Source organism: Aythya marila (assembly GCF_965140915.1).
Source record: "Aythya marila genome assembly, chromosome: 14".
In the NCBI taxonomy this organism is placed as follows: Eukaryota; Metazoa; Chordata; class Aves; order Anseriformes; family Anatidae; genus Aythya; species Aythya marila.
In genome coordinates, this window is record NC_139055.1 from 17294017 (window position 1) to 17364778 (window position 70762).

The window sequence follows — 70762 nt, forward strand, 5'->3', positions numbered from 1 at the left end:
GACTGCTTTTAGGCCAATTAAGCTAACTGTTTTTTTTTTTTTTTTTTTTTTTTTTAATTATTAATCCTGGCTGGAGCTTGGGGCTAATGAATCACGGTGAAATGGCAAGCAGATAGGAGCTGCTGGGTGTCTCAAGGAAGCTGTAATAATTCGATACAACTTGCTGAAAGAACTACGAGTTGTGGTCCAAATTTGAGTTAAGCTATGAGATCTCAGCTGAAATAAATTTTATGTTGTATCATATACAGCTTGCATGATAGGTACCTAGGGCAGGGAACTGAAACTTGACCATTAAAAAAAAAAAAGTTGATTATAGTAGCATATATATATTTATAGAAAGGAGCCATACATTTCTGGCTTTAGCTTATTTTTAGTGGGGAGATGAGGGGAAGGTGAAGAAGTTAATAAAATGGTTGCTGATGAAGGTAAATCATTCTGTAAAGATTTTTCATATGGGGAATTTTACTGATGTCTCTCTGGAGCCAGGATTTTTGCCTTAAGAATGGCCCCAATCACGAAATGGCAGTTCTTTTCCCCAGCAGAGGCATAGAGTTCCTTTCCAGCTGGAGTGGGATGAGTGAATATAAGGGGCAATTTTTGGCCTCAAGTAACTTCACATCGCATTGCCAAAAGGAATCCCAGTTCCATGTTCCTAGTGGTGAAGCTGTCAGCTCCACAGGGGTCACCTCCCTTGCCCCGAGGCCAGGCACCAGTGCTGGGATGCATGGGAGCAGGCAGGATGTGTCCAGCATCCCTGCTGACCTGGAAAACTGAGCGGTGTTTGCATTGCATTGCCATGGCACTGGGGACGAAGGTGCATCTTAGCATAGATAGCATGTTTGTGTCTATTTACCATCAAAGGAAGGATTCAGCTTTCATTTTTTGCATATTGATACTCTTCAAAAAAGGAAAGCAACCACATTCAGCAAATCCACTTTCAGAGCATTGCCAATTAAAAGACTTTAACAAGCTCATTCCTGATTAAGAGACAGAAACAGGAGGTCAGCTTATCTACAGGTGAGGCCCTAAGAGCCATCAGGGCCTGGAAGGAGAAATGATGCTCAGAAAGCAGTTGAGTACCTATTTGCTGTAGTAGCTCTGCTCCTGCAAGGTCCAGGTCTACCTATAGATTGCCTTAAATTAGGTACCAGCTCCTCACCAGCTAGATGCAGACACCTGCCCCTCGCCCACCAAGAGGCTGGCACCAACCACCTGGGAGGAAAAGTTCCCTTACTCTTAGCCAGCGGAGGACACTTGAAGCCAAAACGTAATTAACGTGTTGGTGTTTGACCAGGATGCTGTGGTCAACTCCTGTGAGAGGTCATGAGGTCTCCACCGACCACAGGAACTTGGTTTTGCATCTCATGGCACACAGCAAGCCTGCAGTTAATGCCTCTGCGTAACGCGTCAGGCTTTGATCTCGGTGTGGCAATCCTCTGCGCCCAGCATAATAAACCGTGTTTAGGGCATGGGGAAAAATCCACTTACCTTTTCTGCTGACCTTGTCCAAAAGATTAATTGGACACCTACTGTGATACTTCCAAGTTTCTGATCCTTCTCCCTGGCGTGGTTTGAGCTCATCAGCAGAGGATCAACATTTTTACTTGTCTCGTGGGGAGGGACGGTTGAAGCTAAGAGCAACGATGAAGTGGGTATAATATTTTACACAGGTGTTCTATAGAATCTGTTTTTACTTTCTTTGTGAAAGGAAGTTTGGGGCTTTGCCTCGGTTTCAGCTGACACATGATTACCGCAGCGCCGTGGTGCATCTCCCGGGAAGCTGGAGCTCAAAGTGTTCAGTTGGGACTTGCAGTAGGGGTAATGGACACAAACCCATTACCTGCAAGTTTGGACAGCACAGGTCAAACTCGTATTTGTCAGTTTTTGGGTTCCTCCTTTCTCATTCCCCTAATTGTGCTCATTTTCTGTTTAAAAATAATTGGCAGAACTTTTATGATGTGAAAACAAAAATAAGGCAACTACAGCTGAGGTCTGTGAAGACAAAATGTTTTAACGTGCTTTGGAGTTCAGGTGGCAAACCTTCCTGTGCTCAGGGACGTGTTGTGCTCTGACCTGCCTCCAGCTGCTGGTGGGGGCACGAGGTGCTGCTCTGCGACAGGCAGGAACCTGGCCCTTGGCTTTGGAGCAGGCCACACGAGTTTTCCCATGATAACAGTGACCAGATTTCTCCAAAATGGGTGTAGATTTGGGAACCACTGGCTCTGTAACCCTGTCCCTGTGACCTCCACGGAGCTGCCATGGGCTGTTTGTGGGACAAAATTCCAACTGAAGAGGTACTTTAGGAAGTTTTATTAAGTCAGAGTAGTGGACAGGATTTAATCAGACCTGAGTTGGTGACTTGTCACAGGTGGTTATGAGAAGTCTTTTTTGGGCCCTTCCCAGTGTGCCCACACTCATACCATGTGTTCAGCTGTGCCTTTGCTTTGGTGCATGCTGAGGACTGTGTAGTGCCATATGAAAGGGAAAAAAGTCTCCATCAACCTCTAACCCCACAAAATGTGGAGACAGGAGTCTTGAGCCAACCAAATCCCTGCTCTTTAACAAAGATGCAGACCAGGTTTTTTTGCCAAACGTTCCTTTCAAAATAAAGTGCATATATCTGGTCTCTTTTAAGGAAGGTCCTCTTGAAGAGTTGGCAGCAATTTACTGGCAAATAGAAAAAAGAGGACAGGGAGGAAAGAAAGTGGGCTGCTTGCAGCAATCCTGGATGGGATCGCCATGTGATCTGCTGCAAGACCAGGCATGGGTTGCTGGTGCTGGGGCATGTCTGTGCTGGACATCCTAAAGCCTGTCTGGAGCTGGACACCTGCCTCCTGCTGCACGTTCTTGCTGCAAGAAGCAGTGCCGTGGTCCTGCCTGCTCTGTGGTGTCACGGCCAGGCGATGCGTGGCACATTTCCTAATTCAAGTCCTAGCACTCTTATGCAAGGTATTCCTTATCCCATGCTGCTGGAAATCAGTTCTAAGGATGACTTATTTTTGTGCACTTCTGAGCAATTTATGTGTGCGTTTGGGCTGTAAACCCAGGTTGTGTCCCACTGGGTGCATGTGTTGGACCACTTCTGCTCCCCCGTTAGGAGGACGTGTTTCTAGATTTCAGTGTCTGGAAACGTTCAGAGTGATGAGCTGAAAACATGCATTTTGTTCCTATCCTGAGATATGGGATTACAATTTGCTATTCCTGGTAGTGGATTTGTATGCTTGGACTTGGCATTTCATGGGACCTAATGGAGTGAGCTCCCCATAATGGAAATGCTCCCCTTGTGCCTCCTTCCTATAAGGATCCCAACGGATAAGGCTGAGTAATTTCTTGAGGGTCCTCTAAAAATTTATTTGGATTAGGCCAGCACAAATAGCTGTGAAAATGTTGGAAAGAAAGAAGGTTAGAGATGGAAATAACAATTTAGGGGTGAGGGGAAATAGTCACCAGTTGATAGCCATGGGATGATCCAGGGGATGCATTGGACATGTTTCAGCAATTGGTGTTATTTTTGTCAGTGAAATTTGCTGCTTTGCCAAATTTGCTCTTAGCAATACCCTTTCCTTCTGACAGTTTAAGGGGGATTTAAGTGAAGCACAGCCCTTGCCCTGGCTCTATATGGCAGTGAATTTCACTCCAAGTGAGCAAAGAGAATTGGTAGAGAGCCCTAAGGCTAGAGATCTATATCACATGAAGAGAAGCATCCAAAGGCTTTGACCACTCCTAATGTACAGTTCAAGGCCCCAGAGAGTCCCTCTGAGATGCAAGTGTTAGAGGGAATTGTAGAATTTAATGACCAAAGTTTCTGCTGTTTTATAACCTGCATGTTTAAAAGGATTATTGGGTTCTAGTATAGAATTCTATAGGATGTGTTGGGGGAGAATATAAATAAGACTCCATGTTTTTGCAGCACTTTGTACAAAACCGTATAACATTTTTATAGCTCTGTTTCCATCCCTATTTCATGAGGATTTCTCATAAGCAGTGTTCTGGCAGTGAGGAGCTGAACGGCTGATGCCTGGGTTTAGGGAGTTATTGCTCTGCTGTCTGCACCCTGTTGGAGCTGCCTGTGAATTCGCTCTCTCCTCTCAGATCTCAAATGCTGGCAGCCCTGCAATGGCTGCTGCTGCATGGAGCAATGAGTTCTCACCCAAGAAGCTGGAGAAAAGCTCATAAAGTATTTTGTGAGGTCTTGATCCAGCTTCGGACTGCAGTAGCTTTGGCTATGGCTCGGCAATGCTCTTCTCTGCTCAGATATGTCAGCTGCCGGGTTTGATTTTATCATATGAGGAGACCAACTGTTTAGTGAATGAAACCAGATGTGCAAGCCTGTGCTGAGAGACCTAAAGCCCCTTTGCGAAGAAGTCAAGCCAGAAACCTTGGAAAAGACATATAAAAACATTCATGGAATGTATTCTTGGCAATTTAAGGTAAATATGCATTATGCAGATATTCTCTTTTAACTATGCTATCCCCTTTCCTTGCATTTCCTCAGAATCCATGTGCTGGAGGACTCCAGCGTGGTCTGTTCCTCATCTTCCTGCATAACCCAGTGTGGGATGCTGCTAGGAGTAGGGCTGGGGATGACTCCCTGGAGGTTTTATTGACAGAACAGAGAGAGCCGGGACCGCAGGGCGCTAGAGAAGTGCTTGTGAGAAGAGCAGACCTTCAGACACTTGCAGCGAAACAAATGAGGTAATTCTTGAGAAAACACAGGCTGATACAAAAGCTTGCACAAACAGCCAGTTTCAGCTTGGACAATCCCATTGACCCGAGTAGTTTCTCCAAGAGGACCCACATGGATTAGTCAGTGTAGACTAACTGTCATGCACCATGCACCCGACACGTGTTGCAACACGTTATTCCATGAAACGAGCTAGTTAAATCTTCCTGCGAGCTGCTAAAACACTTCTAAACTGAAAAAAATGCTCTGTTAAGAATTGGTTGAATCAGAAGGTACCTTGTAACTTTCACTGTATGGCCCAAACTTCTCTAAGCTGCTTTGATACTCATTTTAGTAACATCAACCAGACGAGAACACCACTGAAACCTGGGTGAAAGTGTTTTTTCTTTTTTAATACCCAAAGTTAACCATTAGCTCTTTCCTGAGAGCCTTATTTTGACCTCTGTGCACCCAGTATCTGCTCTCAGAAACGCAGTGTGATGATGGCAGGCAGGCAGCAGTGACATCTGGGGCAGAGGTGGGGTGGTGAGCACAGCTGATGCCATTCTCATGACACACAGGGACCAGTGCAATAAACGGGAGAGCCAGAACTTTCCAGGTGAATCTGAAATGAAATTAAATCATTTGTGTTTGCTTTAATATAGGGATGTATGATATTATCTGTCTACAGCATTAGTCTGTGCTGCTGCCTTTGAAGCTAATAATTGGTATTAGGGTGGTGTGTTGGAGTTTCCATGTTAGGCATGATTTTGGAATGAATCTCAGTTATTCAGACAAATGGGCATTTTCGGAGTATTACCCACCACCACATGATGTTACATATTCCTCATCAGCGGCTGTGTTCAGGTTTGGGCATCACCGGGGTTTGGGGTTTTTCTTTAGCTAATTAAGAATTGTGAGAAGGGCAAAAAGTATTTGGGGTGTTGGAGAAGAAAGGTTAAACCAGCAGAATATGGCAAGCTTAGCTGAGCCGTGCTTAAGGTGGTCGCAGGCTGTGATGCTGGAGGGGTTCAGCACCAGGGATGCGACCATTCATTAGTACAGCACGTGGTGTTGCAGGTAAGGGTGGGGAGAAGCAAATGCAGACGAAATATCCAGCTATGCCTCCGGAAATGAGATCCCAGAGGCACAGATTATTGTCTTGAAAACTACAGTGCTACAAATCTCAGGGAGGTTTGGTGTAGGGAGCAATCCCACAGCGGTAGCAAGGCAGGCTGGAGGAGTCCAGGTGCTCCTTACAGGCTTTGGTTCTTTGGTTTTGGGTGTAACTGTTGACTCCATTGCAATGGGCTCATATTAGGTATGACTTGGATCTGGTTTGTGCAATGGCTTGAGTTTTTTGGATTACGAGTTCTTAGATGATGGCCGCAAAGGAATTTTAATTAGGAAAGTAAGAAAGGTTCTGCTGGGAGACAGGCAAACCACGATAATTATTGGCAGTGAGAAAGCTAGCAAAGAGCAAGTATCAGGGAATTTATAGAGGTCTTATTAAGAATTACCTAAATGGGATTTTTAAGGATGCACATAAGAGAATCTCTTAGAAGGAAAAGACCTAGAATGTCAGTAACATCCACTCCTGTTTTATCCAGTGTTCAGCTGTACTTACAAGCTCTCATGAGCACACAGATGAGGATCAAAGTGTGTGGCCGTGGTAGATGCAATCTCGATCACCGTGAATGTCCAGATCTCTGGAAGAACCCACCAGAGGATGCTGATCCTGCACCAAGCTCTGTCAAGGTGACTGACACAGAGGAGCCAGTCTGTCTCACTGACCAGCAGTCCCCAGGTTCCTTCACAGGTGGGGCAAGCCACAGTGCGAAATCAGTTCTGTACGAGTTTGTATTCCCTAATGCAGCCCTCCTGAAACCAAATACTGCAATGCCAAAATAAAATGACCCCTTAACATTTTTATTAGGAAATAATGGGTAGTATTGCTCTCATCTCCAATGTCTCGAATGCTAAAAAACCTGGGAAGGAGATCTCCATGCCAACATAACGCTGTTCTTTGTGTTAAATTAACATGTCCAACTTCACATGAGGATGCTCTTGGAGTAGCAAAGTGCTTGCTTGGCTAAATCCAGGCTTCTAGCTTTGTCTGCTATAGCACAGAGCTGCACACATTTTCCTCTGCTAGCTCTGCATATGAGAAGAGCCCAAAAATGTTATTGCTTCTGATAAAGCCTTAATTTTTCTTCATAATTGATGGGATAGGCAGAGTTGTGGTGTACCCAGGTAAAGACCTGTGTGAATGCAGGACAATAGCTGGACAGGAAACAACACCCAGTGCTTGACCTGGAAGATGTGGCCGTGCTGAGGAATGCGCACACCTACGGGCTTCTCATGGGAATAGCTCTTCTGTCATAATAAGGGCACCGTCAGCTGTTGTGGCATCACTTGCTTCTGTTTTATGGAAGTGTCTCAATAGAAATATCTAAAAAGGCCATATCAGTCTTCCAACTGTCCTCACCTGGCCCAGGAAGACTGTAAGAGCAGTGGAAATTTGCTCTTCTCAGGCACCTGCAGAAGATCCAACCTGACTTTGACTCTATGACCTTCTTCTACTCCCTGCCGAGGCACCTCTCTGCGTATCAGCAAATGGGGCTACTACCAAGGGTACAAGAGGTCTGTGTCTGTAGGAACATAAGCAGCATTTGCAGCAGAAGTCTTTGTGGGAGAGCATTGCAGCTCTGGCACTGCCTCATGCTGACTGCTTGGGGCCATGCTGCCAAGGCGTTTAAGTGTCGGTCACTTTTGAAAGGCCGGTCTTTAACCTCTTGATCTTCTATTCCTAATGAAATGGGAGGGGTGGCAGGAACTCGCACTTTCTCATGTGGATTTTGGTAATTAGTCTAAATGCTTCTGTAACACAAGGACGTTAAAGGCCTTGCACACCATTAATGCAAACTGCTTACTTGTAACGGAGTAAACACCATTGGACCGACTACACTGCTAACACCAGCAGACTCCTGATTTTGGGGATTGTGAAAGGTTGCTCACTGTGTCCACTGCATGTGGGAAGGAGGTTTTGAAACGGTAAAGCTGTGCTTTACTGGTGTCTGGCTGTTGAGGAAAGCAGCTGTAGTGGATCACCACAAGAGATGGCACCCAATGCAGCACAGCAAGGTGACAGGAGGATGCTCAGGGGGATCAGGTTCCCACCCTGGCTGCTCGGAGCTGCCAAACCTCCTTCCAGCCTGGCTGTCACACGAGGGACCAGAATTGGGGTGATGGGGCAGCCCAGGAGGTGGTGGTGAGGTTGATGCTCAATACCCTGCTTGGGCATGAGCTGTGGAGCCCCAGCTGTGTCCAGGGAGGAGATGTAAAGAAAAGGGGCTTGTCTCCCATAGATGAGCCCTGCCAAGATCAAAATGAAGCAACTTTAGGTACAGCAGCAGCTGCTCTTCGTCCCATTTCTCTTCCTGTCTGACACTGTCACGTACTGGGGAGCTGAACCGCTTGGTGCTTCCAAGTGGCCCCTGGTAACTGATACCTCTAAAACCAAGGTAGAAAGTTTACCAGAAGTCACACTGCAAGCCGGTAGCTCTTGACATTCGTTACAGAGCACATGATGCACCAGAAAAGGGCAGCGGGACCTACATCTTTTGATGCAGAAAGCAGCCGTTGTGTGACTCGGTCCTCGCTGGGAAATGCGGGCTGAGCACCGCAGCCAGCCCGTGGTGGTGCTGGCCCTGGCACCAGCCCAGGGGGTTGAAAAAGGTTTTTGTTTTGTTTTTTTTTAAAAGCTCTTCTTCCTATTAGCACATGTAATGAGTCAGGTGAAGCAGCTGCAGCCTGGTACGCAGCCGTGCTTCTGTGAAGGCTACGGTTGTGTTCAGCTCTGCTTAAATATTCTTAGATTGAATGGAAACTGCTTGCTAGCTCCTAAAACCCTTCAAAGAGCACATCCTATTTATGTTTCAGTGAAGGTCTCCAACCTGACTGTTGTGGTATGAGAGGGCTTCAGCAGTTCAAGAGCCAGCTCAAAGGGAGGAGACTTGCTGCATAAATAAGGTGTGTGGCAGGTGTTAGAGGCTGAGAACAGGATTGATCTGTGAGGCTCCATATTGTTACAGACCGCGTGACTGCTAAGCACAGAGAAACAGATAACTCCCTGAAGTAGTTAATTTGAATATACAGAAGCAAAAGGAAGAGTAGGAGGAAGATGTAGGTCAAGTGCCAGGCGAATGTTCAAAGAACCACAAGGTTGGTCTCTGCCAGTGTCAGAAGTAGCTGCTTGCACCTCAGCTGTTCATGTGGAATTATTTTGTTCTAAGTAGAGGAATTTTGCTTTTTTTTTTTTTTTTTTTTTTTAATTTTAATTAAAACAGCTTGCTGGGGCCTCCTAAATAGGGACCATACACCTGACATTGGCCATGCTGCCATTAGCGTTGTCCTCCTGAGCCCTCTCAGTCACAGCCCAGCCCAATATGTTATTTCTCCTCTTAAGAGCATAAATAGCTGAGGCCAGCAAAATTCTGGAGCAATTGTTTTCTATTCATTTTTAGTACAGTGAAGGAGCAGGATTTTATGATTCGTTCCTTGATTTCTAAGGTATTAAAGGATGCGTAAGTCCGTATGAAAAAGGGAAATTTGGATGGACAATTTTTGGCTGGACAAAATCTGCTACTAAATCAGCTTTCTGAGAGGTTGAAAAAGGAACCCTTAAAAGTTGTGGGACAGTCACACTGACTCAGAAAAATTCATCCCCACTGTACTGGATAGGGTACTAGCAAGCAGTATGTCAGCTCTGCTGTTTTACTTGTTCTGGCCAAAATAAAGCTCCATTGTCACTAACTTTTCTTTGTCACGGAACAGGGCTGTGGATCTGGTTTAATTGCATTTAGGTCATGCTTCTGCCACCCATCTCCTGGAGTCTGGGCTGGCAGGCTTAGCCTAAGGGAAGCTTCACCAGTGCAATCATTTTACTTGACGCTGGAGAGACCTGATGTTTGTAAGGGAAGTCTGCACAAATGCTAGGAAACCCACTGAATAGTCATCATTAATATGAATTATTTTTGCTTAGTCTGACTTTAAAAAAAGAAAAAAAAAAAAAAAAGGGCACAACCCCCCCCCCAAAAACCTTCTTCCTATAAAGCTAAAAGCTTTTATCTTCTTTAACATGACGCTTTTCCTGAAAATGCTTGCAAGTGAGTCTTGCACAAGAAGCCTGCCATAAGATACGTTACTACAATAGCTGCTTCCACTGCATGTTCCTTGCCCACATAAAGAGCGGATGATGATTCTTTCGAGAAGGGGAAAACCTTGCCTCGTTTCTCTTGTGACCTACTTGGCTCAGAGGCAGCGTGCAGAGCAGGGCTCTGCACCTTCGCCGTGACACTCCACTGGTCGCAAGGCTTGCGGAGCTTTTGGGGCATTTTCGGGCAGTTCTTGCCAGCCTTGCAACTTCTAGCTTAGTCTGCCGTGTGCTGGCTGAGCGTGGGCAGAGGTGTGAAGAAGTCAGGGCTGGAGGGGAGGTTGGCAGAGATGCAGCTCAAGGCTTTGAGCTGGATGGAAAGGGCGGTGGGATGGGACGAGCAGGGCCGCCTCCCAGCCACTGAGCTCCTCCAGAACCGCTTGTGTAAGCCAAAGGAGCTAAAAGAAAGAGAAAGGAAGACCTAAACTAGGTCAAAGTTGCCTTTAAAGAAGAACCGAATGTTAACGCCTTGTGTGTGATCTGCGCTGGGAAAGTTCACAGCCCGTTTCCACTTGGGGGCTCGAGCAGCAACGTACGTGCACTGCACGTGGTCACAGCAGGGCTGCTGCTGCAGATATCTGCAAGAGCTTGTGCACAGGTATCTTCCAAGAGGGCTGCTGTTGGTGCTCATCTCCATAACTAATCTCAGAAGGTGCCTTTTGCACAGTAATAGTAGGAAAAAATAAAGTTTATTCAGTCTTTCTTCTCCCTGGTTCCCATGTGCGCTGCAGACTCAAACGAGGAAGAGTCTGCAGCTGGGAAATACCATCCATGGCTTTGAAAGCAGCAAATGTGAGTTTTACTCTTTGGGGAATTTCTAACTTGTCATCTCTGGATTATGTGGTTAAGCCCCGAGCAGGTACAGGGATACCCATCAAATGTGGGCAGCTGGCAGTGCACGTCTTTTTGCCCCTAAAATGGGGATGAATAAATTTCTTTACTTGTGTTTCCATCCACTGAGAGCTTGCTGAAGGAGAGCTATAAGAGCTGGCCTCCCCTAGGGATGCCAGGCAGCTAGGAGCAAAGTGATATTTATCCCCCCATGAGAAAGCTGCCAACTGTCCAGTTATATGGCACTGGCCATAATTTTTGAGGGCTGTTCTCATTTTTATGGCTCATCTTACCACATTTCTGCACTTCAGAGTTCAAGGGCCAAATTTACTTAAGTCTTGAAACTGATTTAAAAGGGGACAAGGCCAAATAAAGTCTGGTGACATGAAAATATTGGGAGAGGACTGCAAAGCTGCAGGGAGCACCAACCTCTGAACTGAGCGGGGAAGAAGGGAACAGGGATCAGCAGCCCTGGAGCTAAACCTCCAGGGAAATATGGCCTGTAGTTGGAAGAGGTGCAAGCAATACTTCATGTTACCATCGGTGGGTGTCTGTGGAAGCTATATGAGGCTGTAATTCTTGATGTATTTAAAAACTTGCTGTTAACTCGGAGTGATGTTGAACGTAACCTGTACTACAGCTTTTCAAGGGCTACCAGCCACCGTTGGAAACAAGCAACATGATTTTGTCAGAAAGCATAAAATGGGAGAGGAACTATTTCTCAGCTTGTGAGTGGCCTGTCAAAATCTTGCCAGACTTGCAGATTCGTGGGGGCTCCAAGCTCTCCACCAGGAGATGAGATTTCTGCAGGAGAAGAAACCTGAGGCGAGCGAGGCTTCTGGGGTCCAAGCCAAGTGAGTCCCCTGTTGCTGCCCCAGCCTGGTGATGATCACAGCTGGAGTAATCTCTGATGGAAAGACGAAGGGCCTGATCCAAGCCCAGCAAAGGAACCCAGGTCTGGACCAAAAGGATGGAGGCAACCAGCGTTTTCAGAGGGGGAGAGACACCGCTGCAGTAGGGATGGAGGGACTATCAAAATATGAATGCAAATGGGGCACTTATGGCTTTCAGGTTGGCAGCTGGTGAATACCTTAATGTCTTGCCAGAAACAATGCTCTTAATATTAAAAGAAAAGCTGCAGGCCATGAAAAGCGAGCATGAAGAATTTCAGGGCTTTCAGGGATAAACTTAAAGAAACACAAGAGTAGGTGTATAGGGAAATGAATGATAACATCTTTAGTAGTTTCAGGGAAAAGGGCAATCATTTGGGGTTGAAAGTGAATCAAACTATTCGTCTTGTTACTGAAGGAGCAAGGGATCAAACAGCTTAGGAAAAATCTGGAGGTGTCTTCCAGGTCCTGGGGAAGGTCCCAGCAAACTGCAGCATTTGAAACAGACAAGAGAAAAGTTGGGTCACATCCCTGACAGCACACCCCTTGGAGGTGTTTCACTAGGAAATGCAGCAGAAATGGATGGTTTGGAGCAATTGGTGGCTTTGGGGACAAATTAGACTAACTGCTCTCAGCTGCCTGAGGAAGAGGATGGAGGAGCAGTCTGGGTCTGGATGTGTCCTTCCTGGGGACACGTGGTCCTCCCACTTCTTTCTCCTCCTTGTGTGTCAGAGAAACCATATGAAGAGCAAGATAAATTAAGCTTTTTGGATTTTAGTCTGATGACAGCAAGGATGGGCAGACTGAAAATATGAAAAATAAGGGAGGTTGAAGATGTGAGAAGGCAGCTTTCCTGCTATGGAGGCAACAATTGAGTGCTGCCTGCCATGAACATTTTTGGGAAGGAAAATACGGATTATTTCTCCTCCTGTCTTGTGTTTGGGTGGTTATTTCTTGGAATAACCAGTCAGCTACAACAACCCTGTGTGAGATGTGACGATGTGGGCAAAGTGATTGCCACAGCTCAAATGAATTTTGGGGGCTAGAGGAGCCTTAGGCTGGAGCCTTGTCCACGTGCCTCGTGGCTGTTGCTTTCCTCCCTGACTTTTCTTGGCTCATGTCTTTTTTATTTATTTATTTTCTCCTGGCTGCTCTGGAGCATGCTGCTTGCCTACTGATTTGTAATAAGCTCTCAAGGAAGCTTCTCCACCAGGGCACCATGACATCTTCCTGCGCCCAGCTCCATGGCCTGGCTGGGAAACCCTGCTCGGGTCCTTCTGCATCCTGGTGACAAAAACAGCAATGAGTGCACTGGCAATAGACATTTTCATCTTTGTTTAGAGTATTTCTGGTCCTTCTTAGAGAACTCAACCACAGGAAACCTTATCATCACTAGATGGCGTGTGTGGGCTGCTCTTGTCCTAGCACTGGGCAAACCAGGCAGTGAGGTTTCTTCCCTCTATATTTTTTTAATGTACTTCTGTGGCTCCTTCTGACAGCAGGGTACGTACAACACATCCCAATCTGCCCCATAGCCCCACAAAATACTGTGCTGCTCTCCAGCAGCTCTGCCACCTCCCTCCTCCTGCTCTCTATGTCCCAGGGGTGGCCCAGGCTTTATGTTCCCCTTCTACCCCTCCCGGGCACTAAACATAAGCCCATGAAATGCCGTATACTGAATAAACAAAACCCCATATGTGATCTTTTTAGCAGTGGTCTTGTAGCATGTTTGAAGAAGTCTGTCTTGATATAATAGCTGCCTGCAAAAATATGGGCAGAGGCTGAAGAGGCAGCGTGGCAGTGGTCTGTCTGGGCAGGGTGGCAGCTCCTTGGGGACTTCTGTCCCCTGCTGTCACCACGGGGTGATGTGTGGCTGTGTTTTAGCTTGTTTTAGCTGGAACCAAGTGTAAAGAAAAAGCCCTGGGGCTAGTGCTAGCATCTGTGGCTTAATGTGGCCCTTGTCACGGGTTTGCTGTTTATCGGGTGCCTCCTTCAGGCCTGGTGTGCCAGGTGCTGCGCTCACTGCTGAATTTCCCTCGCTAAAGCTTTCCATCAAAGTTTAAGACCAAAGATCAAAAAGAGACTTCTGGACAGGCAGAAGGAAAATACTTTGATCAAAAGACAGTAGATGTGTTGGTAGTGCTAATTATTATCAATCAAATAGAGACTAATGCTTGGGTGCACATGTGCGTGGAGCCTGAAGTCAGTGGTTCTTGCTGACTTCTGCCTTAGCCTTTCAGTATTCCTGCAGAATCTATGTTGTGATCTGCCACGTGTTTGTCAGTACCCAGAATTTGCTCTCTTGGGGCTTCTGTTGCCCTTTCTGCCACAACTCAGAGCAGGCTCAGGCCTTTCTGGAGCTTCCCAACTATTTCATTATAAGCTCTCAGAGGCGAAACCCTCAAAGACCATCCCAGCTCTTACCGGGGGGGCCGTGTGTGGAACCTACAGAATAATGGAACTGCATTTCCACACCACAACCGGTGTTTCCCAGAGCCGACAGGAAAATTGCCCTTTCCTTCTCTAAGGTGGAGTAGATCAAAGAGCAAAATTTCTTCCAGGAGAAGAAACCCACATCCTTTTGGTGAGCTATTATTTTTATTACTGTCCTTCTTGCTGGACTTAATCCAGGCTGGATGCAGAAAGGAAAGTAAATCTCACAGAGGTGCACGTCTCTATTTTTGTGTAAACACTGAACTAGAAATTTTTAAGAGTTCTTGGTTTGAGTCACCCACTGATCATCCCTGTAAGACTCAGTGGGGTGATGAAAGTGACCAGCAGGTCCCAGCAATGCTCATCACCAGCTGTAGAAAATATCCTTTAGGAATAAATCACTTTTCTATTAAAAATGTTGGTCATACATCACTTCCCAGTCAGCTGTAGCGTTAGTTGGCCAGTCTGTGTCTGGAGTTTTTGTGAGCAGGGAGACCCAGGTGTGGTGGAACTGGTCTGGGAGCTGTGTGGGAGTTGATCTAAAGGAGTTTAAAGACCTGTAGGCTGAACTGTGTCCTGTGTTATGGGCTATCGAGGCTGTGGCTCTGTTTAAGGCTGAGGATGCACACACAGATAACCCATCCATGTGCAGATTTGCTCATCTGTATTTTGTTCAGCTCTAACTGCAGAAGAAATGCTGCAGCTGATGAGCAGATGTTCTTTTTTTTTTTTTTTTTTTTTAAAGGAAAAAAAGGTTCATTATTTTCTCTGTATATACAGGATTATCCAGTCAGGCAAGCCTAGTGATGACTTGATTAAATAATCACTTTAATAGAGCTGAACCACTTGCATTTTTTTGGCAAATATCAATCGGATGTGAGTGTTTTGGTGCCAAGGCCCTGTTTGCTTCCAGCAGTGTTCTGCTGCTTCAATTCCATCTCTGAAGATGACAAAGCCAAGCATCCTTGTTGCTCCAGCAGTTCTTGTCTGCCAAGGTGAAATATCCTTGAAACACAGCTCTGAAACCTGCTGCCGTGCTATGGATGGCATTCAGGGCTGATGTGCAGCTTGCTGCTGCTGCAAGGAGCTCCGTGGCTCTGGGATTCCTTTCCTGCAGGTGCATTTCCCATAGCCTGGTCCTGCAAATAAATTCAGTAGCCAGTGCCCAGCTTCTGCCATCCCCACTGTTTGCGCCTTATTTGAAGAACAGCTTATTTATTTATTTGTTTGTTTGTTTCATTTTTCATTCATCAGTCTGGTCCCGCACAAGGTAAACAAAGTGTTGGAGTGTATTGCTATTAATCACATCAGTCTGCAGTGCCGTAACCACAATGTGGAAGTCTTATCTGCCAATTTAATACCAATGCTTCCTTTTAAAGTAGCTCTTTGAATGTAAATAGACTACAAATAATGTTTTGGTTGGCGTGTATTTATCACTTATTTATCTTACATACCATATCTTTGCTGCTTCTCCCATGTTGCTTTCAAGACAAGACAGTTATGCAGATTTACAAAATGCCGTGGCTTGTGAAAATGTTGCTTTGGGTTTTTCCTTTTTCTGGGATACTTGGCGTGTATTTAACAGACAAGTGACTGGCTCTGGGTCTGTGCAGGGGCATGAGGTGTGACGAGTCCCTCCCTGCATGCCTTCACTGCCTTCTCATGGGTTACTGGCCTGGGCCGTGCCTCACAACCTCGGCCACGTGCTGATTCCAGTCCTTGTCCCCTCTGCTTTCTTAGAACCAAGATATTCACCAAGTGGGCAGACTAGGGAGGCAGAAGCTGCCTTTGTGTACTTATGTCTTCTCTTTGTTTTGGTCTTTTGTGCTCTGAAGACCTCTCAGTACCTGCGGTCCCAGCTCCTTGCCGTGATGGCACACCAGATACCTCGGGGTCTCTCATCACATCCCTGTGGTCACTGACATTGTCCTCACCCTGCCCTTGAAGGGACAACTTCTCCAGCCAGTCTTGCCCAGGATATAAGATTTCCAGCCCTCCCAAAATGATTCAAGTTGCAAAAACCGTGACATCTGTTTCCCCATGGTGGGGAGGCCCCCGGTTGCCTCCACACCGTGAGGCTGCAGGAGCCCGTGCCCCTGCCAGCCCTCTGTTTGAAGCAGCCTGCTGGCCCAGGAGCAGTGTGAGAGGTGTCGCAGCTTTCCCCACTTTTGTTGGGAGTGAAAAGGAAGATGCACAGTGGTGGAGAGGAGCTTGGCTTTGATCATTGCTGGTTCCAGGAAATAAAAACATAACCCAAAGTGAGTGAGCGAGGGGCGTAATGATGTCAGGACATCTCTTTGTTATTCTCCGAGATCAAAAGAAGCTGAACTAGTTTAGCTTTTATTGCATTCCCCTTTTCTTTTCTCCTTTTTTTTTTTTTTTTTTTTTTCCCTAAAAAAAACAATGCAACCCTCCCTGGTCTTGTCCCAGCCATGCTCCCCACTCCTGCTATCCCCAGGCTGCTGCAGACTGTGTGGCACCGCTCTGGCATGGCACAGACCTTGGGGGCCGTCTGTGGTCAGCCTGCTGGGTGCTGCTTTGGTAGAAAGGCTGAAATAAGCGAGGCATCCTCGCTTATTTTATCATTTCATCAGAATGTTCTCGACTGATTTTGAAATAACTCTTTGCAAGTTAACAATTTGAAAACCTTTTATTATTTGTTTTATTATTATTATTATTATTATTAGGGGCCAAAGCAAACTCTAGTGAGCAAATGCATCTTGGATCTATGGGTAATGAGTTTTCCAGCTGTTCAGACATGTTAGGTGATACGAATGAAGCTGTACTTGAATTAGACCTAGCAGTTAATGTAAAATTCACAAGCTGCAAAGGAATAGGAGGGCGTTTTTTGTTCTCCAAACTTTAATTTAGGCAGATAAATTCTTATGAGAGGTGGAGGGGAAGTGACAATTTTGCATAGGTAAGCTATATAGCAGTGATTAATGAAAATAGTATATCTGACCCTATTTTATGTCAGAATTTAATCAGAAATGTACTTTGAAATACAGCAGGGCTGATCCTGCCATACCTCATACCTCACCACCACCAACTGCTGCCCAGCACAGATGTGAGGCTGTGTCCCACCAGGCAGAGCTGAGGACAGGGCACAGTGGGGAATCCAGCCCTAGGGCTGCCATCCCACGGGTTTGTACCTGCAGTGAAACTCTACTGACTTTGATTTACTCCCTGCTCATGCATTATGAAATTGTATCCAAACTGGGATCACAGCTATACCCATTGGAGATAGAGGACACAGCTTACAAATAATCCTTCGGTTGACAGATTTGAGTAACAAAGAGCAGGTTGGTTCCACCAAACTTCTGTTAAACATCCTCTCTGAGTGCTCAAGACACAAAATGCCTGATGGCAAGGAGCATTTAGATGGAACTGGTACATGAATTCCTTATGGCTTTATTATTTGTGGAATACATCTTTATGTATTCCATTTTATCCTATTTTCAACTGGCAAAACAAATTCAGATGTAGCACGACCCAAACTATGAGCAGCCAAAACGAAGGAGAGAATTGATGTTTAGAACTTCTTGGTGATTTCTTATACTGTTGAAAGAATCTCTTTCATTTAAAGTGAAGACATAAGCACAGATATTCTTCCTTGACAACATCTAGTGTAATCCCTCAGTTTTTCTGTCACTCACTGAGATAATTACAGCATGTCTGAAAAAGAGCCCAGCTCCATACTAGGATATTTGCTGCCATCTTTTGGTAGATGCATGTTACAGAAAGTAGTGATTTATATATTTTTTTTTTTCTCTGCACAGGCGCCGAACGTCCTGTCCTCTCTCTTTGCCCTTCCCCTGCTCTCCTGCTGCATCATGCTCAGCCTCGTACTGCAGAGACAGACGGTGAATGTTAAACTCAACCGATGATATCACCAAGCAGACCCTGAAAAATGGAACAGGCAAAAGCAAGTAAATGGCATCCATGTAGGATGGATTTCAAAATAATGAGGGGTAAGGGCTCAGCTGCTGCCTCATTGCTGCTGCAGGTGCCAGGCAATGTTTCCCTGTGCCTGGGACAGAGGGGACACCCTCCAAGCTGTCTGGTTCCCCACCTCTGGCAGCACCAGCAGTGGGAATGGGCAGGACAGGTCTCTGCCTGGTTCTGCTTGTGACCATGCTGTGAGTCCTTTGAGACATAAAAATCTCCTGAGCTAGGGAAAGGACGTAGGGAACAGGCTGTAATCTGTGTGCATGCAGGAAATAAAAGAGGTTTTATGCCAGGAAGTAATAAAACAATATATTGGAGAAAATGGGGTGGCAGCAAGCATGATGCTAGGGGAGAAAGCACGGCGGGCAGGCAGTGTGCTGTAAGCCAGGCTCAGTGTTGCATGATTCACCTCTGGCACAAGCAGGTGGCCAAGAGCCAAGGCTGTGCTTGCTCCAGCGTGGGACAGGTTGAGGAGCTGCTGCTCGGGGTGAAGACACAGCCATGGCTGACCAAGTGGGATGGGGACATCCTGCTTCCAACCACGCGTTGCCCTGGCTCTTTCCATGCTCCTCTGTCTCTGGGGTGATCAGCTTCAGCTCAGCACCCTGGCAGAACCCCTAAGCCATGTTTGCTGGGCTGGCTTTTGGTGGGACAGTGAGTGACATCAGCCCTGGGCACACTCCAACAAGCCCCAGGGCACAGGGACAGTGCATGCTGCTGCCAGCGGCACGGCGAGGCTGTCTGCAGCCTGACTTCGCCTTCTGTCAACACCAGTGCTTGCTTTGGGAGCTGAACCTACAGAATGGCTGTGGCTAGAAGTAACTCTCCAAATGTTTAAAAGGACCTTTTTTTTTTTTTTTTTTTTCCACGGGTTTCTCTCGTGGCAGCAGACTGTGCATTTTATTTGCAGCACGGAGTTGGTATCAGGCACAATTTCTTCAGCTTTTGCTACCACAGCTGGCTCTCCAAGGTCTGCGTGTGGCTACACACATGCCTTTCTCCTCCACCACCTCATCACGAAAGCTAAGACATGTCTGAGACCTCACCGAATCCCACACCCCACTTCACTTGCGTGGTTCTGTTCAACAGAAAGTCCCTTTTATTTTCAGTTTGAGCCCAGACTTTGCTCACAGCACTGGAGACAGCCTGACAAAGCAATGATCGCAGACCTTTGGTGTTTCTGTTTTAACGCAGGATCTCAGCTTTTCCAGTTGTGGTTTGCAGCATTCCTTTGTGCTCTTTTTCTTTCATTATCCCCTCCAACTGCAGGCAAGAAATGTGCTTGTTGCCAGGCATGAAGTGTTCTCACGTCCTGCTCTTCTACAGCCAGCTTAAAGTCTGTGAAGTTTCGCAATGCCTGTGCTTGAGCGTGGACTCAGAAACTTTCCATCATTTGGAAAGAGCATTTGCTGGGACCGATAGGAAATGGGCACCCACCTGAAAAAAAAGAGGGGAAGCAAACTTTGGAAACTGAACTCCCAGACCCGAGCAAGAAGTCTGGGTGCCAAGATCCTGGATGAGCTTGCAATGCAGCTCCCGGGCTGGATCTGGACACTGCAGCAGGGCGAGACCGGGACATGCCCCAGCCTTCCCGGCCCTTGATTTCTGTGGGATAGAGCTGGGCGTTGTTCACAAGTGCTGTGCATGCCCTGGGCACGCAGGGTGACTTTGACCTCCAGGTGTGCAGCCACCCGCGGCGGGTACAGCACGGAGGCCGTGCCTCTCTGGGGAGATGCTGCTGGGAAAGCAAGGGCATGAGCCAGGAGAAAGGACAGGCAGGGAAAATGCCTCTTGCTGTCCATCCCTGCTGTGTAAAGGAGGAAAAGTAGGCAAGAAATCATGGTAAAAACCATAAGTAAAGCTTCCCAGGGGTGGGATGTGAACTCCTAGCCATTTCTTCTGATGAAAATCTCCCTCAGGCACTGGGCCTGGAAGGGCGAATGTCAGGACCACGGGTAGTGTCCTGGGTGGGATGAGTCTGCTGCTTATCTCGTGGGCAATGCCCTGAGGCTCTGGCAGAGACGGGTGGGTTTCATATCTCATCCTGCAGGCTCTGCTCCTCGGTGATAGCAGAGGGCAGCCTGCCTCGCTCCGCCACCAGGACCCTTGGCTGTGGGCTCAGCAGAGGGCTGCCTCCTGCCTCCAGCAGGGAGTTAGCAAGACAGAAAGCTCCCGATCACCCCGCGGCACCCAGCACAGCTCCATTTCCACCGGGCTCTCCCTGGGGGACCATCTCCAGCCCCCCCCCCCCCTTACCCTTTTCCCCCCCTTAACTCATCCTCCCCCCACCAGATCCCAGCACCGCGCTGCCGGGGGTCTCTCGGGGGCTTTCCCCGGAGCCTGTCGGGGGGCCCTGTCCCGGAGGGAGGCAGCTCCGGGGGCTCGGTGAGGCGACGAGGCCCGGCCCGCTCCGCCCCGTCCCCGCCCGCCGCCGCGCAGCCGCCGCCGCCGCAGAGCCCGGGGAGGCGCCGGGCAGGGGCCGGGGGAGGCCGAGGAGGGAGCGGGAGCAGCGGGGCCGCCGCCGCCTCGGGGGGGGGCCAGGTAGGGCCGGGGGTCCCCGGGGGTCCTTGGGGTGCCGGGAGGGGGTTGTGGGGGGCTCGCTCCTCGCTGCTAACGGGGCCGGAGGTTTCCTTACGTAACGCGCAGCGGCCTCGGGGGGAGTCCCCCGGGGGACCGGGGGGGGGGGACCGGGGGCAGCGATCGTCCCTTCCCCGCAGCCCCCGGCCTTGGGGAGGGGTCCCCGGTGGGTGGGGGGAGAGGTTCGGCCTGGCTCGGGGCAGCTGTTCCAGAAATTAATTAATAAATTAATAAAAACCGGCAGACACCGGGCGGAGCGGAGCTGACTCATCCCCTCTGCCGGGGGCTCTCTCCATCCCCTCCCCGTCCCCGGGGTCAGGGTGGCTGCCAAATTGCCTCCCGACCCCTTCCCAAAAGGGCCTTTGGGTGCTGGCTGGGCCTGGGGACATCGCTGGCGGCTGCAGGGCAGCAGGAGCAGAGCCCTCAGTATCCCCCGGTGCCCTCCAGTACCCCCAGTGTCCCCCAGTGCCCCCAGTATCCTACCAGTGACCCCCAGCGGGGCGCAGCCTCACCCAGGGGCTGCAGGGCTGGGTGGTTAACCTGGGCTCGTAACTTGGGGCTGAAGGAACTTGGTTCCTTGTTCTCCCCTCGCAGTTTTCCCAACTCCAGTAGCTACCGCAGGCTGCAGCATCCCCCAGCCGTGTTTAATTGCTGTTTCTGTGCGATAGCTTAATGAGGGGTTTCGGTACAACGCTGTTCTGAACTTGCACCCACGCAATTAACAGCAGGCTCTTTCTTTCTTTAGTTCCGTAAATATTGGTTTAGGCTAAATCACAATATTTGTATTTGCTTTGAAGGTTTTTATCTCCTCTGTGCTCCAGCATTTATTGGGTGACAGATAATATTGCATAAATCAATCACCGAAAAGTAAATCTGCTCTGTCATGTGTGTTTCGAGAGCAGGAGGGCTCTGATCCTACAGGTGTTGGTAGCTTGGCTGTGAAATGACACTGCCCAGGCTGGGGGGCAAAAAGGTGCTTAAAAGCATGCCAAGGGATAATTTTTCAGTCTATAGAGGAGATAAATAGGGAATGATCAGATCTGGGGATCTTGAGGCAAAAGACCCTCATGTGCTTTCTCTCCTCATGTGCAGTGCAGCTGGTTTCATCACCTGATGGTTTGTTAGGAAAAATGTGACAGGAGTAAGGTTAAATCCAACCTTTCTATTTTCTAAGCCTTGATTCCGACAGACTCCCACTGTCTTCGTGGCAATTTAACCTGCCATTGATTTTATTCTTATCTTAAATTTTTTATATAGCTCCTCCCTCTCACGTAAGTATCATAAAGTTGGTAAGTCTGGGTAGGGACATGACACATCTGAGAGCTGCCAGTCTCAGAGGTGGACCTGCCTTTGGTCGCAGCCAGTCCTTGTTCTCAAAGGGCGCCCCGGCTGCCTGCTGGGCCCATTTGGATTTCAAACCACAGAGCTGCATGGCCAAAAACTTTGCCCTCTGTGTCACTGGGAAATATTTAAATTGAGCCTGATGGCACTGCCTCGTATTCGATGAAATCTTTGCTAGGGCTGGCTCTGGGGTCCTACAGCTCCAGAGGAAGCTTCCCATTTCCTCCCTCCGTGGTTACAGCCCAGCATTCACCAAGGTGCTGCTCACAGCCGTGCTTCGAGCTGACTGCTTTGCTCATGCTTCCTTAATGCAACTCTACAGTATTTCAGTGTGATTTGTGCTACAGTGTTTCCCACTCAAGAAAATCAAAGTATTTTACCACTTGAACATACTATGTATCCTCTCCTTGGTCTGCTTGGTGTTGGAGCTGAGGTGTGCAGTCACACAGGTATTTGCACAGTTGGGGAAGGAGGAGAGCAATGAATTCATCTCAGTCCCAACCTAATCTGAGTTAATGTGCTGAGATCCCACTGGTGAAAAGCAAGGGCACTTGGCCACGGCCATGCCTTGATCCTTTAAGGATTTGAATCCCTGTTAAGCATGCTTGTCTTACAACCTGCACTCACGCAGGATGTAATCAGTTTTGTTTTCCATCTGTTAAACAAGAGGCTTCTGATTAGGCCCTGCAAACAGAAATAATTATTTTTGTTCTTGCTGACAACAACAGCAAGGTTAACCAGCACATGCATATTTCATCATGTTTTCCACACTCAGCATTTTTAAACACCTTGTTCCGTGCAGGTTACATGATTTGCCTTACAACAGGCAGGGATTTGGCTTTCAGTATTGTCCCTTAATTAGAGTAATTGCCTAAGTGGAGATCCAGGCATCTCCCACTGTCCTGTAGGCAGAGCCCAGCCCGCAGCTGTGCAGCCGCCTGCCCCAGCTCATGGGCCTGGCGAGCCCTGTGGAGACACACACATGCTACAAAACCCAAAGGAAAAATGTGCAGCAGTCAGTTTTCAAGAAAATATCTTGATTTTACAAACTGACTCCAAGGGGCTGCTGGCAAAATGGAGCTGGGAGGTTCCCAAAGGCAGCCGGCAGAGCAGTGCGGTACCATCCAAAGCAATGCTTATCTGATTTTCAAATGGATCTTTAGCATTTTAAATTTTTGATGATGCTAAATGGAAATACCCATCAGAGGGCACTCATGAGGCCGGGCTGCTGTGGCGGGGAAGAAGTGATTCCTGAACATCCCCCTCTGTGACCCATGCCACCGCGTCCTGGGCATGGGATCATCCGAGTGCCTCCTTAGCTCTGACTTCAAGGCAAGATCACCCAGCGGGCACAGAGCTCTGCTTTTGGTGGCTTCAGTGAGGGGCAGGGGATCTACTTAAATCTGTTAATATTTGGTTTGTTCGTTTATTTATGTCTAAAGGTGGGTTTTGTGTTTCCAGAACCACAACTGACCAAGTGCTAAAATGGCTTCTCTTCCAGAGCGGTGCTTATAAACTTGGAATCCCAACTTTCCTGTTTGCACAAAAACCTGAGATGCTTAGGTCTAATATAAGCATCTGGCATTTCTTTAGAATCCAGAATACATTGGGTATTTATTTTATTTTATTTTTTTTTTAATTCACCTATTTAGCTGCTTACATATCTGGGGCTGCAACTTATTGATGAACTGTACCTGGAAGGAGAGGAGAGGAGAGGCCTTCCTCGTGCACTCAGGCGGTGTCCCCAGCTGAAGCTGCACCGCACTCTGCACCCTGCTGTACGCTCTGAGAAGATGTTTGCCTTGGTTCAGCCACCAGATCTGTTTTGTTCCCTCTAGGACAGGGATTCTTCACTTATGCAATAGCAATATCCTGCTCTGACAGGCAGCAGCTTGCTGGAGTGAGCGCTGGGTGGCTGCTGCAGGGCCCTGGGTGCTGCTCGTGAAGGGTGCTGGGTGCTGGGAGCTGCCTCCCGGGGGGCTGTGGGGAGCACCCCTTGTCCTGGGAGCCAGCTCTTGGCACTGGGGTGGGGAGGAATAGTTTTCTGCTGACATGGAACGGGCTGGACCAAGGACTGGCAGGCAACTTTCGCAGCATTTCCACTCTTATGTAATCAGCTCGTTGTTATGCCACATAACCAAAAGGTTTGGGAATAGGGAATTACGGTGTGTTGAGAGGTGCTTTACGAGTACGGTTCCACTCCTTTGCTTTTTAAAAATGTACGGTGTCTTGTGTATAAAGACAGAAGGTGCACACCACTTCTGTTCGTTGACTTGGCTTCCCTAGAACAAATTGTACTGGGATAAGAAAGTAGGTTTGCTTGGTTTGTTCCTTGCAGGATCACATTCTGCCCTCCACCTGTGATGAGACGGTTTTCTCAGTGGCAGCAAAACCAGATGCATTCATATGTAGTGCAGGAGGCCTCTGAGCTAGAGAGGTTGGGTCCTGCTGAACATAGGAAGTGAGGACCCACGGGGCAAAATGAGCATCGCTCCCAGCCCCGTGTGCTCACCATGTGGCATCCCCTCAGTCCCAGCTCTTCTCAGCCCATTCAGATTTTCCCCGGCTGATGACCAGAAAAGCACTTTAAGGTCAATGCCTAAGGAGAAATCTTAACATGTTAACAGCAGCTCCAAAGTCAAAGAAAGCTGAAGGTGAAGAATGATTTTGCTAACGTAAATGTTATCCGTTTGCTGCTGTGAATTAGGGAGAGAGGTGTTAATGATGCTCGATGCCTGTCCTGGCTGCATTTCCTGAGTGGATGACCTAGGGTCCTAACTCTTCCCATCAGAATGCATAGATTAGTTGCCAGAAACAGCAGAAATGTTTCCTATATATCTATATCTATATATATAAAAGTTGTTTGTTCATGCAGTTCTACTGATAAGGGAACAAGAATTAACCCTTTAGAAAGGCACAGACTTTTTTTTTTCATGTTTGTTCTGCAACCTGTTTTGCAGAGGCAAGTGCACTCAACTCACTTATGCTGGCTAAAGAACGAAATCAAATCCAGCTACTTGTTGGAGCTACTTTCTTCAGGCTGTATTTAATTGATAGGTTGTGGGTAGAAGATAAAACTGTCTAAAACTAAGAAATTTACCTTAAGTTGCTTTTTGCTTAAGTGAATTAAATAAACAAGTTTCTGAACACAGTAATAATCTCCCCTCCCTGCTTTTTTCTCTCTCTTTTTTTTTCTTTTTCTTTTTTTCCCAGAAAATGGCTGTTCCACCTGCTTATGCTGATCTGGGCAAATCTGCCAGAGATGTTTTCACCAAAGGATATGGTAAATAAATCCCAAATAAGTTTGATCGTTCACTGTCTACCCGATTCCTGAAACTGCTATGATGTTACTGTTTTTCTCTGATAAAAATTCCAGCCATTTCCTTAGAATCCAGAGAATTTTATATCCTAGTTTCACATTACCACTGCTGTCTGGAAAGGGAGGGTGATTTACTCCTGTTTTGACAAAATTCTTCATGTTCCCCATAGGTCTGTTGTCTGTTTCGAAAGAAAATTGAGTGTTGTATTTTGGCTGTTTCTCTCTGTCATGAATAGGGCCATTGATGTCAGCAATTTCCTTATGAAAAAGCTGCTGCTCGATATGAATAAGGACATTATTACCTAGTCTGGTCCCAGGGATATCACAGGTCAGCAGGACTAGTGCAGTCAGTGCTATCTGAGGGGAGTATGAGCTGCATAAACTGCTTCTTAAAAACCCATGGTTCAAAAGTTGTACCCTGTTGTACTTTTTTTTTTTTTTTTTAAGTAGTTCATAGGAGATTTAGAAGGAAGCTTTGTGAAATAAATCAGAAATGCCTTTCAAATTAACATATATATAATTCATGTTTTTTTCCTTGTTTTCTAGGTTTTGGGTTAATAAAACTTGATTTGAAAACAAAATCCGAGAATGGACTGGTGAGTTTGGACAGGCCTCGAAACCCCAAACATGGCAGTGTTCCTGTGTTTTCTGGTTAAAAATAGAAATATGGATCCCTTACTCTCCCCTTATCGGTTTTCAGATACGTTATAGCCCTGCGAGTTACTTTGCACTTAGGACATAATCCTGCCATGAGGCCACACACAGACGGGGGCAGTGGTGCTGTGGGGGCACCTTTGCAGCCACCATGGTGCTGCTGAGACCCCCGGGGTGGGCGGCAGAGCTCCTGCCTGGCGGCCTCCCCCAGCTAGAAACACTCCCTGCCCCCACGGCACGAAAGGTTGTGCTCTCCCCTGGCTTTTTCTTCTGTCAAGGGTTTGATTTAGCTCAGGGCTAGCACGGGGCACAGCCCCCCGGGGGCTCTATTAAGGAGCATTTTGGAATAAAGTTTTGCCCAAGGCTGATCAGTTTATGCACAGCTGCAATTAGCGACTTCTCCGTGCCCTGTGGTTGGAGTATCAGCCAGTATAATTTCTAAATGAGCAACATGCTATTTTTCTTAGCAGCTACAAAACAAGCGTAGTGGCGATGTAATTGTGTGTTGGAGCTGATCTTTACAATACCTCTGTGAAGTATTTGCAGGCTTACAAGCTGATCCACAGGCACACCTTGTACATCAGCTAGCTCTCAGACTAGCCCCTTGTTTTGTGTTAAAATGGTAAAAATGGTTTGTGACCATTCCTTAGCATGCAGTGCTCTTTCTCCCTGACACTGACATTTTTGTGTGTGTGTTGGTGTTAATGACTAGCAAATGTATTCTTAAGTCTTTTGAGAACACTGAAGTGTTGGGTAGTATCCCAAATTATAGTGACTAATGTTCTATGAGTATTTACCTGTATGCATATACACACACACATATCTACACAAATTTATATATATGTATATATATATTTTTTTCCCTCTCTTTAGGAATTTACAAGCTCAGGTTCAGCAAACTCAGAAACGAGCAAAGTCAGTGGTAGTTTGGAAACCAAATACAGATGGGTGGAGTACGGACTGATGTTCACAGAAAAGTGGAACACTGACAACACGCTAGGCACTGAGATCACTCTAGAAGATCAGGTAATTTGGGGATCAAAAGGTCCAGCTTACAAATTAATTTGTGACAATCTCTGATTATAAATCCTACCTGTGAATTTCTTTTCTGTACAGCTTGCACGAGGCTTGAAGCTGACCTTTGACTCCTCCTTCTCTCCTAACACTGGGTAAGAAGTTAGTAAGCTTGAGAGACAAAAAAAAGAAAAAAACAACTTTTAAAATTAGTTTTAGTTTTCCAAAATACTGTTGTCCTTACTCCTTTTGTCCCAAAATGTCATGACATTTAATAATCTGCCTATATATAAAGAAATCTTATATATCTGGTCTAAGTCTTAATAGTAACTATCCGTTTTTAAACCTAACCTATAGTAAACCAACTTTGAAATACAGTAACTTGGGAATTACAGTTAGAATCGGGGTGGGAAGGAATTGTTTGTGCCCCTTTGCTTATTTCTGGCCATGTCAGAAAATGAGTACTTAGCGACTGCCTGAATAAAAATGCCAGACAAGTCAGCTGTAATGCAAAGCTTAACAAGCTCCATGAGCCAGTTGGCCATGGCTCTAATAGGTCGACACAGTAATTGGGCTCGTTTCCCAAGCTGAATTTATCATCTGAATTCTTGCTGGCCACAGCGTGCCGTGGTGTTGGATGAGCATTGTGGACCCCGTGATTGGATGCCACATTTTATGTGGGCCAGAGGGATTAAGCAGCAGCTGTAGGGCTAGATGTTGGTTTATTTATTTTTTTCTCCTGATTATCTTTTTGCAAGCAGTGCTGCCAGTGAGCCAAAACGGGCTGCACATGAGCTTCCCACTGCGACACGCTACATGGCAGGCTGTTGTGGTTTTGGTCCCAGTGGGGACTTCACCCTGCCTTGAATTTAGTGTTCTCCATTGTCGACTGCTTCCAGCCCTCTAGGTTAAATAGACATCTTTGTATTTGTTAAGCAGAATAATCTCTAGGTTTTGTTGATAATTATTTCTTAGCTGGTATGGAAGCTGCAGTCCAGCTAATGCTGGTATTTTTGGCACTTCTGCTCTTTATTTATGATTTTGGAAGACATTAGAAATTTCCAAGTCAGAAATAATAATAGAAATAATAATAGAACAATCTCTGCACAGGTCTGATACAGCATGTTTTGCAGCTCCTGGAGACTGTTTTTGCTAGCTGCAGTGGAAGGTTGATGTGAAATTTCAAATCAGCCTGACTTTTCTGGAAAGATTTCAGTAAACAATTTGGCCAAAGAGAGAAGACACTTGTAAGAGAGAAAGAAAGGAAGAAGCTGTTGCAGAGGAGTAGCTGAATGCACTAGACGTAGCTGTCCTGCAGCGCGAGGATCTGCTCCCTTGATGTGAGCAGACAGAAGGACACCTGAGCAAGCACTGCCCTGGCCAATAGAATAAAAAGAAGCAAGTGACTCAGGAAAGTTTATTTCTGTGTTAACCTTCCTTATGGCTGTAACCATTAAACATTATAACACATCATAAGGAGAAAATGGTGTGTCAGAGCCACTGAAGCAGCCTGCTTCCTTAGCAGTGATTTCTGGACACAGTAAATGAAATTACCCAGTTAAACAGGATTGTCCAAAAACTTCGGCTGGTACAAGCCAACTACTTTTGTCTGTGGCAAACCAGTAAACTATTACAGTTTCCATCATTTCCCTGTCTCTAACAAACTTATAAAACATGAGATTCCTTTGAGATGAGGATTAACTTTTGTCACCTCAAGTCTGATTTGCTGTGGTGCTGCTTGGCAGAACACAGCTCAGAAAGGCACCACGCTGCGTTTTACTGCTTGCAATTCACTGTAGATGAATTCCGTTTTTGCAAATGTGAAATATAAAAAGGGGACATATTGTGTGACTCTCCGGGTGTGTGTACTATTACATTGATTTAAAGTAACCGAGTTGGTTGAATTGCTGCCTGAGCAAGATACGAGATTCTTTCTTTCCTCTTTAGGAAAAAGAGCGCTAAAGTTAAGACAGGATACAAGAGGGAACACATCAACATGGGCTGCGACATGGATTTTGATATTGCTGGTCCTTCGATACGCGGAGCGCTGGTGGTTGGCTATGAGGGGTGGTTGGCAGGTTACCAAATGACTTTTGAGACGGCCAAGTCTAGAGTAACCCAGAGCAACTTTGCTGTTGGCTATAAGACCGATGAATTCCAGCTTCATACTAATGTGTAAGTATTGGCAGATGGGCATTAAAAAGAATGTGAAAGGATTTTGATGCGTTTAGGACAATGAAAGGGACAGAATTTCAGCACTTGTGATAGAGGGAGTGGTGGATTTGACATTGCTTCTTCATTTAAGATGGCAAACTGCATTTTTTAGCTACTTTAGCCTTTCTTTGAGTTATGTGGGGGAAGGAACTGTGACTCACTGAGCACCCAAGCACCCAGAGTCCCTCTTTCTAACAGATACAGACCTTTGGAAACTACTAGTGGATTTATAAAACAAGTGGGTTACAGAAATATTGTTCATGGAAGTTGCAATAAAAGCAAGGCCTTCCTTTTGTGCATGTCAAAATCAAACAAAATGGTGGCTTGGTCTGGAGAAGAAAAGATTAATCACAGGATGAACAAGAACAGACAAAAGGAAAGAGTGGAAGAGATATTGACTGGGTTAGTTTCAGTACTGGAAGGGATATGGTGTAAAAGTTTGTTTTAGTGTTGTAACTCCTAAAACTCCTAATAATCTATTTATACTAGTGCTTATCTTTTCTGAATACATGGGAAACTAGGACTAAATTCCACGAAAACCTTAATTTCTCAGTCTCCTGTTCCTCTTAAAGAAGCAATTTATGCCTTTTGGGAAGACCTTTATTTCTTTATTTTTTTTTTGAATTAGGCAATCCCTACTCCACCCCCCACCTCCTTTACCACTCCCTTGGGTAACTGCATATTTGCATGTAGCAGAGCTGTTGCAGGCTGTTCCCATTCCGGGGCTGAACAACTGTTCTGCTTTCCTGGAGCTGCTGCTTCAAAGGCTTTCTGTTCTGTTTCATGCTGTTTTGCAGAGATCTGGTTTAGGAAGCTCAAACTGCCTTGCAGAACAATTGAACCTTCGCGGCCCAGATGGCATGTTTGAAGGGTTGCCAAAGCACAAAAATGTGGGCAGAAATCTTTCATCAAAACAATATGCGGGGTCCCCTCACTCTGTAGTTATGAGCTATTCCTTTGAGCACAATGACTTCCACCTCTGTTATGCTGCAGCAGTTCAAAATGTTGTATTATTGGCTTTTGGTATAAAATACGATAATTCCTATTAGTCTCGATTAAAACCACAGCAGAAAATAACTTCAGAACAGTACAGTAAGGTCTGAGCCCCTGCTGTTCTTCCTTGGACCCCACAATGATCTGCTTCTTAGGTCACCGTCACTGTCCGTGGATGATGAATCATCTTCACGAGGATGCCTTGTTTGCTTACTTAATGTTTGTACTCAACCACTTGATATGGCAAAACCATACATGTGTGATATGAATGGAAATCCTAATTACTGATTTTAATGGATTAGCTAGGTACTTTTGACATGTTTCAGCTTTGAAACGTGTCAGAGCTTTTGTAGAATCCAGGAAACAGTCGTGTTTGGAACTTGCATCACTGGTGTGCTCGGTCATTATATCTAGCCAGTTCAGTGGTTCAAAAGGATGCTGTGGCAGAGTAGATAAATTAACTAGGCGGGGCTTGAAACATTGTCTTTTGTTCCTGGCTGTTCCACAGACCAGCCAGGGACTCGAGCAAGTTGCTTTCCCTTATGGTGCTTTAATATCTTCATTTCCATAGAGGACAATGTTTTTGATCTATGCATGAAAAGTGCTGTTACTATTACTAGAATTAGAAGAAGCTTTGATAATTTTTTTCTTATAATTTTTTAATAATACATGATAACTAAAGGGAGATAGGGCTGGATAATTTCTAGTTTTAAATATGATTTTCCTCACTTTTTGAGCATAGCTCAGACCGCCCCCCCTAATGTTGCAGGTCAAGACAGAGCTGTATGGGAACCTTGCACAAAATCTGCCTGTATAACCAGCTCTCCTCAGTCCTTTTTAATCCCTCCTTTTCTTGAGAGCCAAGCACATGCAGTTATATGTGAGCTTCAGTCTTATCTGAAGTAAGTATTGTAGCATTTTTCTGGAAGAATTGCTCTAACAGTTTAAAAAGCTGCTGCTATTGCTTGAATTTTAAGTAGGCATATCAGTATTGTTTGTGCAACTCTTGTGAACTAATGAACGTTGTGACAAAGAAGTAAAAGTGGAGAGGTTTGAAATCTGCCTTTTTTTAATCAGTAAGGGTTTGGTATACTCTAATAATTGGAACCAGTTTATTTCGTAATTTAGAAATATTTTAGAAGTATTTTATCTGCAAAGGTCTTCCCGTGGTGTAAGCCTCTTTTGTGCAATATGTTTGTATTCTCTTTTAAGAAAATGAGGTAAAATGGGAATTCAGATGCTCACTGGTTTCCTAGGACTGCAATAATTATTCAAATTATTTGCTTCTGCTTTTATGAGCTGGGTGCTCTAAGGTTTTGCATTTTATTTAGCACACTTTACTCACTGTGTGACACTGGTGTAAGTAGTAACTGGAAGTTTTGCTACTCGGTAGCAGAAATTGAAGGCTTTCATCATTCAGCTGTTGGCTAGTGCTGTCTGCAAACCAAAATGAGTTTCATTTCAGTTTCTAGCACAGACTTCTATAACGCAGACATACCATAAGGGCCATGGCAAATGGTATTCATTTGCAAGAGCTGATAGACTTGGATGTTCAATTGGCATCTTCACTTCTGATACAGTTCATCTGTGTCTGGTAAAAGCACGCTGATGAGGCACTGTTAGGATGACTCTCAGGCTCTGTGATTGGGGTACAGCCCTTTCGGGACACTAGGGAGATAAATGTCTGGGAAAATAATTATTTCATAGATATGCAGAGAAGAAAAAATGTCTTTACTACAAAGATTCCCATCTACAGAGAGGGGGAAATTGGAAACTGTCATCATTAGTCTATTTTTGATAGTTTGTTGTGGCTTTTTTTTTTTTTTTTTCATACGCTGCTTGTTGAAATATTGTAACTATTGATGAATTTAAGCATTTACAAATGACTTCAAAACCAATCTGGCCAAATGTCTCTATCTTAGTTGTTATAGAGAGATTAAATGAGGTGTAAGTGAATGTTCTGCAAATTCAGATCCTACTGAAACATAGATGGTTGTTTGGGGATGCATTTTAAAACTAGACTAATATATTCCTTCCAGGAATGATGGAACGGAATTCGGAGGCTCCATTTACCAGAAGGTGAATGATAAACTGGAAACTGCTGTGAACCTTGCTTGGACAGCTGGTAACAGCAACACTCGCTTTGGAATAGCAGCCAAGTATCAGATTGACCCAGATGCCTCTTTTTCTGTGAGTGCTATATATGTGCATTTAAAAGCATTTGAAAGTAGGCTCTTGTAATGGAAATGTGAAGCAACCTTGCAGCAATGACTAAAGTACAGTTTTGATGCAATTCAGTGTTGTATATTGGCACATACCTCTATTTGTTTAGCTTTGCGCTGAATGAGAGCACGCCTATTGGATTTTCCTTGAAGCTGATACAAAATGTTTTATTGTATTATTGGGCACCATTCTGAGGATTTTTCAGTTATTACTACAAAAAAAAAAAAAAGTACAAAATTAGTTAACGAAAACATTGTCTATAGCAACTGAAGTTTTGCAGAGATTTTGGTTTAATTTATGGCAAAATTGACTCTAGATTTTATTTGATTCTTGTGATTTGAAACCTGAAATCATCTACCCGTTTAAAATGTATTATGTAATTTTCAAATGGGAAGGACTTTAAAGAAAGATACCAAATTATTTATGTATGCAATTTTTTCCCTTTTAGGCTAAAGTGAACAACTCCAGCCTGATTGGACTAGGATACACTCAGACTTTAAAGCCAGGTAGGTCTATGCAGAAGAAATTCAGACATCAATAAATGATATTTCAGCCTTGAAATATCAGGGAGGGTTTTTTTTTGTGACATACTGTGATTGGTTTTGTAACGTTGCTGTTCCATGTGGCAACCCAGTGGTGAACTTTTCCAGGGACTGCTCTGTTAACTGTAGATGTCTCTTGGAAACAGAATTGCCAGAAACCAGCACCCACTGACACCTCAGATAATCTTTTATGTTGATACGAAGTTTATCTCCAACCAAATGTTTCACAGATAAGAATATGTATTTTTAGTTCTTCCAGGGGTTTCCTATCACTTAGTTTCTTTGCTTTTAAATGTTACATTTTCAAGGTTTGCTGGTGCAGGAAGAGGACAATCTTAGAACAGCATGGTTTGTTCTAGTGTAGTCTAAAAAATCTGCTGCCAAAATATCAAGCAAGCAGATTGACAGAAGATTAATACAGTAGACAGGGCTCAGGCTTTTCATTCCCAGATTTTAAAGAGGTTTAGAAAAAAGAGCGTGTGTCAAGGTCCTGGTTTTTCATTATACCCAAACCTGAAATTAGATTAACCACTATACCAGCAGCAGTGAACTGACCGAGGGTTTTAATTACTTGGGATGATAAAAAGCAGAGTCTAGCACTGTGGTTTGCTTATCCTAACTTTCAGAATTCAGAGAGATTTTATATCTGCAAATTATTTTACAAAACTCAGTCCTCACATAGCTAACTGCCAAATTACATTAACCTAACTACCTGCTAAATTAGAGCAGCAACACAGACACTGCATTTACTGAATGTAAAGCTTATTCTGAGTTTTAACAGTTGTCTTTTCTGACTTTTCTCTATTTGCAGGTATCAAACTGACATTGTCAGCTTTGTTGGATGGCAAGAATGTCAATGCAGGTGGTCACAAACTTGGCCTAGGATTGGAATTTGAAGCATAAAAATTGATTCTACAATTGCTAATTTGAAAATACAGCATAGCTACCTTCAGAATATATTGTACCTTTCAATGTTTTATGTCTGGGATGCAAGTATTGCTAAGTATCAGTCCTGCTAGTCCTTCAAGACAGCTAAGCTTTAAAATGATGTTGTTTCAGAAATGGAGACAAAAAGCGTTAAAAAAAATCCTAATTCCAGGCTTTTTTGGGGAATGTTATTGCCTATCACATCTGTCAGCTGCCACATGATAGGAAATAGGAAGGTGTTATTACCTTTACTAACATATTGACTGCACAAGGAATATGTTAATGTGGTATAATAATTGTGACTTCAAGAATTGCAGACCACTATATTGTACTGTTAATTCTGTAAGCAAAATGTTCCGACACTTTAAGATTTCAATTCACGATGGAATGTTCAAGCTTGTTTGAAAAGGGATTTTTTTATTTTTATTTTGTTGTGGGTATTTCATGAATGGTTGTCTTGTTTGGTTATCTTACACCTACAGCTGTCTCCAGAGTGCTTTAGGTTGTCCACCTTGTATAACTCCTTTGCAGAGGAGGTTTGATGTGACTCAGCCAATACAACTTGTCCTGTACTGTGGTTCCTTTCCCTTGCACTAAATGGAAAGCTTGTAAGACAGGGACATAATCAGGGAAGAGTCTTTGTAACTGTAATCACATAGTTGCGTCACTAAATTTAAAATGGAATTCTGTTTTATTACCACTTTTTTTTAGCAACTAAATGGGTACATTTTTAGAGTCTTCCATTTTGTGTGGAACTAGACCCCAAAGTGCTGTACTTGACACTACTAAAAATGGATAAAAAAACCCAACCCAAACCAACTTGAATAAAATATTGAAATGTCACCTTTCACTTTGTCTTTGAGTATTAATTGTGAAAACAAGTTCATGAACATGTATATTCTTGTCTCAGGAAGTAGATTGGCAATATCTTAGCGCATGTTTTTTAACATACATTAAAGAATTACCATTAAAGAACATATTTTTAAGGTTGGACTAGATGATCTTAGAGGTCTTTTCCAACCTGAATGATTCTATAAATTTGGTATGCTTATGGACTCAAAATGGGGAAAATCACCAAAATCTACAGAATATGAGAGGATGAATGACATCCATTCTTTGGTCTTCAGAGTGTTTTTTGTTTATTTTCCCAAAATGTTAAGAAAAATAAGGTTACTGTTCACCAAAGACTTTCTGCCTAGTCTTGACTACCTCATGTGACAGGTAACTGTTGCCTAGGTGTGGAGAGTCTTAGAACATTCAAATGTAGCTGATAGGAAATACAGTGCTTTTGCCTCAATACTTTTCTTTCTTCTTTTTTTCCCTCTCTTTTTCCCTCTCTTCTTTCTACCTCTTTTCTTCTCTGTTGTTCTCCTCTTTTTCATTCCACAAAGACTAAGAATTTTCTCTGAACTTTCATGACAAATGGTTCATGGGACACTTGCTGCTGATAGTCAGAAAGCTGTTTCTTATGACACTGACTTTTTCAACCTGCATTCCTCAAAGAAAAAAATGCAATGAAGCCAGAATCCAGGAGTGATTTTCTAGTTCAATGAATGAAAAAACAAACAAAAAACACTTAATAGATTTAAGTTCCAGACACGACCGTGCTCTTATCTTAGTGCTTAATTCTTGCTAAGCTCTGGCAGCCGTACATATGCATGTGTTTAGCTTTCAGAGAACACAAGATAATGTGACTTGTTTATCTTTCATGGCAGAACCCACCAAGCTGAATTACCTTCTATAAATGAATTGGTGAAAACAATGAACAATTATCTGCTGGTATAAACTTCAGTCAATTTTCATTAAAACTTTTTATTTTAGCATATGTAAGGAATCAATTTAGGCGGTGTGCAGATGGTAAGAGACTGCGCACAGTAGGACGTGTTTGATGAGCCCATTACATTACGACATTTTGTGAGGCGTGTGTAGCTCCACCTTAGCAACAGCCAGCAAATTGTGCAACGCTTGTAGTCTTATCTTATCACAGGCTATTCCACGGTATTTCTGAGTATGCCTTATTTCAAATACTTAATGCAACACTTGTAGGGGAAGTTGTCTTCTTCCAGACTTCATATATTTAAACAAATGACACAGCTGTTCACAGTACATTGGCAGATACACAAAGTTTATTGGTGGTGCACAAGTCCTGTGTTCTTGGTGTGTTTCCTTATGTCCCTTGCTCTCAGTGCTTTTCCCTGAGCCTTTGGGCTACTTCTTCTTGGTTTTCCCATTATTTGAGGCAGTATTTTTGATTTTTTCCCATGATTGAGGCAGTGTTTTCAAGCTTGAGCACCCTCAGAGCTTCTGTCAGGGTGTGGATTGCCCCATTTGGGGTGAGAACGGGAAAGCGTTTTCTTCCTTCCTTAAACCTCGTTTCATGCGATTCTGACATTTCTGTTGTCGGAAGGTGCACGTGAGCCCAGCTGGTGGCTTTTCCTGAGCCGGCCATGAGTTCAGCTAATGGTTTATAGTCATTTCCCTCTCATTAAAGTCCAATTCTGCAAAAAAAAACGGTAACGAAGGGAGCCCCACAACGCATATCCCTGCCACACAGAGGGACGGCGACACATCGCCTCACGGGGCACTGACTACGTGTAGGCCCCAGCTCTTAACGCCCGCCTTTCCCGGCGGAAAGGTCAACCCGTGTAATCCTATGGCCGGCCCCCACCCTTACTGCCCGCCTCCCCCGGCGGACAGGTCAACCCATGGAACCCTATGGCCGGCCCCCACCCTTACCGCCCGCCTCCCCCGGCGGAAAGGTCAACCCATGGAACCCTATGGCCGGCCCCCACCCCTGCCCATGCGCTCAGCGCTTGGAGCCCCGCGCATGCGCGGTGCCGCCGCCACGTCCGTGGGGGTGCCCGGGAAGATGGCGGCCGCCGTGGGTGGGAGCGGCCCGGCGGGCAGCGCCCTGTGCCTGCTGCTGCTCTGCGCCTCGGCCATGGCCGCCCAGGGCTCGAACGGCCCCGGTGAGCTCGGAGGGGAACCGGGAGAGCCCCCGAGGCCGTGTGGGAGCGGGGCAGTGCCCGAGGGAGGGAGAAAACCGCCCGGCGGGGCCGCTGCTGTGGGTCAGCGGGAGCCTTTTCCCGGCGGTTTTCTGCCTCAGAAGTCGCTGCGGCCGGGCAGCGGTTCCCGTTTATTTATTAAATTTGGGGTGTGTGTGAGCTGGGCCTCGTGTGGGTGGTGGGCATGGTGGAGCTGGAGGTTGGGGGCCGTGCAGGGGTGGGGGGCAGTGTAACGGGCTCCATCAGGCATCATCGTGCTCCGTGGTTTGTGCTCTTTAACCCAGTTCCCTATCTATTTGTAGTGTTCTCCCTGCTTATCTTTACAGAAAATAGTCGTATTTCATTCTGCTAGTTGGCTTCTAGTGAAGTCAGTTTGCTCTCCTTATCCACCATCCCCTGAACCTCCAGAGGAGTAGTACCATTAAGGAGCATATAAGTCAAGTGCGCTGAACCCCGCTCGTTTTAGGTAGGCTGCACCTTGGGCAGCAAGGAGAGAGAGAATTACGAGGAGGAGGGAAGGAGCTGATCTGTGCCTGCGGCTCCTTTCTTACTCCAGTCTTGCTGTGGGTGTATCCAAAGCACTCAATCCGTGTTTCCCTTCGCCTGGTCTGATAGGTAGGGAACAGTGAAAGAAGTGGTTCAGGATGTTGGACAGAAACCTGGAAGAAACGAAAAATTTGTAATTTCAGAAATCAGCTTGCTTTATAAAAAGTAAACTTTCCCAGAAGTGGATTTTTACACGTAACGTTTACTATGAGGGCTGTGTCGTTAGTTCATTTGTCACCAGTGTCAAACATGAATATCTGTTTGTGAGGCTGAGGCGTCTCTGGAGTGCAGGCGCTGCGTCTAACATCACCTGACGGGGTTGTGTAACTGTGAACAGGGCAACCACCAGTTATCATGCCAAATAGTTTTGAGTAGATATCATAAATCAGTTGTGGTTTAGTTGCTAAGCTTGTTACTCCTGTTAAAACAAATAATCAAAACTTCCTTATAGGAATAAGTAGAAATTATTCTTCTTCACTCATTGTCTTATTCAATATAGAAAATAAGGCAGTGTTCCTTGCTTTACTGGCAGGACCTTAATAGGAAGTATTTTCTCCTTTGATACAAGTGACCTCTTAAAGAGTTAGCTGAATGTGACTGTATCTAGCAATTTAAATCACAGTCCGGAAATATGCAGGTGTTACTAGGTAGCTGTTGATATGTCACTCCCATGGGAAAGGTAAAAAGAATCTATATTTGCTCTGCTACTTCACTTCCTTCTGGATGAGAAATGTTTAAGGACCTGTTCTCTTTATTTCCCCATTTGATAAAAGAAAAAAACACCTTTTGGAGAAGATGCATGTTCATGGAATTACTTAGCAGTTCAAAAATTGTAGTGGAATATTTGTTAGAGGGTTATTCTTGTTCCTTTTCTGAAAAGAAAGGGGGTTGTAGTAACTCCTGGTGAATTAAATAATTTTCTTTCAGTATATATTCATACCTCTGGAATTTTTAAATTGAGTAGAGAAATAATACTGGCTTTACCATTGAACACTTCTAATGTATTTTAATGTGGGAAAAAAATAGTCATTGTTTTCTCTAAAGGTTAGTTAACCACGTGTTCAAGTGGGGTTGGAGTTCTCTAAACTTTTGGTTCTTGTAGAGGACAAGTTTAAAGTTGACCTGATAGTTTGGACTGGTCATTTCTTCATCAGTGCCAACTGTTTTAAAAGTAAAGCAGGGGACTTGAAACTTAAGCAGAGCGACACCGTCAAGTCTAGTTCTTGTGAGAGTAGCGATTCTTTTCTGTGTTATAGTTGGTTAAAGTGTAATTCGTGCTGGAAAAGTGTACCATGCAAACAAGGAGAGGTCTGTTGTAACTGCTCCTCTGTAAATATACGTGTTTCATGAATAACATGATTCAGTATCCCCTGAATAATATTTTACTTATGAGTAATTTGACACAAGGAGTTGGTTCAGTGCTTCATTTCTAGAATTTGTAACTTTCCAGTGAGCCAGAGAACTCCCTGGGAGCACTTAATAAACTATTATGTTATTTATTAAAAAAAATATAATAAAAAATTAATAGTAGAACCATACTTGACTTGTATTTTTGGCATATCAAACTATGAGGCCTACTGAAAGTGTAAAACTTGTTTTTCCTTTTTAAGGTGCCACCTGATTTGAATCTGGCAGTTCATAAGTAGCCAATATTTTTTATTTTTATTTTTATTTTTTTAAAAAAAGCAAAGAGCTAACTAGTCAGTTTTAGAACACTTCACTTTCAGATTCAAATCTTCCTTGAGAGAAAGTGTGTTCTTACGGAGAAAATAGTGGCCACACGCGATTCTAGAAGGCATCATAAATGTACAACAGGAGTGAAGGCATGTCTCGGAACTTCTGAGTCTGGAAAATAAGCATGCTGAATTTTTCAGGACACTTTGGCATACAAATCTAGCAAGCATGTGCTCCCAAGGTATAATTCTTGTCCCACTGAAGACTTCTTTTTTGAACTTGCCAAAGTATGCGGCTGTGTACTTCTGCATATGAACTCTAAAAGGTTTGCAGTATGAAATCCGTCCTGCTTGTCATTATAAAGCTTCTTACCTGTAACGTAAGTGCCTTGCAGTCATTTTGTTTTTAGGTGAAGTATCCCAAGAGAAGCCAGTGCCTTGTCCTTAATAATGACTGTTTCTCTTCTGTTTCTCAGATTCTGTGGGAGTGGAGAAAGTTCAAAATGTTTCTTCTAGAAATGTGAATGAAACGCTAAGTAGCTCTCAGAATTTGACAGACACCCTGCAGAGTGTAGCCCCAACAAAAAAAGCAGCAAGCCCAACAACAGCTAAAATCAGTTCTGTGACCGCAGTGAAACCATCCCCAGCAAAAGGTGATTCTCCATCGAACGAGGTCTCTCGTGCCGTGACTGCTAGTCCTGTATCTCAGATGGAGGTTGATGCCTCTGAAGATACTAAGATTGAGGAAGAGGATCTGCTGACAGATTTGAAAGACACACTAAATAGTTCACCACCCATAGAAAAAGAACCTCTGGAGTCAGATGGAGGAGATGACTATGGTCCTTATGAAATGACATCCAATTCCAGGTACAACCCAGACCTCCTTGAGATGCCAGAAGATGAGGACTCTGACACCATCAGTAATTACAATGAGGAAATCAAGTCCCTTGATGAGAAGATAAAAGATGTTTCTGTCACAGGGTTGGAAGAAGAAGATGACAGCCACTTCTTTTTTCATCTGGTTGTTGTTGCCTTCTTAGTAGCTGTTGTTTATGTCACCTATCACAATAAGAGAAAGGTAGGTACGCTGTGAAAGGTGGAGAGATGGCTTTAGGATTTAAAATGCAGCTGCATTGCCTTGTAAACTGTTTTTGTAAGAGGTATTTAGCTTTTTGGAAAACTAAATCATTGACCATTTAGTCTTGTTGAGGTACTAATATGCAGGTCATTGCTGTCGTCTTTATCTGTACAACGAAAATAAACTTGAATTAAGCATTTAAAATTAGAAAATCAATTAAATGATATGATATTGACAATCAATCAGTTCAGTAGTATTCACTCACAGTATACAAGACGAGTTCTAGGCAGGAGACCGGAGTGAAGTCTTGTGAAAGGTGATTAATTTTGGTACTGCACAGGATTATAAACACCAAAGTAAGGAACGTTAGTCCCAAATGATGTGGGAATGTTCTTGTTCTGACTATGATAATCCTGGTAATAGATTCTCACTTTGAGGTGGTCTCTATATGGTAAATATTCTGGGGGGTTAACTGTAAACTTTCAGGAATTGTCTGATTCATAAGATGAATAAGCTGATAAATGTCATCAAGCTGGGAATAATTTTAATAGCCTGTATATGCACTACCACTGCACACGCATCTTCACTAAAAGAGCTATGAGTTGAATGCTGTGTTTTTGCCAAACTGCAGTTGAAGTTGCCAGTAGGTGATTTGATGGCAAGGATGACACGGAAATGTCTGACTGCTAGTGCTGTGTCTTACAGCAATGCTGTTGCCAGGTCCTCGGATAGAACTGTGATATGAATGCAACTGTTAAGCTGGCTATCAAAACCAAAATGTTTTTCCATGCCATTCTGAAAGTTGTCTGCTTTTTCTTTCAGATCTTCTTGTTGGTCCAGAGCCGACGATGGAGGGACGGCCTGTGCTCCAGAACAGTAGAATATCATCGTTTAGATCAAAACGTTAATGAAGCAATGCCTTCTCTGAAAATAACTAATGACTACGTATTTTGAAAGCACTGTGATTTGAGTTTGCTGAACTTATCACTCTTTGCCTGCCTAATCATGTAACAATATTCAGGTATTCTAAATATGCCACTTGTACTGGAATGAGAAGTACTCTCTTTCACCTGGATGTTTTTGAGATTAAATCTCATGCAAGATCAAGGGCATGATGCATCTGTTTGCTACTTTGGTCAGATTTTAAATTGACTATGAAGATACAGTTTAATAATTAGTGCTCTTTCCATTCGTTACAGCATTTTCATTGCTGTCTGGAGCAGTCTTAATAGTTGTAATACAAAAAAAATAAGCATAAAATATTTTAGGTCTAATAAATTAATGAGTTTGGCATCACTAAATCAAATTAATGATCTCTTTGCTAATCACTTATATGGCTCATAAATCCTGCTATATTGCAAACTTAAAATATAATTACTTTTTCCCGTGCTTAAATTCTGATGCTGCAAATCTTTCATCTTGTCTCTTTTTTGTTCTGTTTTTGCTTTGCATAGCTCGATCGTGTTTTAGCCAGAATGGCTAGCATGACAACTTCATAATTTCTGTATGTGTTCATGCAGTAAATCATTTAAAAAGAATTATGTATAAAGCATTTTATTTCAGAAGTTACATACTGCATATTTCTTTAAAATGTTTGAGATCCATGGGAAAGTATGCAGCTTGACTGTCCAGTTTTTTCCTCTAATGATATTTATGGCATTTTCATTATCTTTTGAAATTAATGAATGGAAAAAAAGCCTTGTTGAATAAACCTACTAAGAAATAGGCAGTTGACAGGCTTCCAATGAATCAAAGCTTTCTGCTGAATTTTAAGAATGTTGGGGAAAATTTATGTTGTTGGGTATATTATAAATAGGAGAGGCCTGAGAGAGTAAGAATAATTTATTTTGTTGTTATTCTGACCCAGGTAACAGGCAGATGAAAGTAATGGTGTGTGGGGCTGCCAGTCTGTGGCAGCACACTCTAATTTTTGAAAAATATTTACGCATTAATGTAAAGCAAGTTACTGGTACAGTAGTTTTTTTTTTTTTTTTTTTTTTTTTTACCTTGTCTTTTGTACTTTATTTATGTTTTCATGAGTTGTAAAATATAAAATCTTAGTTTTCTGTACATTCTGTTTGTTAGGTTTCAGACTGATAAATATGTAAATAACGGTGGATCAGAACCCCATAATTAATGACTTGGTATTCAAGTAGTTATGTAACATTTTGAAAAAATAAATAAATTTACAGCTGTTGGCATGAGGAATCTGAAGGCATGATGCTATCTTAAAAAGGAAGTGCTAAAAGTTCTAAATCCTACTGTTAAATGAGTTGTTTTCATAACCACAAAAAAAGTAAAGCACAAACAAAATACTCCAAAACTCTTTTCTTGCAGCAATTTTTATCATATTTGGACTTGTATCACTTAATATTTTGAATAAGGTTTTTAAAATAAATGACAATAATAAGCTTGTGTTTTTTTTATCTTAACTATTTCACTGCTTTTATACAGTATCTGCTGGTAAAGAGCTTGCTTATGCTTAGGATTGGACAACCCATTCAAAATCATATTTTTTCTTTGCACAGGGAAAGTGTGGAGTTTGTTTTACGCCTCTCAGATGATATGCAGGGTAGATGGCAAGGTTCAAATGAATATTTTAAGCTATAGAACTGAATCATGTCTTTAACAGGTAATTTTTTATATGAGTTATATAATTTAACAATTAATGTGGAAGATACTTCAAACTCTCACCTGAACATACCCACATTAAAATAAACATTGCTGTGGTCAAGATCCAAAGGGGAAGGTTACTCTGCAAAGCTCCTTTATTAAGTTTAAATTTAGAATTGGAGAGAAGGAAGCTAATAATTTTTTTTGCTCCTAACAAGTTCAGTAACTTTCTCTTTAAATAATATAAAAATCTCTCTATATAACAATGTAAATCTTATATATATATATAAGAACAAAAATCTCGCTTTTTTCTTGTCCTTAAACTGCTTGTACTTGTGCAGACTGTCTGTTGGAAGGGAAATTTATTAGCTTCCCAGCTTCTGAGCTGTTCCTTCCAACAAAGAAACTCTTAAAAAAACATAACTTTTGCTGGAGGAAAAACGCGCACGGCTAATAGCAAGATCGCCTTTTGTGAACTTTTTAAAGGAAACTGCCAAAGGTCTAACATCAAGGCAATTACGAAACCTGCTTCTTTGCAGTGTGTTTGGGTGCCGTTGCATTTTAAAATCCTCTTCTGTTCTAGCTCTGCTGTGACTGCTTGTCCCACAGCTTTAGTATTCATTAGTTGCACCTGACAGCATTTAGGCTAATGGACTGAAGCTCGCTTTGGCTGTACTGCGACAGTTAATAAATTCTCTTTTGTGGTGTATCTTTAGCTGTTTTCTCTGAAAATACTTGTGCATGAGGTGGCCTTTGAGGAGGACATTGCATGTTGAGCCTTTTGCTCTTGATAGTCATATCAGTACTGAAATCTTTTTGTTTCGGGAACTGATACTGAGGTTGTGAAATCATGGCTTGCATGTGTGTCTTCTATAGCTGGGAGCAGCCAACAATGCTTCGCTCCAAATACTTAAGATAAACAGTTACTCTGCTTGCTCTAGCTATTGTGCACAATAGCTTTGTATCGCAAATAAGAGAAAATTTTCTTTTAAATATTTATGCATTTTCCTTAATAAGGCTCTTTACCAATAATACTAAGGAAAGCTGTTCTGAATGGTTTTAAACTCACAGGAAATTAACATGCATTTGAAATCCTTGAAGTTCTTTAAACAGCAGGTTTCATTTGGGGAATTATCTAAATGGATTCACTTCTCAGATGCTAATGTATTTTAAGTGCTTGAGGCAAATCTTGCTCGATAAGGTTGGCAGTGACTGCAGTAAGCTGCCCCAAGAGATAGGCTTGCTAGACTATGGCCATACATAGCAGAAAGTTTGCAGATGCATCTAAGCAAATTAGTTTAAATAATGATGTTTGTGGAATATCTGTTTTTAAAGCCTGCATACTGATGGTCCTCTCTGTCATTCAGCTGATAATGCCAGCGTAAGGGAGAGGCTGCAGTACCTGTTAACACTGAGTGTCCGTGTCCTGAAGGAATGAACGCTAAATAATCAGCTTGTTACTGACAGCATGCTGCCATCCAGAGCCTGCAGTGTGGTAAGGTGTCCTGGGTTGGAGCCTGGAGTACTTGTGCTCATGCTCATCACTGCTTGTAGCAAGAGAGTACTGGAAACAGGCAGGAAGTACTGCACAGTCACCTCAGCCTCGGATGACTGTGCTGAATTGCTTCTCCAGTGCCCTCGTACACCGTTCTGTTATCTTGGTACCATAAAAGAACCACACACTTGCCCAGACCAAAGATTTGAAATGCACTCAATGGTTTCAACTTTTTTTTTTTTTTCTTTTTTCCAAGGAAATCTTTTTCATTCACAATAGCCCTTGGATCATCGCCTGTACAGGGGAAGTGCCTTGATAAATCGACTTGGGTGGCTTGATATGGTGCTTCCTAATAGCACCAATAAAGGGGGGAAAGGTTTCATATGACCCAGTTTTATAAGGACTCCACTAGCACCAGCAGAGTGGGGCGTATGTCATCCGTTGTGCAATAAAAGAGCCATTTGCTGATGAAGTAATCAGGGTTGAACTACTGTTTTTTAATTTCTTTAATTGAATTTGCTTGTGGAAAATTAAGAGCAGGCAATCAAAAATTCATAAGGTGCTGAGATCAAACAGAGGAAAAAGCAAGCAGATTTATGTCAGATCTTACCAACAAGAAACGTCTTGATGAATTTCTTCACTGAAACAAGGAAACTTTCTTGCATTAAGGTGAATTATGACTTCCATCAGTATTCTGATAAAAGGAATAAAATATTCCTGAAGAGCTTTCTGATTAAACTTCCAAAGATGAAAGTTGAAGCTCTATTTATGTAGGTTCTCGTTAGTGGTTGAGTTTTATGAAACGAAGAAAGAAATAACGAATAGGATTGTTTAAACAAACGATACATTTCACTTTTACTATCCAGGAAATCAGGTATTTTAAAATATTTATAGTTTAATTTTCATTTAGTACCAGTGCATATTACTCAGCTAAGTCAACTGTCCTTGGCTGCTGCTCAGCTGTGTACAGGGTGAATAGAGGAAGGTTTATCTAAGCAGGGTGGTTTGAGTTACGGGAAATTAATTTGCAATGTGGAGATGAAAAATGTGGTGTCTCTTAAATTTAAATGCTACAAAAATATTAGAAAGTGAAAAGGGATATTTCTATGGTTCTCACGCAGACTACTAGTAATATTAGGAGAGGAAGAATACTCTACAGCTGTAACTCAGACTTAGGAAATCTTTGGTTAGTTCCCCAAAAGGGAGCAGGTATTTCTTACACATTTATAAGATATATATTTCTTGCACAGCCTGTAGCTGTACAATCTTCTTCTTCCTGTTTTGATTTCCAGCCGTTCTGGGGCACCGAGCTGGTTTACCATGCAGCCAGAGCCATGCCAGAGCTTGGCTCAAGGCAAGCGAGCAGAGTGTTCAGGACAGAACTGGGAATGCTCCTCTTGAAGTAGCAGCAAACTGTTATTTTGGCTTTTTCTAAAGCTGTTACCAAGCTACCCCATAAAATCAACCCCAAAATGAGCATTTTATGTTGTAGAGTCTGGTTCGATGACTGCTCACTGCAGTCTCAGCATGATGATGATTTTTGTTGCTGAAAGGCCAGGCTGGCCTGAGGCTTTGGGGTTTCTTTTGGTTAGTTTGGGGTTGTTTTTTTAATGGAGCGTTTTAGGAGGGACAGCCCTGAGCTTGGTGTGCTTGGCCCTCCTGCTCCTCTCTCCTGTCCTGAGCCCAAACCGAAGCTGCATTTTGCACTCATACAAGGCTGAGTGGCTTTATGGGAGTGCTAAATCCTCATGTAAGGCTGATAGAGCAGTAATCTTCAAGGCCATATATCCTAGCCACTACAAAGCAGCAGAACTAATAACATCATTCTTGTGCCTTTTCTTTCACAATCAAGTCTTCTTTAAGGAGGAGCCCACAATGCTGTTTTCTGTTAAATCTTTCTGATACAGAGCATCTGGATGTCCTCGCTGTAAGAAAAATGCTTAATATCACAACTTTCTCAGCTTTGCTGTTTCCAATATATCTAATTAGAAGGGGAAGAATGAGATCTTTTCTATAATTGGTCCTTAAATCATTATCAAAATCATTTAGCAGCCTCCTTAAACTTATTTTAATTACAAGGTCTATTGCCTTGTTAAGTTATTAGCACTGAAAATCACTAATCTTGGCAATTTCTAATGTTTATTAAAATGAAAATACGAAGGTCATGTTATCCTTATTGAAGTGCACTCATTCAGGTTTTATTAAAGATTAAATCAAAGCAGATTTAATCACTCTGCTTTATACAGTTCTGTAAACAAAGCGTGTGATTAAGCTATGTAAGGAAGCTGGGGGGATAAGAACTGAAGTTCAGGCTCACAAATATACCAGGCATGCTGAAATACTGTTTCCAGATTACACAAATTAGTGGACTCCCAGATTGGCTGATTGCAAAGCTGTTAAGAACATAAACTTCCCCTGTGAGGTTGTGGCATTACGGTGTGTGTGTTTTTGTCGTTTTTCCTGTGAGGAAAGGCTGAGAGAACAGGGTCTGTTCAGCCTTGAGAAAAGAAGACTGAGAGGGAATTTTATCAAAGTTTATAAATACCTGAAGTGTGGGAGACAGAGGGACATGACCAAGCTCTTTTCAGCCGTCTGTGGGGACAGGACGAGGGGCAGTGGCCACAAAATGGAGCCCAGGAAAGGTCGAAGCCCTGTATGAGGGAGGTGGAGCTGGGAAGGGTGAGCTTCTCTGGAGAGACCTGTGGCACCTGTGGGAAGCCCCAGCCTCGGAACAAGGGCCCCAGGCTCTCCACATGGGCCTGGCTCTGCATGGGGCTGAGCTGCAGAAATTTATTGCTGCTTTTAAAACCAGCCAGCACAAAGTTTCTGAGGGGGGCAGCGCCTACTCCCTGCCACAGGGAGCCCGGACTGGAGTGGAGCACCCAGGGCGCTGCTGCGGGCCAAGCCCTGGACACAAGCCACTCAAAATCCGGAGCAAAGCGAGCTGCCCCTGCCATGAGGCTGCTCCTGAAGGGGCCACCATTTGCCCACCATTTCCCCAGGGAAAAGCTGAGGGAGGCAGGGCCCGGCCCCGAGCAGGGCCAGCAGGGGGCAATGTGGCTGCGCCCACGGGCACGGCCCGGCCGCGCTCCCGGCCTCAACCCCGCCCGGATAAACGCGAGGAGCTGCTGGACATCAAGGTGTGTAATCGTGTGTTTGTGTGAACAAAGATTGTCTTTAGGCCCGTGAGACTCAGCAGAATAAGCCCCAACTCTTAATCAGATGACTTCTCTAACGCTGGGGAAAAATAAATGTTAACCCCGGCATATGTTGTCTGTGTGAGAGGAAAACCTTGGCGAAAAGACACCAATCTCCCTAAATGTTACTGCTTGGTAACAGGGAAATAAGCACGAAGAACAAATATTGCTAATTATGGGGTTATGATATGAATTTTACCTGAGAGTGTCTAACCTTTTCCAGAGTAATATAGAAATGATTGCTGCGTGCTTGAGTAGATCCAGATTTAGAAAGGTACCTCCAAAACACTAGTTAATAGAATAATTACATTCATGCTGCTAATACCCATTTCCTTGTTGAACTTGGTGTCTGAAAACTGGTTATTTTATATCTGTAAATAGTCTGCTTGCCTAATTACTTGCTTAGACAGCTCTGCTCCCAATTACACACATGTATGGGAACTGCTGACACCTGCGGGGCCGCAGTATGGGCCAGGAGATGTCTTAGGGAGGTTGGGAGGGACATTTGTCTGTCTGAGGGAGGTATAACTGCTCTCCAGCAAACTGCTGCTGGGTTTTGAGTGATGTTCTTCCTTCCCCAGGGCTCGAGGAAATGCAGCGTCCAGCACCCCGGATGACCGCAGGTATGGAGGCATGGAAGGGGATACAGCTCCTGTAGCACCCAGGTGTCACCCTTTGTGGTTCAGCCGGGCCCTGAGGTGGCTACAGGGCCATCGCAGCCACATGAGCCCTTCTGAAGGCTGCAGCATGTGCCCAGGTCCCACACCATGTGTGAGAGCTGAGAGCAGGTCCCCCATCCCTGCCCCAGAAAGCAGATTCCTCCTTCATGCTCACAGCAGCAATTCACTTCTCTGGCAGCCCGCTGTGGGCTCTGTTATGTTCAGAGGACACTGCTGTGCCTCCAAAGCGTGGCAGTCCTCAATGCCATTCCTCTTCACGCTCTGTGCAAAAAAATAAAATTGAATATAAAACCTAAAACACCCACTAAATTGACACAGTCATTAACACACCTCTTTCCCCAAGATTAAGGTGATTGATTGCCTAACAAAGGCTTATCAGAACGATTAAAAGAAAGGGAAAATGACCCTTAGGGCACCCACCACGCCTCATGGTTCACTTTCTGTGTAAATGCTGGTCCATGAACATGGAGGAAATATCTGTGGCAGAGATGGGTTCTCCTTGAAAATACACCAGTGAGACTTGGGGATAGTTCAGAGCTGACCCAGTGGTTAAGGAGTGGTGGTTCAGCAGTAGCACCACAGTGATATTGGAGGGCGACTCATGATTATTCTAGTGCCTGCCTTAAATATTTGAATGTGCTCTGTGTAAGCTGAGTATCTGTACAAATTTCAGACTGAAGTGAATTCAATTCATTTATATTATTAATATAGCAAAAGAGCTGGAGTTCCTTTAGGCCTCTCTGGTTTCCAGGTGGTGTGCTGCTTCTTTCCTAGGGTAAGATCACGTAAAGCTCAGGTTTTACTGTTAATAACAACGAGTGAGGCCCTACCAAAGCTCCCTGCTCCTCTATTTGTGGTGCTAGCAAATACCTCCAGACAGGCTAAGCCCAAATGGCCAGAGAAGGGTGTGAGTGAGTGCTGCAGGGGGGCATCAGCGCAGCAAATGCAGCAAAATTAAATGAGGCCACACGTTTCTGCCCGGTTTCTTGGTGCAGTGCTGCTTTAATTCTCTCTCAGCCCAGATTTGCAAACAGATGCTTGGGTAACGGAGGGCTGAGGCTTGGTAGCTGATGGTCTGGGGCCTGCTGCTGTTCAGGCTGGATTATACCTTACCCCATAAACAATCCTACCGGCTTTGTACAACATACCAAATAATATTGAAGGGAAAATAAAAAGTCTAAATTAAACTGAGCACTGTGTGCAGCACTGTAAATGAAACCTTTTCCTAGTGAAACACCCCTGGCAGCGTGCGCTGGAGGTGCAGGAAGGACACGGGGCTTTTAGCAGCCTTTGCTCCTTTTTGCCAGAGGGTCTCACCCTGGTTTGGGTTTGCGGAGCTCTTTATCCGCCTCTGGATCACTTTGGGATTGATGTCAGATCAGGCATTTGAATAGAGCAGCTAGAGTTTGTATTTCAGAACAAGATTATCTTGAAATATTTACTGTAGAGGTGTTGATGGCACCAGCATGTTTGTGTCAAAACGTCTGACTGACATGTTGCTTTTCAAATAACCCTTTGCTCCTGAGATACTTAAAAGCTTTTCCAAACATATTCTCCTATCTCTGGGGGTATAATCTGCTTGTTTCAGATCTGGCTTGCTAAGGGCTGTCTTTTTGCTTTTGAGCAAGAATATTTGAATGTCAGGATTTGTTCAGTTTGGTGAGTGGGACACTTACAGATTTCTGTACAAGCTTTTACCATTTGTTGTGGAAATCACTGCTCGGATGGAAGTCTTCACTACAAAAATCATATATACAACGTGTCACCTATTACCATCAAACCTCTTGGAAAAAAAAACCCTTACGTAACCCAAACCCTAAAATATTTTCCTCTATTGAAGACGCACAAAAGCCCGCTGCTCCTAACAGAGTTTTAACCCCTAGGGGATAGTGCAAGAGCGAATGGTTTTCAAAATTACTGCAGTTGCTGTAAATCCTTGAATACTACGTTGGCATGTGGAAATAAGCAGGTGTCATGCAGAGAAATAAGAACCCTCACCTCATTGAATTTGTGATCCTGAAACGTTTGAGCCTTTTTGGCTGCAAAGTGGTCCTAAAAGCGTGGAACTTAACTTCTGGGGTAGGCAAGTGCAACCACAGCTAACTCGGTGCCCTCCCCGACTGCCCTTTGAGGTGAGCTTCTGGGCAGCTGGGAGCATCCCCACCTGAAGTTTTGTGTGCACAATTTCCATCAGCTGAAAACAGCCTGATTACTCTGTAGGTGTTTCCCTGTTCTGCTTGCCCAGAGCCTGAGGGTTTCATTCCCAAGCCCCCAAGGAGCTGCAGCAGGGGTCCAGCAGAGCCCCTGTGCTGAGCCCCGCCACTCCCAAACTCAGAATTTCAGGAATCTGTGGCATCAGAAAGTTGAAAAAAAAATAGGAAATTGAATCCCTTCCTCTCCACTTACCATTTTCATTATTTTACCATGTTTTAGGGCTTACACGTGAACTTTAGTCTCTCTTTTTTTTTCTTTTTCCTTAAAGCAGATTAACACTTTATAAATAAAGATAAGAGAATTATGAAAACTCCGGAGAAAGGCAGCGTTTGTGGTGCTAAATTATGCAGCAGCCCTGCCAGTGCTGTGCGTGTTCATTACCGGGTGGTGCGACGCAGACAAACCTCTCCTTGCCTCCGCAGCTGATCCCATGGGGTCGGGAGCCCTTCACCCCACAGCCCTATCCCAGGGGGCACGAGGGCTGGCACCGCAGCCCCCTCCTGCCAGAGCCTTCAGTCTTTATTTCCCCCTTTCCGTGCCCAATGATGGCCATCTGGGCTTGGGCGCGCTGTCGTGTACCTCAAGCTGCTTCCAGCAACACGGCAATAAAATTGCAAGATGCCTGCAATCTGTTTGTAATCTCCTCCACAACATCCCCACCTGCAGCCTGCGAGCGAGGCCGTAAATACTTCCCTCTGCGCAGGATGGATGCAACTTTCCCAAGGCTCAATTGCCAAGTGAACAGGTTTAGTTTTGCAAATGTTGTTAGACTTTGTTGTTATTATTTTAAGAACGCCGATTTTACTCCCCCCGCCCCTGTTTTTTTTCCTGTGGCTTGCTCCTCTTTCCAGCATGCCTGTTCAAAGCTCAGCCCAGGGATTTCTCAAGCCCTGCAGGACCCAGGTTCCAGCTGACCCAGGGCCCCAGCAGCAGCTGAGATGCTTTGCAGCAAGGTTTTGCGTAGCACCTGACTGATTCTGTGTTACAGAGGGAGAGAAGATGCTGCTAATTTAGGTACGTGTTTCCCAGTCCACACAGGTGTCTTCTTTGGCTGTAACACTACCCGAATCTTAGGTGGGCAACTGGTACGAGCTCTGAATACATTTATTGCTGAATGATAGCAATGGGATACGGAGAATGTGCATGTAATAAAAGCGTGGATATCTTCCAACTGCTGTTGGCAAAACGCTTGATTTGGTGAAGATTTATCATAACAAGCCATCTCGGCTGGAGATGGGCTTTCAAATGCCTCTGCTGCTGTACAGGCTGTCTCCTGACGAGCAGCAGTCACAGCAGTGGGGCTAAACTTGTGACAAACTGCAGAAGCACACGTCTTCCGTGACATTTGTGAGGTGACAATGAGCCTTGCCTTTGCAGTTCTATAATTTCCTGCAAATAATTTTATTACAGTGCCGTCCGCAGGCTTAAACCCAGCGCAGAGCTGTGATGTACTGAAAATGCTTTCACACCAGGGGAAAAAAAGAAAAAAGTGAAGCTGATACAACATGATGCTTCGCTGTGACTTTCTCATGAGCCTTACGAGGCTCTCCAGTCTGCAAAATCCAGCAGCAGGTCGCGCTCCCTGCCTCTGGCTGGGCTGTTTGCGTTGCAGTTTGTATTTTTGGGGTGGTTGCAGCAGCTGATTTACACTCAGCTTAAGCTCAGAGGGAAATTAACACTTCTGTGACAGCCTCGTTTACAAGGAATAGCACATTGCTCGTCTAGAAGCTCGTCATTGCCGTAACTAATTAACACAGCATGCTTAATTGCTCTGTGCAATTGAGGGTGGAGTTCCATTTACCTCCGGTGAGGTGGGGAGGGAGGGGGGAGCCTGGGCAGCCCCTCTGTACACACAGAGATCAGCTCCGTGCTGCACTCAGAGGCTGTCCCTAACTCCATTTAGTTTTGGAAAGATGGGCTGGGGCTGTTTGGCTTGCGTGGTTTTCCAAATGGATTTGTATCGTGGCTAACCCCAAAATTTGGCAAATGAGTCTCAGCAGACCTTCGGTGATCTCAGGCCTGCCATAAGGGGCCTGAGCCTGTAATTATTTCCTTTAAAAACCCTCCCTCGGCTGAACACAGAGAATATCTAATTAGCTGAAAGCCATGATAGCTGTCAATCACGTGTCGCCCCTGCCTTAAAGGGCAGAGTTATTCCTGAAGACTTGTCATTAAAGGCAACCGCTGGTACAGCCGGCTCCGATCTCGCTAAGAAACAAGATTATAGATGGGTAATGTTACCATGGAAAGCCAAATGCTTTAATCATAGCCCAGCAACAGAGTTCTGAAAGCCACACGACCAGAAAACTTCACCAAAGCCAGGTGCCAGGTAGATAGTTGGATATTTGCAGGCACTCGAGGGAACTTGGAAATGGCTGGATTTGGCGTGGGGCTTGGCAGCCGCAGCAGCGAGGGGAAGGTGCCAGGGGTGTGGTGGGGTCTGGTGGAGGATTGTTCTCAAATATCCAGGGAGGGAACCTGGTTCTTGATGCAATTTTATCTGCTCTGTGGTCTCAGGAGCTTTTGGTTGTGAACTTTTACTGGCATTTGAGAGGAAGCCTCACATCAGGGAGGACAGAGCAAATTGTGGTGCCTTTCTCCTTGGTGCCACGGCTCTGGGGGCCCTCAGCAGCCCCCAGGAGACCCCAAGGGTTGTGCAGACCCAGCATTTTCTCACCTTGTTGGGCACTCACTAGTCAACAACGGGTCATGCTGACTTAATTTGCAGCCCAGATTTAGCCCAAAATTGGGTGGGCAGCAAGACACTGCCATGGTGTGTCACCGACCTGCCTTGGTGGCTCTCAAAGGAGGAGGTGCTGCCTGGGATCTGGGTAGAATGTGGCTGGGCTCAGTGAATAAATCTGTCTTATCCCGTAATGGTTGGAAAATACATACAATTTGCCAGCAGTGACTTGCACCAGAGCCTTTGGTCCCTTTATCCCCAGAGAGAAAGGAAGGAGGATGATTATTCACCTGCTCACAGCCAGGAACTAGGAGAAGCTGGGGCCAGTGTCCAGGCACGAACAGGTCAGTGGTTAGGGCCATGCTTCGGGGCAAGGAGCCACCCCCGTGGGGCAGCAGCCAAGAGGATGGGCTGGAAAACTGCCTTGTTCTGGTGGAAAAATGGCCAATATCCGGGGCCTGAAAAAATACAAAAATGCAAAGCCACCATACCAACAGTCCCAGGTCTGCTTAGAACTGACCGAAGAAGCCATCGGCTCGTCTGGGATTTCCTCCTGTTGTGGTGAGACAACGGGAGCGGCTCGCCTGGACGTTTTATTATAGCCAGTGGGTACCAAATGTAAATTATACACTTAAAAAATGAAACCGATAAAAAGCAAGAAGATTTAAATAGGAGAGGGGCACACAGCAGCCAGATTTAAAGCCAGCTGGAGGTTATGTAGCAGCAATGAGATTAGGAGAGCCAACGAGAAAGCCCTGGGACATAATAGAGCTGATTTGTTATGGGTACAGAGCTGAAATAATAATAATAATAAAAAAATCTATTCTGCCTGTTGCCACACTCTTCCCCTGATCTCATAATGTTAATAAGATCATAATGAAAAGCTGGCAAATTTTGGGCTCAGTGAAAACGTGAAGGGCATGCTCTGGTTTTCCCCACCTGAATGTCACAGGACAATGCCTGTTCGGGCTGCCGCCTGATCTGAGTTTCTTCTCATGCAGCCGAGTTATGAATATGTTGATGCGTGTACTCCTTGGCAGGATTTAGTGCCTGAACTGTGATCAGAGTTGGTAATGAGCTAATACCTTTCTGTCCCCTTCTCCTGTCTGTGCATAAAGAACAAGCATTAGCAAACGCAGCAGAGGGGTGAGTTTGATGCAAGCCTGGAAATTTTTTCTATTGTATTCCTTTGGGGGAAGCCTGGTGCTCAGACGTGCTGGTATCTTATGGATACCTGCTGGTAATTTTCATGATGGAAGAAGATTTTAATCTGTTGTCTTGGAAGAAGTTTCTTGGTCCGTTTGTGGTGGGCTTGCACATTTCCTGAGCTCCTATTTCTGAACCTCACGAGTCTGGGAAAGGAAACGGGAGCTGTTGCAAATCGGGGGAGAAGCTGCTGTAAAGAAAACGGGGGTAAATTCCTCTCCAAAGGTCGGTGGTGGCTGTAAAATCAGATTCCCAACGCAACCACATCAGCAAATACCTGGGGGGGCCCTGCCAACCCCAGAGGCTCTCAGAGCAGGGGGAGTGGTTGCTCTTGGGCTGCGCGCTTTGCAGTCAGGCAGCCGGATGCTTATTAGAGGTCTGACTCCACTGTTTTCTCATTCCCTTCTGAGTAAGCCCAGTTAGGCTAGAGCTTGAATCTTTATTTTTCAGTTGCTCCTTTTCCTGCTGAGGGGCACCACCACGCATCACCAGCAATGCCGGGGCAGGAGCAGGGCCAGGAGCTGCACTTCCCTCGCCTGTCCAGACCCACCAGGACCGAGGAGATGGCCGCAGCCCCTCTCATCACCTCCTCATTACATTCTGCTCCTGCTTGCAATTAGCAGTCCTCTTATTAAATAACGCTTTGTACAAATAACCAAACACGCTCTGTTGCTATTGCAACCCAAGCTTGCTGCTTGCCAGAACAGCAAGAAGTGGCTGTGCATTTACCTCCCGGCACTGTTCAAAGGAAAACTTGTGTGGCTGCTGGCATTTCTAGTGCTCTGTCTGCGCCGGGAGAAGTTTTGTGAGATGCCAGGGTCTGACAGAAGCTCCCTCCTTGCTGCCACCAACCAAGTTGTTCACCAGGCGCTGCGTGGTGCTGCGACATCCCAGCTGCACAGCCTGGCGCACTGACACCCCTAAAAAGCTTGCAAGCTGGGAGCGTTACAGCTTCAGAGCTGTCTTAAACACTTTGTTTGCCTGCTGTTTTTCTCTTCCTTTACTTACTTTCTCACTTCCTGCACCTTTTTTTTCTCCCTTCCCATTTTTTTAACTTGTCCCCTCTCCTCCTTTGTTTCACAGCCCGCATGCACCCTGTGAATTTGTTGGTTAGACATGAAGCTGTAACAGTGGCATCGTATCCCTCTGCACGAGTACTGAGCAACTAATCAGTGTTTCAGGTTAGTCCTCCTTTAGTAGAGAGCTGCAATTCAGAGAGTTTTCATTTTGAGCAGTGAAGACAGGAATAAATGATACTTGTTAGGTGGCTGGTGGCACGTCAGTGCTAACAGCTCGTTATGGCTTGGGCATGGCAGAGGAAAAGAAAATGTGGGGCTGGGGAGTAACCAAGGCAAAAGCTGGAGCTTGGGCAGCTCTGGTAAGAGCAAGGCTCCCGTCCAGATGCTTGGGAGGGCCCCTCGGGGCTTCCCCGTGCCGCCAGACCTGCAGCAAGGGGAACAGCTTCGCTGCAAGCACCGGATCGCAGCGTCAATAATTGATTTTTCAGTTCCTACCGAGATCTTGGCAACCAAATCCCTGGCAGCCTGGCGGATCTCAGCAGTGAGGGAAAAGGTCTTTTGTCTTGGAAACCTGCATTTCCTGCAGGTGTGTTTCAGGTGGTGTGGCTATTTGTTCTGCTAGTGGAAGAGGGGCACTATCAAGTGATCACCCTGTCTGATACTTTATTTGTGGCCCTTGTGGATTCCTGATTCCAGCCTTGCATGGACCAGAGGGCAGTGTGTACTGTGGGGGTCCTCGCAAAGGCCATCGTTGGGGCAGCTGATCCCCAAACTCCCACTGGGAGGGCTGTTTCATGAGCCACCAAGTGCCCTGTTACCCAAGCACCTGCCTGCATACAGCGTTTGGGTTGAGGACAGCCGGGTTAGGCGGTGTTGTGGGACATGTGGTTCAGTTCATGAGTGTTAGAGCAGAAGGAGAACATCCTTATTTTGGATTTTTTCACAGTGAAATAATTTATTTTTCTTTCCGACACAGAGCTGGGGGTAGGAAGCAGCGTGGTCCTTGCAGCCACGATGATCTCCTTCTGCCCAACCTCCACCATCTCCCCCAGCTGGCCCCCAGTAACATTATTATAAAACTCAAATAATTTTCTTGAAGGAAACAAGATGCCAGAGTGGCCTCCCAGGGTGTCTGTCTGGAAACTTGGTTTGCTCCAAGCAGTAAATTGAACTGTAGTAAATTAGAGAAGCATTTTGTAGCTTCAAAATTGATCTTTTTTTAATAAATGTTAATATATTCAAAGGAAATTCTCTGATCCGACTGCGTCAGCCTATGCAAGCATTAAGGAAAAGAGTCAATCAAGACATAATTTTGTGATCATGTAGTTCAGAAGGGCTTTGTGTTCTTTCTAACTCACTTATTATTTTATTGCTAGAGCTCTATTACACGTAGCCATAAAATGCTGTTTATGCCTATTCATTCATTCTCTTGACCCTTAGTTAAAATATAATTTTTCAGGATTCATTTTCAGCTGAAAACATGTCAATCTCTGCAGGTAATAAGGACGTTAATAGGAAAACTCTTTAACTGCAGGCTTTCTCGATGCATTACACATCAGTTGCTAATTGGACTTGTAGAAATTGCCGAAATATCTTACGACCGTTGGGTCTGATCCACTGGAGTGTTCCTCTGGATCTGTGTCAGTGAAGTCAATTACCTGACTTCTGGTCCCTTTCCATTGAAGTTTGGATTTGCAAAGTGCAGTGTTAAAAACTGGCTAAAAGCTGACAGAAGTAATACGGGTCACAGCTTGGCACAAGTTATCTTTTTTAGCATGGTTTCCTAAAGAAATGCCACTGGTGTTACCAGGCTGCCAGTGTAAGTGCAACTTTGGAACCCGTTGACAAGTTTTACCCCCATTGTCTAATGACGGAGTCTCTGAAATGGTGAAATCCCCCCAAATTCAGTGGCAGCAGAGATACAGAGAGAAAATCCTTTCCAGAGCTTTAACCTACAGGAATGGCTGAAGTGAGACCCCAGCTCCTGGCTGAGCACCAGGGAAGCAGCAGGGGAGAGGGATCAGCTCGTAGGGATGCTGAGGTGAGCAGAAAGCTTCCCAAAGCGGGGGATTTGGAAGGCACGCAGGAGGCGCAGTGGCTCCTGCAGAGCAGCTTGTTGAGCTGAGCAGGAGAAGAGCTGGAATTTCCAACCCAGTCACAACACAAGCCCTGTTGTCATCCGTAATTCCTATAAAACATCTTTCACACTCAGTTTTGCCTGTGGATTCTTCACCTTGGAGTAAATTCAGAGGTAAACCAGTCTTAAGGAGGTGTGTGTGCGCGCATTTTTAATATGACTGGTCTGAAATGCGAGGTTGTATTTCTGGCTGCAGTGCAGCACGCTGGGCACGCACATTTTTCCAGCTGTCTGTCTGTGCAGCACCCTTGCAGAGGCCGTGTCAGCCGGCAGGTTGCCTTCCTGCTCATCTCTTGGCTTTATTGTTACTTATAATGTACTCACAAGGCCGCTCCTGCTTTCATCTTGTCTTTTTACTGCCTTGCTTGTTTTTATCTTCATCCTGTTGTCTTTAGAAAGGTCTTTATAGAACAGCGTCTATCTATTATGCACATCTCCCTCTTTTATTAATAATTCATTAATCAATTTAGCATGGAGAAGAAAGGCACCAGAAGCAGCGGTGAGGAGCGATCACAGCTCGGGAGCGGCGCCGCGCAGATTTTGCACCTCGGGCTGCGGCGTTCGCTGGCGCTCCCTGCACTGCTGCCAGCGGTGTCGGCAGGTATTTGTAGATCTGCTCTTTAAAAAAAACGGTGTGCTTTTCTAGGAAATCTATTGATACTGAGCGAAAATGGCCCTGCCTTTCCAGAGCCGGGGTTTGGTTTTTGCAGGGAAGCAGACGCTGGCGTGTGCGCCTCCGAGCGGCTGCTGGGCAAGGCAATTACCGGCTCATCAAGAATTAAAATTCACCAGTGGCTGCGCAGCCGTTTCACTGAAGCTTCTGGTAATAAAGTCAAAATTGTTTCGATGACGTGTAGGAATTAATGCCTAATTCTGAGCAGGCAGCTTGGTTTTACAGCCAGCGTCCTGTACACCATGGAGGTGCACGGCCAGGGCTCCGCGGTCTGGCTGGGTGCGAGGATGCCAGGGCAGGACGTGGGCACAGGACACGTCCCCGTGTGTCCCCGTGATTTCCCTGCCCATTACTTGTTTTGGGGGCAGTTAGATCTGAGTGTGGGAATGACTGTGCTGCTCATCCAAGGGGAGGTAGCTCCCTGGCACAACGTTACACCCCGTTAATAATGCAGTCAGGTCACCAAGAAGGGAGTTTTCCCTCTAAGGAAAGTTAACGACCCCTCTTAGTCTGCTTCTGACCCGGAGTTTGCCTCTTGCAATGCTCCTTTCAGTGCCCACAAGCCAACACACTGAATAAACAGAGCCAGGGCGACCCTCTGGAGGTGGCTGAGTCCCCAAACCCATGAGATGTTGAACAAGTTCCCATACTTCATCCCGGCTCCTGCCACTAAGTCACAGAAAGGGATAACATTATGAGTTTGTAATTTATTTCCATATTCTTTAATCATATTTCAGTGGCTGTTTGGTTTATGACCTTTAAAACCACCTTAGATTTAGATTGATAAATGGGTGGCAAATAAATTTAGCAAAATAAGCAATTTCAGCCTATGGAAGGTCAGCAGAGGGCTGTGCAATCACGGCTTCCATTAATATGGTATATTTCAGTCAAAAGCTTTTAAACGCTGAAGGTTTTCAGAGGGAAAGCCTATAGCTGTGATGAATGGGTTTCTTCTAATAGCTGAATGGAAAATGAGAAGCAGAGCAAGGCAGTGCCCACCTGGCTGCTGGCTGGGGTGTCCCTGCGGCCACGCGTGTGCAGCCCAGCGCGCTGCTTGCTGCCACCGAGGAAATGGCATTTCAGCCCCCAAGACCATTGGAATATTCTTGTAAATGGGTTAATTGGCAGAGATTTCTCATAATAACCGTAATTATTATTAACATGGAGCTGGAGCAGAGCCGCAGAGGACAGGTAGACCAAATGGGCGTTTTGATGAGCAGGTCTTGGTGGGGAGAGGGAGCAGAGCTGACATTAAGGCTCCGTTTTCCCCCAGCAGCTCGTCCAGCAGCACCAGCAGAGGTCCGAGGGGAGGACTGGACCTCTTCGAAGAGGCAAAGTTTGTTGGATGTGTTCCTTGCTGCGTTTCAGCTCAGTTATGTTCGTAACCATGTGCAGGCATCTCCCGTTTGCTGGGGTAGGGTGGGCAAATTCGTGGAGAAAGCAACGTGAAAGCCTCTGGGGCTGAGCCGAGCGTGTCTTCGTGTTCAAAGCTGTCTGCGGGGTCAGAGCCTGGATCTGCTGCAAGCAGCAGTGAGAGGGATCATTACAGCAGAGATCCAGGGGTGGTGTGGAAGGGGAACATTAAAAACAGAGCTAGAGCTTATTTCTGATCCTCATAAAAGGGTATATTTGCTACAAGCGGAGTTAAAAATCCACTGTAAAACCTCTCTCTCTCTCCCATACAATGAAATAAAGCCAGTTCTGGCTCACGAGAGCTGTGGGTCAGATTGCTGGCTTGGGTAACAACACCTGGGAAGGCTCTGAGGTGCTGAGCGAGGCTTGTGGGGCCGGGCTCTGTGTGGGCTGGGGCTGGGGACCAGCTCCGTGCACCTTGCAGCAGGCTGAGCCCGCAGCAGGCAGCCCCTCGTAGCTGCCGAGCTGCATCTCCTGGGTGCAAACAGCAGCCACCCCAAGCTGCCTGCAGCACGATGGGCATGGTGATTCCCCCAAAAATGCACAAAACAACCGTGCTGCTTCCTCCGCCACCCTGCACCCGACCCAGGGACTCGTCAGTGGCTCCAATTTGTGCTGCAGCCCCAGGACAGGAGCGGGGCTGGCCCGGGGACAGCCGTGTGCTTGTGCCAGCCCAGGACCTGTTGTCTCGGGAGCAGGAGCTGTTTGTTAGTGCTTGAACTGCCTTGGTGCGCGTGTCTGATTTAGTATCACTTAAGAAAGTGATGTATGATTTCAATTAGGAAGCAAAGATGCTTACTGCATCTCCATGATATGTTTGGATGGAGAAAAGTGCTTTGCACAGGCTTTCTCTTTCGGGGGAGGGAAACGGAGCACGGGGCGTCGTGGCTTGCCTGCCGCAAAGTTATTTCAATGTCGGCTGGGAAAGGAAAGCACATCAAGCTCTCCCTGCATGTGCCAAAGCCGATTCAGAGTCACTGGGAGGGACGCAGGGGCTCAGGTTGGTGGGGTCTGTGCAGGAGCAGGCTGCTGGGTGCCAGCAGGGGATGCTGTCTGCGGTGCTGGGTGCTCTCTGCTGGCTGCAGGAGCAGCTCCCTGGGTGCCCTTGGCCTTGTGTGGCTCACACCCAGGAGATCGTCCTCCAGGGGGACAGGAGCACATGGTTTTGGTGGAGGGTAGTGAAGGTTTTGTCCCTGCTGCCGGCGTGGAGTTCCCTGGCAGCGCTGGGCTGTACTTGTGGTGGTCTGAGGAGTGCTGGGGTTGTTAAAGCGCCGTGTTTCTTAGCAGGTTAGCTGATCCGAGCACTGTTACCGATATAAAATCAACGCCAGCCGTAGCTAAAAATGCTGCTTTCAGATCCTGCTTGCCATTTAATTCCTGGGGAGAGATGTTCCCATGTTGCAGCCACATGAACTTTCAGTGCTGAACTGCCCAGAAGAGCTGCAGTTTTCCTTCAGGATGACACGGTGAGGTGCCCGGACTGCTTGCAGGCAGGTGGGAGCTGCCTCACATCGACAGAGGAGCCCCTGCACAGACAGAGCAGCGCCCATCACCTTCCCACACCTTCCCCAGCATGGGACAGGACGCTTGCTTCACCTTTGGCTTTCCACTTAATTAAACAACTTAATTACACCGCAGTGCCTGCTCCCTTGCACCCCTGGGTGCTGCCTGGCTGGGCGCTGCTCCCGTCCCGTCCCGGCTTCCCACAAACACTTTGGAGCTGAAGGTGAGGCTGACAGCAGGCTCTCCAGATTCATGTACTATTCATGCAGTCCTCTAGGCTCCAGTGGAGCCCTTATAAGATAATAAGAAATTAATGGGACGTGGCAGCCGACACCTCCACCACAGTTTCCATGCAGGGCTCTGCGCGTTTCGCTGATATTTATTAACTGAGGCTCACAACAGTCTGCCCGGGGGGCCGTGGGCTTTGCTGGGGGTGCCTCTGCCTTCGGGGGGGGGATAAAAGGAGAGCTCTGGGCTGGGTGCCTGGGGGTACGGGAGGGGGCTTGGGGATATCGAGCACAGCTGCGAGTGGAAGTGGGGCCACGGAAGGATAAAATGGGCTCAGAAATGGAGGAGAAGGTCAGGAAGAACGTCCCGTTTCTCAGCTCTCCAGGGGCAGACCGGAGATGGAAAGGTAGGGATGAGAAATGGCAGGAGAGGAGGCTGGGGAACTGAGGGAAGGACAGACCTGAGAGAGGGGAATGGCGCAGGAGGAGCTGCAAGGTGATGGGAGATGGGGCAGGAGAAAGGCACGCAAAGGACAGAAATAAGGGCTGGGAAGATGAGTTACCAGGAAGGGCTGGAAAGCATCTGTGAGCCCTAACATGCATCTGTGTCTTCAGGATGCTGCAATTGGGTCACTTTCTTGCACATTTTGTGTTGTACAGAGGAATAATGGGTTTTTCCAGCGAGGTTAAGTGTGGTGTTGGCTTCTGTTTCCATCCTAAGCTTTTTGAGATCCCCCAGCTCCTGCAGCCATTCTGCTTGGGCACGTGCAGCCCAGGCAGGGCAACGTCCTGACCTTGGAAATGTCCCTTGCTGAGGCAACAGACCCCTGTACAAGGATGCGAGAGAGAGAATTACTGCTGTGATTGATGCGAGTGCCTATCTGCCAGGTATTGTAGGTAGTAATGTATCTGGAGGAAAAAGTCCATCATTTTCCAGGTTATTGAGCCTGGCTGTGTAGCCCACAGATACCAGGCTGTTGCCATTCCACGTTTGCTTCAGAAATCAGAATAATCCCAACCTACAGCCTGGCTCCCTTTCACAGAGATTTCATATCCTTTGTTGTGTTTTGTGAAAAGAAATTGGACAACTAGACTGAAAAATACCTTTTCATTCTTTATGCTTCCTAAGCAATATTTGCAGGTAAGCTCGCTCTGTACCTGCACCAAGTTCATTTAAAACTGCTTCTTTAGGTCAGTGATATTAAGGTGCTGCTCAACATCTTCCAGCCACAGGTAGTGGGGTCTGTGCAGAGATGTTAAGAATCACCCCAACGGCCCTGCTGCAGCTCACAGCAAGCCTGACACCTCCTTTGATACAGTGGTGGATCCTCGATGCTTCTCTTGAACGTGTTAAGAGGCCAACCACAAGCAGGCACGAGGTAACCTACTTCTGCCTCCCAATACCTGATCCTAATTCCTAATAGTCTAAGAGTGTCTTAGCCCTGGAAAACTCATTTTTTTTTTATTATTTACTATTTTTGTTCTTGCTTTTAATTATAAACCTCAGTCTATTTGTTAATATTGCTCAGCTAAGTCTCCACGCCTTCAGCTGCAGTCCTTGAATGAACACCAGTGATTTAGACCGAGACTGGTACTGTAATTTCTTTTCTCCACCTACTAAAATTGGATTTCCTATACATTATTTACAGTTGTTTACTGCCATCCCGCTGTGATGAAGACAAAAGCTTTGTGGCTTTTCTGATAAAATCTGTTGCTGTTTTGTGCTGACATCCCCTCGATGACTGTGTCAGCACGGGGTGCTCTTTTACCTGTGCAAACCAGGACTGATTTACGGCCGTGGAGCATCCCTTGCCATTGAGGTTACTTTTGTGAGACCCAGCGCTCCAAGCAGCTGCTTCATACAAGCTGCTCGTGCAGGAGGCTCTCGGCAATACCTTGTCCTCTTGGCTTTTGAAGCAGCCTGGGGATGATGCTGGTAGCAACGACTGAGGCCTCGGGAAGTTTTTGCCATCCAGTGGAGAACGAATGAGGAGTTGAGGAACCCAAGCACACATCACCTGCAGCCCAGGTGGAGTTTGCTCTTGAGCAAAGGATCAACTCGGGGCATTTGCAGGAGTGAAAACTCATCACTGCACATGTAAGAGGAGCTCGTGATGGCAGTGGGGTTGGTGGCTGCAGCTGGCTCCCCCTTTTCCCTGCTGCAGAGGAGAAAGGGACCCTTTAGGGCACAGTGCTGAGTGGGTTTGACTCGCCAGGTATGACACATGTTGCCCACGCTGCGCAGAGGCACATCTCACCTGGCGAGGCGCTCTGCCTTTGCACCTTCACGTGCGAGGACAGGCAAATGTATTTAAATTTATGATGGCTAATGGGCTTATCTAACTACAGTTAAAATAACTTGCTGAATTATTCATGTGGTATTTGGAGCCCTGATTGTGGGAACAAATTAGCCGGCTGCAAACTGAAGGCTGCTGTTGCTCATTACTGATGCACGGCAGCAGGCCTGGCGCCGGGCGAGCGGGCGGGCTGGCTGCGAGCATACAGATGGGGAGTCTCCACCATGGTGTGCTCCTTCTGGGCACTGCTTGCATGGAAAAGCATCACAGGCTCCACTGCTGGCTGCTTGGTGTGATCAGAGATGAGGAGGCAGCATCAGGGAGGTGTCCTGTGCCTGGTGCTTCTGAGCTGAAGGGTGGTGTCCCAAAGAAACGCATGGCCGGTGCAGGGAGGATTTATGCTTTCTGTAATATCTCCAGCAATGGAAAACCCCAATGTTGCCAACTCTTCTTGTGCAAGCAGTCCCAGCAAAGCCCAGTTGGTTCTGGAGAGCTTCCTTTAGAAAATCAAGTGGTTGCCTTGGTTGCTGGGTGTTCAGCAGAGTGATAACTTCCTTCCTTTAATGTTGGTTGAAAACATAATGGGTGGGTGTGTAAGGAACCATCCCAGCACCTGGGGATCACCCAGCTGCCAGGGCTTTACGCAGAGATCAGTCCTGCAGCACCAAAGAGCTGGTAGGTACGTAAGGACTCGGGATTGTGTTAGTGCCGAAGACCTGCCAGTTGTTTGCTGTGCCACCCGATAAGGATGGCATAATACAAACAGGGCACGACTCGGCTAATGAGGGGCTATATGTGAAGTGATATGATTGCTTGATTAAGATAATAGTTGAAGCATGTGGAGAAGGAAATTATAATTTATATATTGCTGATTGTGAGGTTTATTTTAAGGACATAATTTAGAGATTGTCAAAATCAGAAATAAAGATCCTGAGCAAAAGGAGTCACCAGAAGGAAAAGAGAACTTGGGACTGAATGAGGAATGTCTGGGGCCAAGCAGGAGGGACTGGTGGGCAGCGGAGGGGCTGGAGGAGGCAAACACGAGAGCTCCTGTCTTAGCAAGGACCGGGACCACGAGCCAAATGCTGTCAGGGTCAGAAAGCGGTTTGTGGAGGTATCTGCCTCATCTGCTGGGGGTAGGTGCTGCTTGAGTTTGGTGGGATGTGTGCGAGCTCCTGCTGCTGGCTCGCTCAGCCAGCCCTGGGTCTGGGCTGCCAGGAGCAAGGGAGCAGGGGAAAACTTTCTGCAAGGCAGCCAGTGCGGTGCCTGCCTTGCTGATTTGTTCATCCGGGATGCCTTTAATATGATTAATGTGGAGGGTTTTGCAAAGTGATCAAGACAGACCTGGTCTGCCAGTAATTTCTGCTCAATTACAGAGATGTTCAATTTCAAACACGCCATTGGTACGGTAATAGGAAAAAGCCAATTTAGCATCTTGCACAGGCTGCAGGTGAAGTGGAGGTGATCCTGAATATTGATCAAACACAGACACACACACACCAATATTGGGGATAAGTGATAAATATTTCTGTAGGGACCGAGTAGGTTTATACTGACTGCTGTCCCTCTGCAACCTCGCACCTTAACTCCTGATACCTTTAATTAGAGCTGTCTGGGGCAGGCTTTCAGCTTGCTTCCATCATATGCCCATTATGAATCAAAAGTTTATTTACTGCTCTGTTTGATGAGTGGGAAATACCGATATGGTGGGTGAGCTCACGACTTGCACAGCCACCATCAAAATGCCACAGTGAATGAAGCTCCCCACGTGCTCTGACCTTGCCGCACAATTTAAATAGATGATTCTTCAAGCCAAATAAACCCGCTCACATTAGGCAGTAGATGAGCCACTTGTACGAGCTACAAATGCAGCTCCCCCCTCTCCTAATTAATAACACAAAATAGTGGTAGGGCAGATTTATGCCTGTCAGCAGAGCAGTTAGCTGTCATGCCACTGATGAGTCAATGGCTTGTTGTACCGTAAGTGCTGATAATACTCGGATCCGGGCTGGGCACTAAGCTGTGATACGGCAATTTAGTTTTCACACCCCATTTAGTTATGCTTTTATTCCAGATTAATCTCTGTTTTTCCCCCTCTTTATTTCAGTCCTAGTGCAACAGGCTCAACAGTGACCCGGGTCACGGCGTGAGGACTGGCTGTTGCAGGCTGAGCTCCTTTGTGACTGCTGCTGAAGTTTTTGGAGGGCAGGACACCCTGAAGAGCTGAGGGAACACCCAGCTCCTGGGCACAGCAGCACCTGGTTACTATTGAAGATCAAGGTCCATGGTCAGAGGGATCCTAGAAGCAAGAGGGAAACATTGCCACAGGTAACTTACGTTCCATTTGCATTTTCTCAGCAGCATCACGTTCAAAAACTGAAACAAACAACTAAAGGAAGAGGTATCGTGGTCCCCAACCATGAGTTTTTAGAGGGAGGGCGCTGTAAGGTCTTATGCTGGTGCTGCTTCACATTGCTGCTCCACGGGGATTTAAGGTGAGGGAAATTCAGGAAGGACTTGGGACTGAGCTTGGTGGCAGCAGGGCTACGAAGAGCTGCAGTGCCCTCCCTGCTAACCCCCAGAGTGTCTCCAAAACAGGGGCTTGAAATAGCACTTGGTTTTCAAGTGCTGCTGGTTTGCCTGGTTTGGAGGCTGCCCAGCAAAGACTCTCCTTCAGCACCACATATGAACATAAACAATTAGAGATCATCTCTGGGCACCCACCAGCTGGATTTGGGATGATACGGGTTTGTCCTGGGCTATTGGTGCTTCTCCTTTCTCTGGTACTTTGTCTTCCCTTGCGGACTGGCACACTGAGAATTTCCTTTCTGTCCATAACATCCTCACCTCTGCTCTCAGCAAGGCTTCCCAGCGAACCCAGTTTGTTTTACATGGGGTCACAGCCCTTGGGACACTGCTGCTCCTGCTGATCAGGAGCATTTGCTCCATAGTGTTGGAGCATGATGGGTTCAGCAGACAATGGGGTCTGCTTCTCCTCAAGGCTCCCACCTCCCCGCTGGGGGCCTGCAGAGGCTCTTTAGCTGAACAGCCTCTGCAAGCTGAATTTCAAAGCCTTTTGTACAGCAAAAGTCTTTCCCTGCAGACATGGAAACGCTCAACACTGTGCAGACCAGGAGTGCCTGGGACCATTTTCAGCCTTGCTCCGTTGACATTTCAGCTAGGGTGCACTGATTGAATTCATCTGGGACAGGAAACCTTGGAACCCTGCACCCAGCTCACACCTGGGCTTCCCCACAGCCCTAGCCAAATGTCAGTCAGTGCTGTGCAGCTGACAGAAATGACCACTTTTTTTTTAGGAAGTCTAATGTATGACAAGCAGAAAAAAGGAAAACTAACCTACAAATAATAAGGGATCTTTTACATTGTTTTTTAATGAAATTATTACATTGAATTTATGTGTATGTTCTCATACAGAATAAACAGCCCTCTTGGTGCTAGCCTGAAGCTCTGTCAGACCTTCCCCGAAAGGCAGAGGAAAATCTGCCATGCACGTGGGACTGAGCTGGCTGCAGCAGAGGGGGAACTCGACCAGCAGCTGTCCTCTGTACTTTATTGCTCACTTTGATGTTAGGCAGAACTCATGAAGAGTCTTTATTTCTGCTGCCCCAAATCTCAAAGCTTTTTTAAAAATTCAGTCAAACTGTTCTTTGTGCTTGTGAACATCCTACACCGAGAAGAGGTTTTAATCCTTCCAGAGCAGGAAATGCATTGAAAAATAGCACCGAGTAGAATTAAAAAGTACAAGGGCTGCTACCCCAGCCTGGTGATGGGAGGTGCAAGGTGACTTGCTGCTTTCTGGAAACCCTGACTTGGAAAGGACACATCTGCTGCCCAGTTTTTGATGGGTTCCCATGCCCTTCCTGCTGCTGAGGCTGTTGTAGCTGAGCTCACAAGTGCTGTTTGACTTGCCCGTGGCCAGTTGGGGCTGGTTTGGATTTCCACTCCCTGTCACCCTTTTATATGCGTTGTTCATATACATAAGATAATAAGGCTGAAAGAGGAAAATGGGCATGGTGATAGAGAATGTATAAAAAGAGCAGATGATGCTAAGTAATGACCGTTAAACTACATAATAAATCCTTGGCAATAGTACAAAACCTTTGCAGCTGCTCACAAGGTAGAATTATTTCATTGCTTCCAGGCTTCATACATGGATATATAAGTCAGTGCATCAGCATCTTCAGGGACACATCCATAATAAAGATAAGACTAATTTTCATAGCAATGTTTTTTCCTGTCAGCCAAAGGTAATTAAGTGGTTAAAGGAGAACTCGGTTTGCTACCTAATGTAAAAAATAACTCATGCATTTTATGTCTCTTAGTCTTCTAACTTTCCTCAGTGTCAGGCCACATTGGGTTTGCATTTACTGTAACAACCTTCCAGTAGCTATGAGACAAAGCGTGCTAAGTGGGGGGTTTCTAATCGCTTTTCTTTTGGGTCTGATGTCCCAGCTACCCACAGACTTTAGGTATGATCAGATCATGGTTTTGAACTAATCAGGAGTAATGTAGAGATAAAAGAACGCGTCCGAAACGAGGTGAAACTAACAAATGAAAATAATAAGGGAATTAAATGGCAGTAATTGAGAAGGTTTCTAATGTCTTAGATGACACAGTAACACTCCTTTAATAGTTACCTGGCCTTGAGACCAGGTATTGGCTTTTGAAAAGTTTTGCAAATGTACACAAATTGATGTAAGTGAAGCACTGTGCTTTCTGTACATCCTTTACCTTGCTAATAGAAAAGCTTTCTTGGAAGGGAGACTGGGTTGGTGCTGGGAGTTTGTGCTTGTGCTCTGATCCTCAGGAAGCCATAGGAAATCTGCAGAAAATTAATTTAGTCTTGAAAGTGCTCCATTACGCTGAGGTAGCAGACAAATCTGGCATTCCTCAACAGCGCTCTCGGGTTTCTTCCAAATCTTTCTACGCTGATCATTATTTCTACACCATCCAGTCCAATATTCTCTAAAATTTCCTAGCACATCTTGCCAAATTACCCCTGCAGTTGAAGAAGGTTCATGGCCGAGGCAGATGCACTTCAAACCACGGTAAGTTTGGCACCGTGTGCTTTAGGAGGGAAGCTCATCCCAGGCGCAGGCTCCTGCTCTCTTCACAGCAAAAAGGGGAGGTTGTCCACAATTGAAGGGAAAAAATAAGAATCGGATGTTGAAGCCTCATTGTTAATGTTGTTTCTGTGTGTGTGTAGAAGGGAAATGTAAGCCTTGCTTTCTGGCCAGGCCCCCGTGAAGTCCTTCCCCGCGAGGAGCACAACCCTCCTGCGCTGCAGCCAGGCACACGTCCCGTGGCTTCGTGCCCTTTCCGACCCGGCATGCCTTCCAAGTGCAGGAACTACTTTCTTTTCTTCCCTTTGTTGGCTTTTTATGCTTTTCCTTGTAACGGCGTAATAGTGGGAGAGAAGCTTGTGGAAATAAAAGCCTTCCACTAAAAGGCTGCAACAAAATGCTTGATACCAGGGAGGGATGAATGAGACCTTGAAATTACAGCCTGCAATATATGACTCAGTCCTGCTCATGGGTACTAAAGACATTAATTTCTGAACACTGTCTGCTTTAGTAGGTAATTTTTGCGAAATGCCTGGAGAGGCTGGTGCATTTCACCATATACTGTAATGAAGTATGGCAGGTTTTAGAGATGAAGGACTTTGCAAAGGTGCAGCAGCTTGACACCAGGATTCATTTTGAGCATGAGCTGGTTCCTATTTTATCTAAGCCTGATTCCGTCATCCTTGGAAAGGAGGGTGCTTGCTTTTGATGGTGAATCTTGTTATAAGTACTTATTTGGCATGCCAGTGAATAGGAAAAGCTATCATGATTTGACATATGAAACGTGAAGTCTCAATTACTTTTATGTTGTTTTTCCTTCTGTAGATCGGGAGTGAAAAATATATTTTAATTAAAAAGTGAAATATGATATCCAGATCTCAGCACGCCTCATGGAGAACAATCTAAATTTTGGAGTGCTTCATAAGTCTTGGAGCAGAGCTTACGCTGCACTGCGCAGGCATGGGCAGCAGCACAGCTGATAGCACCGCCTGATGGATTTGGCCATTACCTGACAGTTTCTTTACTTAAGGGAAAAGGAGGCTGCGGATGACATCCTGCATATTCAGATAGCTGTTGCTGCAACATCCCTGTGTATGTTTTGTATTTAGATCCTTCTTCTCCTTGCAGCCCTATTTTTTTTAAGGAAATGAGGGTTTAGAGCTCGTGCTTTCTGTCTTCCTTCATTACCTCCTGCCCAGCCTCACCAGAACATGACAAGATGAAGGCTCAGAGATGGCACATCTGGTAAAATGCTCCAGCAGCCAGTGGTGGGGCAGGGCTGTTGCTCAGGTAAAAGCAGGGAGAGGCAGGTTATTGTGTGTGGCTGACGTTGCCTGGGTTATTGGCTGGCACGATGGGTGGACTGGCAGCAGCACGCAGGCACGAGGCCAGCCAGAACAACGCCAAAAGCCACTGGGAGCACAGAGGTGTTCCTGAGTGGGTGATGGTGCCAAAGTCATGGTGAGAGAACGCTTGCCTCGGTACTAAGGAGTGGAGGCTCTCTTCCCCATCACGCTACAATATGTCCTTGTATTTTGTGCTGACAGAAATATCACTGAATTATCTCCACTGTTCAAATTAATACCTAATTTAAAGGGGGTAATGCTTGGCATGCTGGGCAAAAACTTCTCCTAATACGTTTTGAAGAGCTATGTCTGAAAATGTAGGCAGTGCTTTCCTTGCCTACATTTTTTTTAAAGGCATTTTACTAGTAACACATCCCTTCAATCTGTGCATCTAGAATGAAGACCTTGATTCCTCCTCCTTTATGATAAGTGGATCAAAACCAAAGTCCTTTATAGAGCTCCCTCCAATTTCCCAATGTAATGCACCATTTCACCAATAAAGCAGTGGTTTTTAAAGCAGAAAGTTGAACTTACACAACATTTTGCTAAGCTAAACGTGCTGAAATCTAACTATTTTTAATATCAACCCCATCATGATGCTTGCATTTTCCTTTCAATGCACCAGCTGCTAGGGTTTGAGATCACTTTGTGTTGATGGGTACTTCAGCTGGTGTTCCCTCAAAGCAACCCCAGCAAGCAAGCTTAAATTTAGTCCATGCCTTACTGAATAATGCCAGAATCATAAAATCCTGTGCTAAGAGAATGGCAATCGCTACACTTGTATGCGTGGTTGAAGCAGTACTCTCTGTATCTAAAAATGTCAACAACTTAAAAAGGAATCAAAATCAGTTATGACAAAAATATAGCTGGATAATAACGCAGTGTTTTA

The 70762-nt window shown here is 45.4% G+C and overlaps 2 protein-coding genes across 2 annotated transcripts; both read left to right on the forward strand.

Moving 5' to 3' along the window:
* The first annotated feature begins 20435 nt into the window (after positions 1–20435).
* On the forward strand, positions 20436–34627 carry VDAC1 (voltage dependent anion channel 1). Its single transcript, XM_082771668.1, has 9 exons — positions 20436–20521; positions 25112–25181; positions 25764–25813; positions 26745–26897; positions 26988–27040; positions 28833–29060; positions 32132–32282; positions 32764–32821; positions 33669–34627. The coding sequence occupies exons 2-9, from the start codon at positions 25115–25117 to the stop codon at positions 33758–33760; spliced, it is 852 nt and encodes a 283-aa protein (XP_082627794.1). The 5' UTR covers positions 20436–20521; positions 25112–25114; the 3' UTR covers positions 33761–34627.
* A 2002-nt stretch (positions 34628–36629) lies between these two features.
* On the forward strand, positions 36630–43364 carry LOC309883624 (keratinocyte-associated transmembrane protein 2). The gene is made up of 3 exons (XM_082771870.1): positions 36630–36753; positions 39485–40086; positions 40909–43364. The coding sequence occupies exons 1-3, from the start codon at positions 36654–36656 to the stop codon at positions 41038–41040; spliced, it is 834 nt and encodes a 277-aa protein (XP_082627996.1). The 5' UTR covers positions 36630–36653; the 3' UTR covers positions 41041–43364.
* The last annotated feature ends 27398 nt before the right edge of the window (positions 43365–70762 follow it).

What these genes read in the sequence shown, in the direction of transcription:
- LOC309883624 (XM_082771870.1), top strand. Translation starts at nt 36,654, where the DNA reads ATGGCGGCCGCCGTGGGTGGGAGCGGCCCGGCGGGCAGCGCCCTGTGC. An exon ending in CCAGGGCTCGAACGGCCCCG is followed by an intron (nt 36,754 to 39,484) that starts GTGAGCTCGGAG and finishes TCTGTTTCTCAG; the next exon opens with ATTCTGTGGGAGTGGAGAAA. An exon ending in CCTATCACAATAAGAGAAAG is followed by an intron (nt 40,087 to 40,908) that starts GTAGGTACGCTG and finishes TTTTTCTTTCAG; the next exon opens with ATCTTCTTGTTGGTCCAGAG.
- VDAC1 (XM_082771668.1), top strand. Translation starts at nt 25,115, where the DNA reads ATGGCTGTTCCACCTGCTTATGCTGATCTGGGCAAATCTGCCAGAGAT. An exon ending in ACCCAGATGCCTCTTTTTCT is followed by an intron (nt 32,283 to 32,763) that starts GTGAGTGCTATA and finishes TTTCCCTTTTAG; the next exon opens with GCTAAAGTGAACAACTCCAG. An exon ending in CACTCAGACTTTAAAGCCAG is followed by an intron (nt 32,822 to 33,668) that starts GTAGGTCTATGC and finishes CTCTATTTGCAG; the next exon opens with GTATCAAACTGACATTGTCA.